This window comes from Chenopodium album, chromosome 11, assembly GCF_948465745.1.
Source record: "Chenopodium album chromosome 11, dcCheAlbu1.1, whole genome shotgun sequence".
Taxonomy (NCBI): Eukaryota; Viridiplantae; Streptophyta; class Magnoliopsida; order Caryophyllales; family Amaranthaceae; genus Chenopodium; species Chenopodium album.
The window spans coordinates 44138609-44210697 of NC_137844.1; the positions used below are offsets into that span (position 1 = coordinate 44138609).

General features: G+C 35.4%; 4 protein-coding genes across 5 annotated transcripts; 1 reads left to right on the plus strand and 3 right to left on the minus strand.

Moving 5' to 3' along the window:
- Positions 1–7525: 7525 nt before the first annotated feature.
- On the minus strand, positions 7526–16985 carry LOC145567593 (uncharacterized). 2 transcript variants are annotated; one of them, XM_081626905.1, is made up of 12 exons: positions 16755–16985; positions 16512–16553; positions 15632–15861; positions 15341–15462; positions 14316–14424; positions 14171–14210; positions 13996–14085; positions 13796–13895; positions 13565–13704; positions 10241–10343; positions 8751–9454; positions 7526–8122 (listed from the first exon to the last, which is right to left on the minus strand). In XM_081626905.1, the coding sequence occupies exons 3-12, from the start codon at positions 15771–15773 to the stop codon at positions 7885–7887; spliced, it is 1788 nt and encodes a 595-aa protein (XP_081483031.1). In that variant the 5' UTR covers positions 15774–15861; positions 16512–16553; positions 16755–16985; the 3' UTR covers positions 7526–7884. The 2 variants fall into 2 exon arrangements, with proteins under 2 accessions (XP_081483031.1, XP_081483030.1); XM_081626904.1 differs by having other exon boundaries at positions 16671–16985.
- An 18555-nt stretch (positions 16986–35540) lies between these two features.
- Positions 35541–38269, minus strand: LOC145566665 (protein FAR1-RELATED SEQUENCE 5-like). The gene is made up of 4 exons (XM_081626013.1): positions 37714–38269; positions 36330–36805; positions 35707–36270; positions 35541–35564 (listed from the first exon to the last, which is right to left on the minus strand). Exons 1-4 carry the CDS (start codon positions 38267–38269, stop codon positions 35541–35543), a joined length of 1620 nt encoding a protein of 539 aa, XP_081482139.1.
- A 7628-nt stretch (positions 38270–45897) lies between these two features.
- LOC145568925 (uncharacterized) lies at positions 45898–56718 on the plus strand. Its single transcript, XM_081628308.1, has 4 exons — positions 45898–46417; positions 46734–46908; positions 55824–56101; positions 56423–56718. Exons 1-4 carry the CDS (start codon positions 46019–46021, stop codon positions 56528–56530), a joined length of 960 nt encoding a protein of 319 aa, XP_081484434.1. The 5' UTR covers positions 45898–46018; the 3' UTR covers positions 56531–56718.
- Positions 56719–57921: 1203 nt separating this feature from the next.
- LOC145568926 (uncharacterized) lies at positions 57922–60460 on the minus strand. Its single transcript, XM_081628309.1, has 7 exons — positions 60326–60460; positions 60030–60107; positions 59810–59929; positions 59619–59697; positions 59130–59216; positions 58809–58871; positions 57922–58528 (listed from the first exon to the last, which is right to left on the minus strand). Exons 2-7 carry the CDS (start codon positions 60083–60085, stop codon positions 58451–58453), a joined length of 483 nt encoding a protein of 160 aa, XP_081484435.1. The 5' UTR covers positions 60086–60107; positions 60326–60460; the 3' UTR covers positions 57922–58450.
- Positions 60461–72089: the final 11629 nt, after the last annotated feature.

The window sequence follows — 72089 nt, forward strand, 5'->3', positions numbered from 1 at the left end:
GGCCTCATTCGCCCCATTGGTCCCAGTCAAGACCCTCCGCCTGAAAAACACGGTATCCCAATTGGGACCCAAAATCTTATTGCCGATACCATAGAGGTCGTGGTCACACCACCGAAGTATGTCTCGCTCTCAAAGATCGTATTCAAGACCTCATTGATTCAAGTTTCCTTCATGTTCCTCCACGCGACAAGAAGGCCAGGATTAGTAACAATAATAACAGTGACTGGAAAGGAAAGAGGAACGACAATCCTTCTTCTTCCAAAGCTACCCACTCAACAACGTTAGCATGCTTAACTTGGATGAGGTCCTTACCTTGAACAAACGAGAGCAAAAGAGAACCTTTACACCTATTGGCATAAGTTATGACACAGCATTCGATCGCCTTCATGCAAAAGGTTTTATAACTCCCATAGGACCGTTTGGGGACCCACCTGTCGAGAAGAGAACGACTAGCTGGAACCCCAATGCACATTGCAAATATCATCAAGGTAGGGGTCATACTACCGAGAGCTGTTGGAAGCTAAAGGAAGCAATTCAATATTTGATCGACAATAACAAGCTTCCTATACCTCCAGTCGGCAAGAAGACCGAGTGATGATAAGACACAAGATAAGAGGCAAGCTTCAACGACAAGATTTCGTGACCTCTTTTTCTATTTCCTTTTTATTCCCTTCCCCAATAAGTCTAGCATAGGCACCGTTTTATTCTCCTTAGATTTATTTTGTGGGATCATTATTTCTTCCCCTTTTAATAAAATGAGCATTTATTTCCTTACATATGATCATCGCATTGCATTGCATTCATAAAAAATAAAAAATAAATAATAAAAAATAAAAATTAAAAAATTAAAATAAAATAAAATCCATGTCAAACTAAGCACAAGATATACCAATGATTTGAGGCACCCCTTGTAGCCACATCATATCGCCTTTCACCCTTCAAATATGCAATCCTTTTTGATAAACCACTTTGAGCCTCGTCTAACAATAGACCTTTCATTTTTCAACCCACATCTACCTAACCTTGGGATGGTATGGTGTGCAACTTATGCAATTTTTCAAAGAATAAAAGCTTGAGTAATTTCAAAAAATTAAAATAGCAAAAACAATACAAGTGTGCAAAAGGGCAAGTGTTCCAATGTCTTTGATATGAAAATGTCTTTAATATGAACACGTCTCAGATTGCGTTTCTTATCGAGTGCTCAATACCGTGCCTGAGAAACATGAATGCCAAGTGAGTGATAGACCGCATGATCGGGATTGCCCACGCTTATAAAAAAAGAGATTTGAATTTGAAAAAATGATAAAGCAAAAAAGAGAGAGCAAAATATAAAGAGTTCAAAAGTGAGAAACCTCAAGCATAATAATACAAAGATTCAAAAGCAAGGTTGCACACCTTGGGGGGCTTATCTAGGGTCTTGAGCCTTTATCCCTTTCTTCTTTAACCTTTATCCTAACCACGTTACAACCCTTAAAAGACCTCTTTGAGGTATACACACACTTGTGCGAGGTTCAGCTAGAGCTACGTTCGACCTGATTCCTAACGGATACGTAGGCAACCTCACATTGGGGTGCGACCGTAATAAACATGCATTCATATTCACATTCACACACTCACACCATGATCATATCAAGGGATCTCCAATGCTCATCCTTTTCCATTTAGAGCTAGACTTGGGGGCTTGATCCCTACATCATTAGCATACCCAGCCTAAGAGTCACCATCATTTGACTCTTCTAAAAATAATACTTTTTCCACACACTTAGTTCTTGCGACCTAACTTTAGTGTCACTTTCACACACTACACAGATACATGACCAAATAGTCTTTCCCTTAGGAACCATTCGTTATGAAATCTTAACACAACGCTGAAGCATGCCTTGTCATGTCAAAATCAAGATCAATCATCATTGCATGACAAAGTATGAAGTACTTAGCCTCCGCGCCTAAGCTACCTAAATACTTTCATCTTCAAGTCAACTAGGATAGTCTAAGATGTTACAAATCCTTGTACTGTGAGAGACAACATTAACGGATAAAGCTCATTCAACATGCACCTTCAAAAACTTCACTTCGATTCTTTTTCGCGTCTTTCTTTTTCGGGAGAAAGTCGGTACCCTCCACAAAAATTACGAAAATTTTTGCTTTTTTGCATTTTTCGAGTCACACAATCACATTATAATGCACACACGAGTCATGTACATTGAGTCATGTCACCTCGAATTGAGTCTAACACATGTGTTAAAACACATTAAGTCACACAAGAGTCACACACGTGTCAAAACACATTGAGTCAACCTCAAGTCAGTCAATCACCTTAGGTCAACCCTAAGAAAAACACCAGCAAAGCCTTTTGGCAATCTTTTGATATTTATAGAATACAACCATTCAGCAAAGCTCCTGTTCGCACCCAACCGAACCATCTCAACAAACATTCAAGTTTCAAAGCTCTTTGTTCAGAGACGCGTGGACATATCATCAAAGCTCTTTTGTTCAGAGACGCGTGGACATTTCTTTTCAAGATCTTTTGTTCAGAGACGCGTGGACATTTCTTTTCAAGCTCTTTTGTGCAAAGACGCGTGGGCATCCTATTCAAGCTCTTTTGCTTAGAGACGCGTGGGCATCCTATCGCTACTTTGACTTTCGTTTTCGAAACTTGCGTTTCTCTAAACTCAGTCAAAGTGAGGGCTTCTGTAGACACCCAAATGTGTCTCCCCAAAACCAAACCCAGTGATGAATACCTTTTGCTTCGAATAATTATCGAATGAGGTGAAAGTAAGAAAGGTCTAGTGTTGCGGTTGGTTTTTATTAAATTATTTCTTTCTTTTTTTGAAAACAACTTTATTTTATGAAAACAGTCAATCTAGTTTAGTTTGGACCACTACAAGGGTCCAATAATAGTGTAGTTTGATGGGGCTTGCAAAGAGCTTTCCAACGATATATTATAAGCCCAATTTCGATGAATAATGAGGAAGTTATGGCCAAAATACTAAACTGGGCCCGGTTTGATCTTTACATGTGGCCCAATGATCTAGGGGAGGGCCCAATGTTAATTATTATTCCTAAAGTTATTATAATTGATTATAGTCTTCTAGAGTTCTTTAGAAGGTTCTCTTTAATCCTAATAAGATTAGAATTAATAATTATATTTTGATAAAGTTTTATTTGGAATAAAATATTATTTTATGAAAGATACGATTTCAGTTTTCATACGGACTTTACAAATCGATTTTGATTCATATGTGGACTCCGTGTTTGACAGCGCGTAGAAATCTAGGCTGTCTCCAGACGACAGGCCTGTCGCCACGCGACAAGCCTTGTCGCCTGGCGACAAGGTCGGTTTTGCAGCGATATAGTGGAGTTTTATTCCTTATCAAATTCTACCTATTTTCGGACTATTTTCTTATAAATAGGGTCCTAAACCTCCGTTTTTCAAAAAAACAATCAACAATTCTCAATTATCAACAATCATCTATCTCTAAAGCTAGAAGCTTTCTCTCTCTATTCTTTTTCTAAACCTTCCCTCTTATAAAATTCCGCATTCACGAGATCTAGAAACACCTAGCCAAGTTCGAAGTTGCCTTCGCCCTAGACGTGAAAGGTTATAATTTCTGAGGGTTTGGTCCCAAATCTCTATTTCCATTATTTGATTTGATTGTTTGATTTTATATTTTCCTTGAAGTTACTAACGCGTGTATTTTGTTATTAGAAAGAGATACGAGGCATCAAAGTATGTAATCTTATTGCTCTATTCTTGTGGAAAGCATGTTTAAATTTGTTTAATTCCTAGTATCATGTTAGGATGTCTTTATTGCTTTCTAGTATCATGTTTAGGGTGCTTCCTATGCTTTCTAATATCATATCAATATCATGTTAGTATCATGTTAGGGCTAAAGCTTTGATTTTTATTGCTTAGTATGTAACATGCTAGGGTTTGTTATTAATCTTGTTAGTATCATGCCTAGGATCTTGCTATTATATTTAAGCTTTATTATTAACATGATTATAATGATTATTATGATGATTATTATGTTGCTTGATGATTATTTATTGTTATTGCTTGATCACGCCTTTTATGCATGTTTAAAGGGAATTAGTACCTGTAATCACGCTTAATAAGATAATTAATAATCTTGTTTAGGGCTAATATGATTATAATTCAAGTGATCGCCAATAATAGTTTTGCTTGTGCATTATATTCAACCAACATAGATAAACAGGTTTAGGGTTAACCTATTGATTTCATGTTAGTCAGAAAGCGCACATGAATACGAGAAGAATGAAGTAGAGGCCTATTTTTAGGGCAGGTTCAATCTCTTTTAGGTTGGATTTGTACCCTCATCCCCGAACCCTATTTGGTTCAAGACCTTTTGGAGTTGACGATCTCATGGATCGTTAAGGGGTGTAATCTTCACCTTGTGAATGGTTTACAAGTTCCTAAAACTTGTTGGCGACTCTTTTGCTCTAGCTTCTTTCCCTTTGGACGCCACCATGCTTAAGTGTATGATCACAGTGGGGTTCAAGCTTAGGGTTAATGGCTTGAAATATTCCCTACAATAATCGAGTTGGCTAATTGGGGAAAGCGAAGACCAGGAGTTTTCCCGGACTCTTCCCAAGCAGAAGAGACGCCTTGCCTCCTTTGGCGCTCTTCGAACAAGGCGGTCACTTCGACCACCGAACATTCGCTGCCACTGACCGTGGCGGTATTTGTGTTTTTGTTGGTGGTAGTGTTTGTGGTCTCCCCGTCCGTGTTACTTGGATCATAGGGGACCCTTGGGTTTATCAGACTGCCGTCTGGATTTCTGGCGGCGTACTTATCGTACGTCTGCATGGTCCGTGCCATTTGCGACTGTAGGGACAGAAAAGAATAGGTGGAGGTGAGTTGGTATGCACACTAGAAATGGACCCACTCCACGAGGGAGACGACTCGTCCCCGTCAACTCTAGACTCCTCAGTCCCAGGAGAACGGCCGGCCTCATGAGGAGAAACAAACAAAGCTGAATGTTGTGCCAGATTTAAAAATCAAAATGAAAAACAAAGCTAAGTAAAAGGGCAAGCGGTTACCTTCGTCCATGTAGAAAACTTGGAGAGTGTTGGAAAATTCTTGAAGGTTGACCGGAAAACTCAAAAACACTGACCAGAAATCTCAAACGTACGGCAGAGCTCTCGAAGATTTAGGGAGAAATCACTTTCTCTCTAAAAAGCTCTAACTTCTCTTTAAAATTTTCAAAGTTCCAAAGTAACAAAATGAAGTCAAACATTCTATATTTATAGGCTAAATTTATGAGGGCAAAACGGTAAATATGTCTTTCCCGCCCAAGAATTCAAACGGTTACTTTTTGAAAAGTTAACCTAGAATTCAAATGGTTAAAACCACTTATGTCACTCTAAGCAGAAGAGGATGCGAACGGGCTAACGGTGCACCAGAATAGACGACCAGGTCAGCGAAATTCAAATCGCCATCCCGAAATCCCGGGCGATAGGTGTCCTCCCTAAAAGACAGTCGGCCTATTCCGTCCACCTGACCTCAAGACCCAGAAATGACCAATAGAGGAATTTCAGGCGGACTAAACAAAGCGTCCAGCCCAAGGGAGGAATCCCCTGTTAAGATGGACAATATTGTCCGTATACCAAAGAAATGCTCAAAACTTCTACGAATACTCGGACATACCTGGACGAGAAGAAAATCAGAGGAGGTGGCCCATAGAGTACGAGTCACCCCCTCTAAGGGGCAAATGTTTAGGGTAAAAATTACCCCCAAACCGTGTACCAATCCCATAGTGACACGTGGCCTAGTCAAAGGGCAACATGTGTCCCTGTAGGAAGATGACACGTATGCAAGCCCTACAAAGAGCACCTGAAAAAGAGAGAAAATGGTCTCCTTACATCAGGAGACCCAAATTCCGAAAAAGCCGCAAAACGACGCCTTCATCAAGACACGTGCCCAAACATGATTGCGCCTCCAATTAGAGCACGTCATTCTAAGTTAACAACCCTAAAAATGCACAATTCCCCATCCCTATAAATACCCCAGTCATTTATGATGGGAGGGGTGGATTGTGACATAACATTAAATAGAGCATTAAAACAGCTCAAACTTCTCTCTACTTTCTCTCTCTAGCTTTTCCGATTTTCAGTTACTAACTTGACCGTCGGAGGCGAATATTCCGATAACGGGATATTCGTGTTTTGTAGGTGTCTGGGCCGTCTATCCGAAGAGCGTGACCAGTGTCCTAGGGGAAAAACACAAAAATACCCGAAACAGAAACTAATATTTAAAGATAATAACTTATATTGAAAGATAATAATAATAATTAGGGGTGAGCAAAAAAATTTAGGGTACCCTGACTTGGAACCGGAACATGTTCAGAACCACAGGTTCCAAACTCGGAACCTGTAGATCAGGTTCCGGTTCCGGGTAATAAAATTGCGAACCTGTTGCAACAGGTTACGGTTCCGGGTAATAAAATTTTGGACCTAGAACCTGTATGGTACCTTATTAGTATATATAGGTTCCCTATTGGGTACACGAAACCGGAACCTATAGGGTATTAAATATTCTAGAAAATTAGTGTTGGTTTGTTATATTTGTAGCAATGTATTAAAGTTGTAAGCTTTTATTGTGAACATCCATTTTCTTAAAAAATTGTAACAATTTATCAAGTAACTATTAAGCTTACTTTGAAAGATAGGGTACCCTGTTCATCCGGTTCCCAATTTTTAGGAACCTGTTGAACAAGTTCAGGTTTCGGGTCTAGAGATTTTTATCGGGTACCCTGCTACGCTCACCCCTAATAATAATAAGAAATTAATATTTAATAATAATAATTAATTAATATTTAATAATAATAATAATTAATATTTAATAGTAATTATAATAATAATAATTAATATTTAATAATATTATTTAATGATTATAATAATAATGCAATAATAATAATAATAATAATAATAGTAATAGTAATAGTAATAATAATAGTAATAATAATAGTAATAACAATAATAATAATATTAATAATAATAATAATAAATAATAATGCGGTAATAATAATAATAATAATAACAATATAATAATAATAATAATAATAATAATTCGATAATAATAATGAAATCTGCTCGGTTCGGCTCGGCTCGGCTTTGTTGAGATCTGCTCCGCTCTACTGACTCCTGCTCTGCTCTGCCCAGAAACTCAAAAGAATAGGGCCTTATCCGTCTTAGCACATTAATGCAGGCATAATGCATACTCGCATGTAGAGGTGGCAATTGAGGTCAGCAGGTCGGATTCGGGTCAGAATTCGGGTCGATTTCGAATTATGCTTAGAAACTATCAGAAGTAGTTTTAAACTTAATATTATCACGAAATATGAAATTTGGATCAAATCGGGTCGAATTCGAGTTGTTCGGTTCATGTCGTGTCATCGGGTCGAATCAGAGATTGACAGCCCTACTCGCATGTGTATCATTTTAAGTAATTAGTCTTCTAAAATTTGCACCCAAAATGGTTTGTAAAAATAGACCCCCAAAATAAAAAGTGAACAACTACATAAAAGACTTAAGGATGTACAAATTTTGAAATCTCAATCTAAAAATTGATGTACAAAACAAAACCTTGAATATTCAATCAAAAACATACAATTGGGTGCCCAAAAAAAAAAAATCATTATTTACATTCTTGCAAACTAATTTATTCAAGGATAAATAAGAAAAAGAGAAGAAATCATATGGAATATTTTCCTAAGTCAGTTTTGAATTTATGGTACATCAACTATATCATTTTAAAATGGCACTAGTGTACATTTGGTACAATATCGAACTATTTTCTATGTTAAAGATGGTGAAAGCCGAAACACTACCATTTGTATTCCTTTCTCTGGTTATAATTACTCATGAGACCAGCCTCGCGGAAGGAATGTGAAAACAACATAGCCTCCACTTTTTTTGCTGTCCAGTCTTCTTCTTGTCTTCATGAATGCCATTGGCTTCACGATTCATGGAACTAACTGCGACTGGACTATTTCCGGCAGAAGGTGCATGTATTGACCAATTGGCGATTGCAGGATTTTGATCAGGAGGTACCACTTGAGAATTTTCTTCCTGGGCTTGAAGATCTGATTTTTCAGACCTGCAAATAAACAAGGCAGAAAATTAAACTGCATATACAACTGGTAAGTTAGAAGCTTAAAAGGCGATGAAAATATTAGAGATAAACAGGATATATTGATAATAGATATAACATCCTCTTTGCTGAATATCAAGCTTATTTTCTCAAAAAAGTTAGTGTCCTAGTAAATGAGAAACTAAAGAGGGAACACATGTGTACCACAGGCCCAGACACAACTAGACTAAGACGAGTTCATCCAGATGGATACAGTCTGCAGTGTTGTGAGATTTCAGAGGTTAACAGAAGGGGACAACCTAGCAATCACCCTTTTAACAGTAATAGGTTCACAAAACTTGGACAACCATGCAGCTATAATATATCCGCAAACACTAAACCCCCCTCAGCAGCCAAACTTCCAACAAACAAGAAGAAAAGAAATTAGAAACTTGGCATGAAAATATATTTGCAGTATTTTGCACATCTTAATAGGGATCTTATCTCAACAGCAATTATCTTATATCCTTTTCGCCTAAGAAAATAATCTTACATGCCACTCTTGTACGCAACCAATCATTTTTGTCATGGTTGTTTATTGATATACCCGCTAAAAAGGAGACATTTATATGAGATAGGAGGAACAAGAAAATACCTCATATTATCAATGCCCAAGTCATTCCTGGATACATGTGCAGTAGCCTTGTCATTTTCTTCAACAGAAGTACCCTGCTTATCTACCCAGTTCATTTGTTTACCCAATGTGGAGGATAAAGCAGCACCCTCTTCTATCTTAGGGCCAGATTGACTGCCATTTTGACCTTTGCGTCTATTCTCTTTGACAACACTGATCAGTTTATCCAAAGTACCTAGGGCTCTCTCCACCTGGGGACTTATAGGCACATTATTATGAAAATCCACTGATTGAGGTTGATCAATTGAACCACGACTTTCCTTTGCATCTTTGATATTATTCACAAATTCATTTTCGTTTCCTTCCACCCCTTCTTCCTCAATCTCACAGGCTAGTTTATCCTGCATCAAGTATCCACTAACATGGCCATTGCTTTCTTTGATCTCTTCTTCCTCGATCTCGTTACTAATTGGTTTGCTCCCCTCTAAAGGTTTGCTAATATTTTCATTGCTAAGAATCTTCTCATCTTCCTTTCTAGATGCATTTTGCACATCTGTTTTCTGCTCCCCATCATTGATGCCTGTGTAGTCCGAAATGGTTTGTTTTTCCATGAGGCTCCTTTCTGATTTACTTTTTGAGTATACAGCTTGACGTATTCGACTGTATAGAGGGTCACTCAAAACCTTGGAAAAAGCTTCATCTCCATTAGATACTGAAGCAACTGTCTGCAATAACATCAGATATCAGCAATGCTGAAAGATTATGTACATACTGAAGCATCTAACCACCTAAGAATGCTGTGATATGTCTAGAATATCTTATAATACACACCCCCTTGTAAAACTGAACTTTTGCAACAGAGGTTGTTCTAAATGATAAAACAAAAGCTTCAAGATATTTTCATCCTTAAAATTCATTCATTCTTTCACTGCTTTTTGTAGTCTTTATACTGCTTTAACTAATAATAGCAATTTTGAGACATGAAAAGGAAGAAAAGTTCAGGCAAGAACCAGCTCCTTTACATAAAAAAAATTTCCACTGAACTCCCAACAAACTAAACCAACGGGACAAGAATATCCTGTCATCTCATTTCTACAGGCTAGTATCATCCGACTATGTCAAATAAGTTGACCTAAATCAGTCACTCTTCCAAGTTCAGGATTTCATTCTTGACATCAGCACAAACGGCTCAAATTTGATTTCAAACAGTGAGGTAGCTAGTGATTACATATATTTGCCCGCTAATTGAAGGCCTTGCTCAGGAGAAGGTTTAGGACAGACCATGAGATATAAGGCCTTTGACACAGAGGGGCACATTGGTAGATTTTAAATTATGATCTTGAATTTCCATTTGATTGTCCAGTAGCTCTTATCAGGATTACTCCAGCACAGGTATAAAAATAAATAAAATAAAATAACACCTAGCACACTGCACAACTAATGGTGTATCTCAAGTAATCACCAAGCTCTACTGTAACTTGCACCAATGTGAAGGGAGTAGGATTCTTTACCTTCTTATAGAATCTGAAACCACTTCCTATCAGCTGTCTCGATATGAAATTTATAAGTGATGGAGGAACAAAATCCAATTTTATGTCCAGGTTGCCTATTGTCCTGCAAACAGAAAGAGAAAATCCAAGTAAACAGAAGTGATAAGAATTAAATTACAGAGCACGTAATCAACCCATGACATTATGATGATTCATTCAGTCACCAATCCAGTCAACTATTGTTGTAGAAAACATCTGAATCCTTTTTTTTGTTACCCTTTCGATTGCATGGAAATTTCATGAAGTTCACAATTCATATCTCCTAGTTTTTTGAACTATTTGTTCTGAGAACTTCAAAAAACTTTCAAAATCAATTTTTTACTTGATCAACCTCTAAATTGCATGATCTCCTTTACTTTCTACCCAAGTAAAAATGTGAGCCAAATTTCATATATATATATATAGGGTTAGGTCCAATGAGAAGGACCTTAAAATGAGAAGGATGAGAAGGAATCTCAACCTTTTATACAAAACAATCTAGCGGCTGATATTAAAATAAAAAAACACACTACTTCATCTCCCTCACCAATTCATCTCCCTCACCAAACCTCTACCGAATATTACCAGCAGATTTTACAACTTTAGATTGATCTCTTTAGCTCCCACTAATTAACACTCTTCCATTAATCAAGCTCGACCAATTTCATCCTCAATTTTTTTACTTACGATCACTTTAAATTGACACTACTCTTCTTCTCTATCTCTCTCCTTCCACAAGTTCTCTTTCTCTTAAAATGATGTGTCTGCGTTTTTTTATCATTGAATTTCGGTTTAATTAATTGAATTCCCTAAAAAAAATGAAAATTTAATGATTACGACGATTAGCACAAAATTCGTGAGTTATAATGTTATAAGAAAATATGTGAGTCGATCGTTGTATAAATAGGCAGTGGTAGACATTTTTTATGAAACTATTAATTATGCTTGTTTGTATATGTAATTTGCAGGTTCTGCACAAGTTTAATTCTCATTGTTTATCATGCTTTTTTGGCCAAACAAAATACTTATATTATACATATTCTATATAAAGATTATACACATTCAATTATGAGAATATGCACATTGGTTGAAAAAAATAAGAACACAGACTAGTACTTCATTTATAGGCGTTGGATTGAACGACATGGTACAATATATATATGATAATCTGGAAAATCAAAAATTGATGCACATTAAATACAACATTTATGCACAATATATTGGTATTAAATTAATTTTGCACATTTAGTTTAATAAATATGTACATTCAATACAAAAATCATGCACATAATATCCTTCTCATTCTTCACATTTTAAGGAACTTCTCATTTATATATATATATATATATATATATATATATATATATATATAAAGCTAAACTTTTAAACTTTTAGCCAGGTCACGAGGCAGCGACACTTGGTGTTCCAACTTTTCGCCAAGTGTCGCGCCACGTTGTATAGATTTAAATAGATTTCATAAGATAAAAAAATTAGTTTAGAATTCTATTTAGATATAATTTTAGGATAAAATTGTTAGTTTAGAGTTTTATTTCGATAAAATACCAATATTTCAGAGGTACAAATCATATAACTAATATATAAAGTTAAACTTTTAGTCAGGTCACGAAACATCCCAAGTGTCGCGCCACATTGGATAGATTTATATATATTTCATAAGATAAAAAAGTTAGCTTAGAATTCTATTTGGATAGTATTTTATGATAAAATAATATATTTCACAATCTAATATGAAGTAGAATTTTATTACTATATAGACCTGTCAATTAGAGTGGATTAGGTCACTTCAGGTTATGAATCAAGAAATGTTCAATCTTTGTCCAAAATTTTAGGTTCGGGTCAACCCAACGTGCTTTGAATATTTATTTTATTTAATTTATCTTTTGCTAATTTTTTTTTAATGTATTAAATCGAACATTTTGTAACTAATTTTGTGTCAATAATATACTTTAAATTTTGACCTATAGATTATAAATTTATCTTAAAATTCAATAAATAACCTGCGCATCGCACGGGCACAAAACTAGTGTATATATATGACTAAGCATAATGGAGCTTCATCAGCTGGTAGCAAAATCTGGTCATGTCAGGGTGCCAGCACAAGTAAGACACTTGAACTAACCTGGGTGAGTCGAGGAAAGTCAAGATACCCCCTTTGTTGATAAAATCAGACTGGGATGGGATGAGCCTGGTACTATTACAATTGTTATAAGTTAACATCTCATATTGACAATACCATCAGAGGAGGTTTCCTTAGCTCAACCCCGAGGATAATTCACATGTCTCACTTGTGCAAACACCCCGATAAGAGTATAAGACCACAAATGCTACCAGCTCCACATCAGTTCCCCAGTCCATACCCGGAACAAAAGACAGATTTAGTAACAATCCTAGTACTATAAATTTAAACAATCATATTTCCAATTCAATGTAGCATTAAATCACCTCATAGAAAGATCCGCCCCAATCAAAAAGGGAGAATCACCAAACCATGAGGACCTAGGCTTTACATTGACCCAACTTCCTCTGATATAGGCTATATCAAGATAATTATCAAAGAATAGTCTATGCATAAAATGTTAGGACAAGCAACAAGGGCAGAGTAACAAATTGCAGCTATAGTTTTTGATGGGATTCTGAGGAGTAAATAGGCACAAGTCCTACAAGCTCAACAGAAAATTAGTGTTCAGAGTAGATGAGGTCAGAAGTCTAGAATGTGAGAATCTGCTTTTATTCAGATTAAACTTCTTGAAAGAAAAAATAAAATAAAAATTGACTCTAGATGGCCAAATTGCAATAGATTAAAGACTTGACATTTTTACAGTTTTCAAACTCGCTGAAACTTGATTTTTGACATATAAGATGCCATCAAAGCAAAATAAAATCTGGTATCCAAGGCCTTGTTTGGCAATTGGCTGCTGGTTTGATTGGCTAGTTTGACTGGCTGTTTATATAAGCTTTTTTGTTGGTTGTTTGACTTTTTATTAGTCTAAAAACATATTTGGTAAAATTGGCTGTTGGATATTATTAGTAACTTAGGTAGCCAAAAGCCAAAAGCTACTCCAAGTAGCTTTTTCATTTTGGCTTAAAAGCCAGCTGAAAAAGCCATTTACCAAACACAAATTTTGGATGTTTGACCAAATGAAAAAGCCAAAAGCCAATGAAAAGCCATTTACCAAACAAGCCCATTACCTGATAAAATCACTTTTCATAAAAACTTTCAAGAAAAAGAAGCATAGAATGTAGTTATCTGATCTAGCATAAAAGCAGCTAACAATGACAACACACCTAAAGTAACTCCTGTTTTCGGTCACCTTTTGCAAAGCAAAACCTCCCACTAAATCAATCCTTACTGTGTTATCCGCCTTGGGTATTCCCTCATTGGTGAAGCCATGAGTTTTGTTTTGAATGTTGTCTGCATTAGAAATCTATGCAGAACAAAATGAATTATACACTTTCAATGTTAGAGTAACAAATATAGTTGAGAAATATCATGTTTGGTATACTCTAAGAAATTACCGTGTTTAGGAGCACAACGATAAGATCATTTTCAAAGTACTCAAACTCAAAATAGTGGAGAAGAGCCTCTCTACTGGACAATGGCCACGAAAGCTTCACCCTTTCTTCCAAAGAGCAAAAGGAAATTTAGAACCCATTAAAAAAAATCAGTGAGAAATTAGATGAAATCAGGAAAGCATATCAAGTATTTTATCACAAACCTCACTAAAGATATCTCTTCACCTATCCTGACCTTCTGCAATTTCTTGGCTTCTGCAACTTTGAAAGTTGGAATTAATGTTTCAGGGAACCTAGAAAGATAAGCAGAAAGAAATAGTAAAGCATCAAATGATTCAGCATTTTTCATCCATGAGATGATTAAGAAATAATAGTTACCATCGTGGATAGAGGGTTGATTCCCAAGAAACACACAGACCTACAAGACGCACGACTTTCATTAATTAATTGACTTGTCTATCCAATCACTAAATGGCGTACAGAAGTTAGATAAATCAAAGATAACTACAGTTGTTTGACTTACAAGCATCCAGAGGAGCATCTATATAACCTTCCACAAGTAGTGAATGGAACGGAGAACCTACAGGTCCCTCCCGATACATGACACGAAAATCTTCAGTATCCTGTTTCAACTGATAAAGAGATGCAACTACTTTAATTGCAATCGTTGAAACTCTTAAATCAAAGAGAAGCCTCTATAGATCAACTACACAGGACTTGGACAAAAGTTCAGGAACGTTTAAGTAAGCTGTTACTGTAAAACAGAAAGTAAGCTCACTATTTTCATTTTGGACATCAACAAATTCATATTGCTACTATGTTAGATAGGATTAATTAAGTGATATCAAATGGCTTTGACCCCTGAAAAGAAAAGGAGATATCTACAAACACAAAGGACAAGACTAGAGAAGAATGATCACAGAAAAGTAAAAGGAAAGTGATATCTGATGAGAAAATTAAAACAAGTGAGGCTAGCCAGCTATCTAAGCTCTGTTGGAGTTCAGAAGTGTTACAATTCAATAGGGTACATCATTCACTCATTCAGAATGACACCAATAGAAAATTTACTGTGGAAAAAACCATTAAGCAGCTTAAACTATAAATTTGGTAAAGCTTTAGTTATAATTTAGGAGATATATGGAAAAGAGCAAACTTCTACGCTAGATTTGTAGCGGACTATAATGAACTGGTTCAAAAAACTTAAATTTTTTAGTTCAACAAAGCTGAAGGCAGTCAGCACATGTCAGGTAAAAAATCTAGAGAAAATTACTATTTGTACATACTTGAAAACAGTTATGAAGTTCAGCTCTGATACCCCCCCCCCCCCAACACACACACACACACACCCTGCTTCACCTTAGCAGGAAGCTCATTAAAGGCACTGGAGTATTGGTTGTCATTATGATGGAGAAAGCAGCAAAGACCGAATTCGTTTTAAAATCCATTAGCGCTAGACAGAGCGCTATATTATGGTTTCAATATTTAACACTAATAGTATCACACCTATTCACACATGATCATTAATAGCCAAGCAGATTAATTGCTTACTTTCCAAGTCGTATGATGTGTCTCATGGGATGAAGCATTATAATTTTCAGATGCACTCCTCAGCATCTCGAGAAAATTTGATACTTCCACAGTCCTTTTTTCGGTAATATAATCAATATTATCTGCAGGATGATAAGAGTGACAAAGAGAATACCTTAATGCAACATAAAATTGCCACTAAAAAGCATTGGCTATTACATAATCAGGGCTTTCTTTAAGTTATAGATACATATCCACTAAAATGTTGACAAAAGCAATAAAACTAGCAAAAAAAAGTTGGAGAATGCTAACCTATGGCTTTATTGTCCGCCAATGATCGCAAAATTTGATCTTTTACAAGAGTCTTAAGTTTCTTCTCGTCGATAAGATTATCAGATGCAAGCGTCTCATCCAATCTCTCTCGATAATGGGCAATATTTCCCTTTTTCACCATCTTCGCATCTCCAAATAGCCCGATACAGGAAGACTTCGAAGATTATGTGACAACTGTGAGTGTGTGGAATTTCTATCAACGATCAAGCCTGTGAAATTTTCGAAGAGACAGATGAAATGAGTTTCCTTTACAATAGTCAATAAATTCTTATCATCATGCTTCTAAATGTAAGTTCATTTCCCAACTATGTTTGCCATTTGGAGCTAACAGAAATAAGTACATTTTTTTCCCCTTTTTCTACCGTACATCCAGGTCTGTTTCGAATTAACTCAAAATACATCATTTTAGCGCCGCATTATCATTAGATTATTATCATGCCAATCACATTTACAAGTACAATTCAGCGCACAAGAATGACAGGAGTGTTAAGTGCCCTTTCACACAATTCATCACAATCGCAGCACTGCTAGCTTAGTCCTAGGACAAGTCAAATTTTTAAGAACAGACTACATCACCCAAAAAAAAAAAAAACAATGAGAAACAAAATGAATCCAAATAACAAAATTACAAACTTAGTAGGTTTACTAGGCTCTACAAAATACCCAATAAAGCCGATGTCACATAACCCTACACCTCTAGTCAAATCCCGTCTACGTTATTGCCCCGTGATCCTTTACACAAACACAAATAAATACAATCCCCTACTCCATATGCTTCTATATATAAGGAAATTAATAAAAATTCCAAATATAACACAGAAAATAAACGGCATAAAATCAAGTAAAAACAAAAATGGACCTTCAAGAGGAAGAAAAAGCAGAAAACCCCAGATAAGAAAACCTGCAAAGATGATGAAATCAAAGAAAAATTGACCAAATATAAGGAAAAAACCAAGTTGGGCATTGAAAAAATCAATAGAAAATTAAACAACACGTGGGATTGAACAGTGAAAAAGACATTGATAAGAAGAAGCTTGCAGATCTCGAAGAAGATGATGATGAAGAACAAAAGAAGAAAAAAAAGGAGAGTAATAAATGATACCATCAAGACGGAAACACAACGTGGGGCTATTTCTCGTGCTTAACGAGTCAGTGACAGCTAAATAGAGCAGTAGCAGTAGAAGGAAGTAGAAGTAGTAGCTCATGAATTCTATGAATTTTTCTATCCATCTGCAGCCACCTAAATTCAACCTTTTTTACCAGATTTCAACTTTCTTACCCTTCTCCCTTTTTGGGAAATACGACTACATTTCAATAAATTAATTTTCATTTCAGTCAAAACTCGTGTAATTACCACCCGAGTTGTTAAACATTAACTCGATTGGAAATAAAAATTGACATAATTTAAAGTGACTTAATTTATTTCATACGAAGATTATAAGCACAATTATTATTTTTTTAATTTTTTTTTTACACATATAAGCACAATCATTAGTAAGTTAGTATGACTCAAATATAACTTGATCGATGACATAACTTGACATTTCATTTGAATGGATGTTCTCCTTGCACTCTTTTAGAAATTGATTTAAGCAAACTTTTATATGGGAACATAAAAAATTGTGTTCTTACTTATTCTTTTAATTATTTTTTTTTCCTTTAATTATTATATTTCAGGTTCTCACCTTTTTCTTCAAAAAAAAAAATAAATAAATTATTATATCTCCACTCTTACATCTATTGCTTTTAAATAAAAAAAAATTTACTCCAATTTTCTAATATAGATGCAAAGAGATGATTAATTACTGGGTCTTTCTAATTTTATTTAGCAAATCATTTCGATTTGGTCTTATGCACCTTGTTTAGAGTGAAAAATTAGGGTGAAAATACCCCTATCACGTAGAGCAATCAACATCTAACAAGTGGCCTAACTAGAAGCTAACACGTGGCAACCGTCTCAACCCAAATGGCCAATCGGAGCCAAACATGTGACATTTAGTGATTAGATTGACATAAGGCTTAAAAGCACGAGCTTGTCTGAATGGAGTTTTGAGATGCATTAGCAAATGCATCTTCAGGGGTAAGCTTGTAAATTCGCGCGATTGAGTGGAAATCCACATCAGTTCCCGTTATGCTTTTTGTCAGCCCGTTTCTACAGTATATCGTATTTAGTAAATGTATTTGGGTAAGTACTCCGTATTTTGTATTTCACATCTTGTCTTGTTGGGGTATTTTTTCTCTCTCTTCCCATGTACCCGTCCTTCTCTCTTCTCACTCTCTATCTCCCCGCTGAAATTCGAACCCTTTATTTTCTCCTTTTGAATTTGAATTTCGAACCCTTTCTTGTCACTCTAGTTCTCTGTATTCCTCCATCTCCGTCATTCGTGGTTTGCGTGGTGGGTTTGTTGAAGAATTCATTCTGGGATTGCTGCGGGGAGAACTCAAGAGGGTGTTATGACAATTCGCGGAACAATTTTGACCCAAGTAAGCGAGTTATTTATAAAATTCATTAGTTTTTTCTGAAATTTGTAATGCTTGATGTTTTTATTTAGTAATTTGTCTAAGTTAATTTCATTTTAATCGTTTGACCTAAAAGTTTGGGTTTTTAAACTTTGGATTTTCTGGGTTTTTAGGGGGTTTTAGTGTTGTTGTTATGCGAAATCAGTAATTGGGTTGAAGAATTACATAAATCCCAATTACAATTGTCATCAATTGATTTTGTTTGTTAGGGTTTGTAATAGCGAGGGGTGATTTTATTATATGGATATTTCTTGTTATTTAATTGATTTTTTTTTTTGCATGGTTATATATGTTTGATTAGATTGTGTGTTTTAAGATTACTTATTCATTCATTCATCAATTAGGTGAGTAATAAAAAAAAAATTGATTGATAGCCGTGTGTGTTGTTGGGTGTATAAATGGCGAGGGGTGATTTTATTATATGGGTATTTCTTGTTATTTAATTGATTTTTTTGTTAGGTTATATATGTTTGATTAGATTGTATGTTTTAAGATTACTTATTCATTCATTCATCAATTAGTTGAGTAATAAAAAAAATTGATTGATAGCCGTGTGTGTTGTTGGGTGCTATTATTATATTGCTGTGGGAGTTTGGTTGTTTTCATGTCGAAATGTAACCTTAAATCTCAATCTGTAAGAGATCTTCAACAAAGGTGCTTAATGGAAAATCTTGTCTATTTTGGGTACTACTGATGTGTGCTGTATATATGCTGTGCTGTATATATGCTATGCTGTATATATGCTGTGGGACTAGTGAAAATCTTGTATATTTATTTGGGTGCTAATGTCTTTGAAGTTTGTGTATTTGATGGGGGATTTTGCAGCCAGTGCCCTGTGTGGTTTACAAGTGCTTGACCTCTTGGTCTGTTGTAAGTTATTTATAAGCAGGGCTGTTGTGGTATATTGGTGCTTTTGTGACCTGAATTCAAGGGGCTACCTTGTTCATATGTTAATTATAATATTGCTTTTTGAATCATTTTGCTGAATGTGTAACTTGGTTGAGGAGTTTGTAGCACCATAAGTTTTCCTATCATAAGGCAATTATGTTCTTATCTTTCGATGAATTTTGCAAATAAATGTTCTATGGCAAATGATGAGAGTGAGTGTGTAGATAAGCATCTATATGTCTTGTTGTGTCTCTGTTGATCTACTTTTATCAAATCAAATTATGGAGGGTGTAATGAATCCTATTGTTACCTTTTGGTAGAATGCTGATTCTTTTACTTGACTAGGCCCTTTTTTTTAGGTTTGTTTCTGCATTTTCTGACTTCTTATTGATATGTCTGTATAAGCTAGGTTTCTATTATTCCTTGCAAAAATTATGAGATCGAAGACAGTTGTACGATCGAAGAACTAGAATCATGTGATGGTGAGTGTTCAATGTTTGTGTTAATATATTAGTTGAATGTGATTGGGGGAAGACTGAAATTTTTTGTCATTTCTGTCATTTAGGATCCTTCAACTTCTAAGGGCCCTGCCCCTGGTAAGGCCCCTATGAAAGGGGTGTCTGAAGTGAAAGGGAAGCAGAAACCTAACAAGAGGGCAAAGGTACCTAAGAAGTCTACAAATGTTGTTGAGGATAGTGAAGAAGACAATGGTGGTGATAAGCAAAGTGATGAATACAGTGAAGATGACTCCTGCTCTCCCTCTGAATTCATGAAGATGATGATGCAGTTCATGAAGAGTAAGAGTAGTCGGAAGAGGAAAAGGGAAAAGGTATAGTGAATATGTAATTACCAAAGACAGAGTATATTTGTACCAAATTAATATTCTAAGAATTGTATATAACATTGGTTTATGCTTTGTATGTGTTTAGGGTGAAATAAGCGAAGGGCAAAAAGTTTTGAGGGAAGGGGCAGTGCTGAAGACCCATCATGAGAACGTCGGAAAGGTATGATGTTTTAGTCCCTAACTAATTTGAAATTGGGCATGTAAATGAGTATTTTATTTGTACTTTACTTGACTTTATTTGTTGGCTACTGATGCATATTCCATGTTGTTGTGTCATGGCAGTACCCCAACATTGTATGCAGAGTCGAGTCTTTCTGCCAAGCTGTCAAACATTTTGATTCCCGAAGTCGCGCATTAGTGACACAAATGGGGTTTCAAGGTCTGTTAGAGATTGACATGAAAAATATACCAAGGCAATTTTGCTATTGGTTGATGATAAGAGTGCTTCCTGATGGCACGATGGTGTTTGGGCAGAGTGAGGTGTTACCCTTAGGTCCCGCTCAAGTGAGGTCTGTACTTGGCTTACCCATGGGTGCTGAAAAAGTGCCTTTTGATGTTGGTGAAGATGATGAGGAGAAGGTGGAGAAGATGAGAAGGATTTTTGATCTGTATGGTGTCGGTTCGAATAAAGAAACCATTTCCTTGAAAAATGCTTCAGATGCATTATGTCCGTTGGATGAATCGGGTCAACCAATTCCCCTTGCTGATGAAGTTGACGAGGAGGATTTCATGGTAGCCTTTCTACTTGTCGCTCTTGGTAAAGTTGTTTGTACAACCACTAATAATTCAAACTTTGCGAAGTCACTCCTACCAGCATTGACAGTGGCCACTGAGGCTGTCAAGTATGACTAGTGCTCGTTGACTTTTGAGTGGCTATGTGACACGGCTAACAGATTTCATAGGAAGTTCCAAAAAGATGGTTTTAGGTTTGGATGTGGGGGTAGTTTTCTGTTCATTATGGTGAGCCTCAATCATACAGATGCATATTTTGGTGTTCAAAGTATTATTCACTTGTCATATTTATAAATTTGTTTTATATTTTATATTCATTATTTTTTTTTGTTTGTAGATTTATTATCTCGATCACTTGCATCGAGTTCCTGTTCAGTGGGGCGTATACCCGAGGGTGAAGGTATGGAACTCTGTTGAGGTGAAGGCAGCTCTTCTTGAAGATAAGGTGTCGACGAATGAGTACGGCAAGCGTGAGGTAAGACACCAACATTATTTTTATATGTGTTGTGGGATTATAACTTTACATGTAACCAATTTTTCCCAACTGATAGGCCGTCGATATTGCTTACGGAGAGGAACATCCCCTAGTACCAAGGGAGGATGATGGTAACAAGGCGGTGGTTTCAGGAAATGAGGTTTCCGTAGATGTTGTTGTGGACCGGGTGAGTGTGCAAAGATTATTCTACTATGACTGTACTACCTCGTTTTGATGCATATTATAATGTAGTAACTTCTGATAATTGTGCTTCATTTATCTCAATCCTTAGCTCCTAATATGTGTTTCCAATGTTTCATGTGCTTTGTTTATCGAATGACTCACTTGAGTGTTGAGACCAATTATTTTGTATCATTTTCACTATAACACAGTAAGTGTCCCTTTGTATTTGTATGTGTAGGTATTAGGTCATTTGGAATCAAAGCTCGAAACCATTGTTGAGGGTTTGATTGGGACAGCCCTAACTAACTTTGTCAGTAAGATGACTGGAACACCTGTTGATCAATTTGTGGGTTTTCAAAATGTGGTGAGAAGGGATGAAAATGCAGGAAGTACCGGACCTAGGAATGAAAAAGCCGCGAGTACCGGATCAAGAAGGGATGGAAATGGTTGGATTAATGGACATAGGGCTGAAGTGATTCCTTCCCCCAAAAAGGATGGTGTTGATGATAACTCTGCTGACAGGTCATCACCCAATTCGGAGGAAGGACCTAGGCCAAATAAGCTCAGTCCCTTTGACAAGAGGATTCTGTGCTTTGTCCGCGGTTGGAAGGAGTTGAAGAGTGATACAGAGTAAGTAGTAGATAAATTTCATTTTTGACATATTATATGATTTTGATCAGTTATTGTGTTATGTTTTTGTTTTTTGATTACTAGTTGCTAAGGTTTTTGTCAATATAGAGCTCTATATTTGAATCTACGCGTGAAAATCATTGTATAATCTTAGCAATTGTTTGGTGCTTCACTTAGAAAGAGTAATTGATGCATTTTGTTCTTAAAAATTGGAAATACATTTGTGTATATGTGATCTTTTATGCCATGTGTGCAGGCCCGGTCCAAACTTAATTCTATGTGATGGTGTGGATGCATCTCAAAGGGACTGCTATCGTGTTGTGTCCCCAAGGGCTCGTGTTGGAGATCATTACGTCAGGGTGGCCTCTGTTCTTTATACGAAGAGTTGGGCATCACAACATACAAGGAAAAGGATTATGATGGATCCTTCGTATGCGGTGAGTTATTTGCAACCACTGTATTTGGTTATAGAGTTTCTTCATCAACATTTTTGGAGTTTATTTTGTTTGTAGTATTTTACTAATTCATTTTATTTTGTTTGTAGAACTTTGTTATGGTCGGTAAAGATGACCCTAAAGAGTTGGGGCAAAAGTACGGGAAGACTTTCCTTAGCTATTCTCTTGACCAAATTAAAAGTGTAAGTGTTAAGTTTCTCAAAGTATTCATTTGTTTATAATTAAGCCTTTTATAGTTAATAGAGGGGTACACTTTCTATAACTCTGTAGCCTTAGGTCCCCAATCCCCTGGTGTCTACTGTGTATTTCTCACTCCTTGAAATCGAAATTTAACATGAAGCTGCAGCTATTTAGTAGATGTAGCAAATTAAAGTTGATTATGGTTGATACAGGTTTTTGTCCCCGTCCTTGATGCATCTGTGAAGAATGCAGAACATTGGTATTGCTTGGCCTTGGATTTAAAGGCGCATGTGGTTTGGATGATTGATTCTCTGTATGAAGATCCGTACTTAAAGCATGACAAGTGTCATCAGCAACTAGTAGGGAGCTCAACTTTATCCTTCCTTACTTTTATGTTAATTTCTCCTTTTCTCCGCGAAGTAAAGTTGTGACATGCACAATTTCTTCCTTTAGATGGTGGCTTTGGAGGAGTTGCTACACCTGAGTGACCCCACATGGGAGGTGGGTACAACTTCAACATGGTTGAGGAGGACCTTCCCGGTACGACAGGCTGACAAGTAAGTATGTTTTGATTGATTTGAATGTTATTGGCTTTATGGTGGATGTTGGCTGGTTAAGTATTGATTATATATATGATATGTTGGCTGGTTAGATTAGAGCTCTTTTCGCTTTGTTTTGTTAACTATAATGATCTTTTCCTTGGGTAGCATGCTCATGTTCTGTGGGTTCTCTAAGTTTCTTTATGCAACTCTTCATTTACTTGGTTGGTTGTTTGGATTTTCCTGTATTTGGGCAATTGAAAGGTCTTTAGATTGCATGTGTGTTTCAAGTTTTTTGTTGTGACCAAATCTATCTCTGTTTGGTTAAATTAATTTTAAGGATGTAATTTAATCACATGCTAACTAGGATATGACATTACCTTAAGTCATAGAATTGGCTCTAGGCAGAGGATGCTCCTGTCATGTGAAGTGCATGCTTATTAGTTTCCTATTTGTGTGATTAATTTCATGTGAAGTACATGCGTATTTTGTTTTCTAATGCTTATCTATCTGGCTGTCGTTGTGTTGCTTTAACAGTTGCTCGTGCGGCGCAATCATGCTATCAAGCATAAAGCATTGTGCACGTTCTTTCGAAGCTCCCTATCACATGGTGAGATTATGGTCCTTTATTTGTCCTACGCGATTAAATGAATGGAACGCGATTAAATGAATGGATTGATGTACATGAAATCTTTACTAAGGGCAGAAGAAAGTTTGTATCATTGTCATGTGTTTTGACATAAGTTTTTTTGCAGGAGAAACACACCTCCTCCTTGAGGAACAATCTGTTTCTTGAAGATGTGAACAGGGAATTCAACGAGCTGCATGCAAATTTGGAGAAGATCCTCCCAAAGGAAAGACGTGGCGGTAGAAGGACAGGTTCTCAGATGAGTTGATAGGGGTTTCAAAATGGGTGTGGTTCAGTGGTTAACCAAATTTTGTTGTTTTTGAAACTAATTCTGATACTGTCTTCATCAGCAATGGGGTGCATAACCCAATTTTGTGGAAAACTAATTATGATGCTGTTAACATAGGTCTCTGGTTAATTAGGGGATTAAATAGTTACTTTTAGGATAATTCGGCCCAGTTGAACAAGTCATTAACAGCTAGCTAGCTAATTTTGTGGAAAACTAATTATGATGTTGTTAACATTGTAGTTAATTTTAATGCTAGAATTAGAATTCAGGTTACATACCCAGTACTATTTTGTAGTTGTACTAACAATCTTTAGGATAACACAATCATTAGCTAGCTATATCAGGGCTTGTTTCGTACTACACTTATAACTAAATAACATACTAATCTAATATTCGAAGCTAGATTCGGATGTCCAATTAAGGCCAGAAGCTGAGTCGGAACCCGTCTTGTTCTCAAACATATTGATTGCTCGTTGCAGGCGACAAACATAATCAGCAGGGTAGTCACTGTATGCAAAGGGTTCAGCCGTTATGAGCGAACCCTGGGTCATCTCATCGTAGCCATTTACTTTAAGCATATTCCTTCTGAACATCATCCTTTGATCAACATCGTTTAGAATTTTTTCTGATTGATCTTCTTTCGAGAATTGCAGCCACTCAAAGGTTGTTTGTAGGGTCCCCTCCTTCGGGGTTGTGAAATTCCTACCTAGAAGCAATACTCCCCATTCATGTCCTTCCCCAATTGCTCCGTCGACAGTCAACCACCAATCCTCCAGATCCTCAAATAGCTCGAAAAAAGCGCTTGAGGTGAGTATGGTATTCTGGGTAGCCATATGCTTCATCCAATGACCGTCTTAAGGTGCGCAAGTTGAAGCTAACGGCAATTTTTGCAACATCCAGCAAGTAGTACATGAAACAGTAAGCCTCCTTGCGAAAGTATCTAGCCCGACCTATTTTGAACATTGTGAAGAATGGAAACTCGGGATGGAAATCTATACCATCAACTGGATCATGCAATCCTCCTCGTGCAATAGTAGCAACTTGATGTCCAAACATCATCATCTTGCTATGGTTGGGCATGTACAGATCCCTTATGATTGCATTTGGGTCGTATGATCCCACTATATTGCTTTTTAACTTCGCAACCTTCCTTAACAGCTTTCTGCGCCTTCTTTCATCCCGTCTCCTTTCTGGTCAAACAGTTAAAATGGAACATTTTCAGTACTCAGTTGTGCAAAATTTGTATCCACAGTAGCAACACTAGAAGGCAATATGCTCCAACTGAACATCAAAGAAGTGCAATTTTACATACAAATAGAACATGTTTCCTACTTAACGTCTTGTATTTTTTACCCATTGGATTTTTTTCACTTTATAATGGACCACACACAACATATAATCACTAACTTGAAAATTGAACAAAAAAAAATTATAACCATTACAGTTGCTCACAAGTCCTTGTAAATGGAATATTTTAAGTATTAAATTGTACAACATTTGTATCAAGTAGTTCTTTTTTTTTTGAATTAATTTACATTTAGCAATAATAAAAGGCATTAAAAGCTGAACATCAAAGAATACAACTGTAAATATAATAAAAGGCAAATTGCTCCGATTGAACATCAAAGAACTCCAACTGAATATACAAGTACAACATGTTTCCTACTTAATTGGTTGTACTACCTAAAATGGTTCAAAGTAAAAGGCAACATAATCCAATTGAACAGCAAACTCGTACAACTGGTATATAGTGTGCCTTGTACAAGTAGAACATTATATGTATTTAACTTACTTACACTACCTTTCAGTGGTTATATTTTGGTTGTTAATGGATCAAAACCAATATAAGACAAACATCTTACTATTATATACTACGCTTAAAATGACATCATTAAGTTGAGAAATTAACAAAAACTGTTCTAACATAAAATGATAGCTCAAAGGATTCATGCTTACTAGTAAAATAGGTAACATTTAGAATTCCACATACGAATCTACTTTACTTGTGCTAGGCATTTGATAATATGATGAATACGTAATTGACACACATGAGTAGTTATAATTTAGATGGCCATACCTTTCTTTCCCATGCCAGAAGAAATTGTAGATAGTATGGCTCAACTCTATGGCAAGAATTGGAGTACAATAATAACAGGCCCTTGTGGTTCTCTTATAGGCAAATGTAGTTGGGATACCATAAATGGTAGACGTACGAATTAGTTTGTTTCATTTAAGTATTACATTAGTTCCTTCAACTCCCATCTTTAGTTCATAGTTGATGAAAATGCTGTCACAGGTGCATAGAGCCCAGTACAAACTTGTACTGTCTGAGTATATGTATTGTCTTATCTTAATGCTGGTTCAACGACTGACATTGCTTGTTCAGCTCAACTTAATACTTTCTCAGTTCAACTGGACTTAAAGTTGTCCTTCTGTCTGACCTTCTTGTCTGACTTTAGTAAAGAAACTCTGCATTCTTCGGATTTCCTGGGATTTTTAGTCTTCTTTTCCAAAGCTTAAAATATGAATAAAACAAAAATATTTACTTTTCCTCTTATACTCTAGTTAAAGTTACTTCTTATTACTATCTTCCATTTCCACGTATCCAAAGACCTCACCATTTCCACCAGCTACCCAAAAACTAAACTCCTTTCTTTCGCTTCACCATGTCCAACCCTGAAAAAACTATTGTGGGTTCTTGGGGAAGGCGCATAGTGCCTCATCCAATCACCCCACTACTCTACTTCAGCCCCTTCAAGCCTAGTAACACCCCTGAAATTGATTTCAACACCACGACCTATTTTGCGAGTAAATATGACTGCGACGAAGGGCTTTACATTCCGCCTACCTTTCTTCGTGATCAATTGTCCGACTCTCTTGACTTTAGGACAACCACCTACATCCCAAAAAGTTTAATGGAAGAGTCGATTGGAAACATTCGGCCAGCTTATTATCCAGATCTAAGTGATTTAAATGGCTATGTCCACAAGGGGGTTGGTGCTTTTGCCATGTGGGTGTGCAAAAATACAACCTCTGCTGACTTCATCCCAAGAGAAATTGTTCCAATTTTTGATTGAAGCCGGAATTCGACCCCGACAGACTTCCTCTGTACACCCTGCCTTTACAAGAAACACACATTTTCATTGGCGCTATCACGGCAACCTTTCATGTGATGGAGGTGCGCAGCCTTGTCAAAATCATTCACATCAATGTTTTCTCTTGTGTTACCACCAAGCTGAAGGTGAAGTACCATCGGGTATCTTTGTATGGATCTGAGGCTGATGTTCATAAGCCATCTCCTAAGTTCTTACCAATGGGGTCACATGTCATATTGTGGAATGCAAGGAATGTTCACCGACCATCGTTTGTGGAGACGTTCTACCAGTTGTTCAATGCGTACTCTCCTAGTGCTGTTGTCATAACTAAGGCCCGCTTTGACGAGAGCACGATAGAATTTGTTAAGTACGAGCTAAGGGCGACGTACAATGTTCAAGGATTTGGAGGGCAAAACGGATACAGTGAGGTGCTACTTATATGGGATGTCAAAGATTTGGCTCCATGGATCATCAAGAGGGGCAAATCGTATTTTGGCCATCAGCTTGGCGTCGATCTAGAGGTATTTGTTTCCACGTTTTGTATTTAATTTTAATTTAGTAATTATATTCCTACTTAATTTTAATTCCGTGTTAATTTATTAAGTATACATGTTTTAATTTAGTAATTATAATTCCTATAACTCAATGGTTAAATTTCATTTTTATGATATAGCCAACAATTAAAGACCTTTAGCCAATAATTAAAGACCTTTAGCTACATGTTTTTATAAAAATTTAAAATCAATTGATTTAGTAAGGACAATGCTACTTAATGTTCATTTTAAATTTAGTAATATATGCACTACTCCAGTAAATTAGTAACTTCAACATGTTTACAACTTAATTGTAATGTGAATTGAGATCATATATGCAACAATTAAAGACCTTAATCTACATGTTTTGAAAAATTTAATGTATTGTCCATAGTTCTTTTTTGGGTTATGTTTCGTTATCTAATTTGATTGTAGTCTCTTAAGTCGCCATTTTCGGAGCCTTCCTCGCCGTATTCGCCCTATCGCGGAGGTGAGCCTGACGACCCCACAATTCATGATTACAATGATCACCTCACCCCGTCGCCTTTCTCTGCCTCAAGTGATGATGATGCGCCCCGCAAGCCATGTGATGACCCAACTATTGACGACTACAACGACCATCTTACCCCTTGATCAAGTGAGAGTCATGTATTGAACTACCGCATTTTCTAGACGGATTGTAATGTGGACTTATTTCTATTTTCCTTGCTATTTTATCATGTTATGATTATGTTGCTATGGGTAGCCAAACATTTTCTAGCCAAACATTTTATTATGTAATATTAACTAAGTTAAGTTATTGTTCATGTTCCTTATTGCGAGAGGCAAATATTTCATTTCAAAATGTATGCCTACAACATATATACCATCACATTATCGTATCTAAAATTTTACATATATTCCTAATTAGATAATAAGGAAAAAAAGTAAACGACTGCGGAGACTATTTTCTCCTTCAGTGCGACCATGTTAAATCTCAATAGTGCATAGTTGCGTTTCAATGGTACCTTCAGACTTTCACTTGATGTTGGTAGTCTATGTTTTATGAATGAGTTGTATCTTTTGTATTTAAATGGTACAATTAACCCTTGTAGTTGTATAAGGCAAATATTCATATAATAGTAACACATTATTGTATTCGTATATAAAATTTTACATATTTTCTAATTAGATAATAAGGAAAAAAAGTATACGACTGCGGAGACTATTTTCTCCTTCAGTGCGACCATGTTAAACCTCAATACTGCATAGTTGCATTTCAATGGTACTTTCCGACCTTTTAGTTGGTGTTGGCAGTCTATGTTGTATGAATGAGTTGTATCTTTTGTATTTAAATGGTACACTTAGCCCTTGTAGTTGGATTGTAGTGTATAAGGCGAATTGAACCCTTTTGTATCAGTTGTACTCTTCCAAATTCAGATGGAACAATATTATATCGTAGAGGTATCTTCTAATATTTTGGTAAAGGTCATTAATGTCTTTACTTGTCATTGTTCCCACAGTTGGTGTGGTAATATATTTCTATTTAACGCCCTTCACAATCGAGCGTTTTAATTATATGTAAACGAACAAAGTATCCATCAAAATAAAGGGTTACAAAGTATGCATTGTCACACATTTAAGCATCAAAATAAAGGGTTACACATTACTTGATCGGGATTGAACGAGAAAAGGTACAAATTATTAACCCTTACTAATACGTTACGGTTAAAGGTGCGTATCTTTTCAAAAAATTCCTAACATATATTGATTCGCAACTCCATATAGTTTATATATAAAATAGGAGCTGCCACGCTTCACATAATCTCCTTAGGCACCATCGGATAAGTCCTCATTCCAGTCATGAGACGAGCTTTCCTCATCAAGTCCTATGTCGGAGTATGTTGGCGAGGTAGGAGTAGGGTCCTGTGTGGCCCAGTTCTTCGCACCAGCCTACAAGTTGTTATAAACAATTAAGTAACTCAATGCACTACTTGTTGTAACATATAAACCAAGGGTATTTCACATAACCATAATACATGCAATATGTCTTGTAAGACTAGGAACATTTGAGATAAGACTTTGACTTTAAGAATTTATAGAGCTTAACCGTACTATTTCTTCTTCAACTTCAACTCTTTAAACTTTGACTCAAATATAAATGCATCCCTAACTCTTAATATCCTAATTCTAACTCTTAATATCCTAATCCTTAATATCATAACTCTTTAAAATTTGACTCAAATATAAATGCATCCCTAACTCTTAATATCCTAATTCTTTCTTTCAAATTCTATTCATGAAAAATTGACTAACATATAAATGCATCGGTCGATTGACCAAAATAGAAGTGTTAAATGAATTTATAAGGACAAGCATATCCAAAACTTGAGAAACAGTGAAATAGGAGAGAATAAGCATTTATACCTCAATAGCAACACCCATTTGGTGGCCGTAACCATGCATACCTCTTTGCCCGACCTTCGGGTACATGTCTTGTTTGTCCCAGATAAGAAGGACACCGCTGTACCCGTTGTAGGTACCGAAAGTATCAACGTCGTACACTCCATTCAAATCTCGAATAAGCCTTTCTACCATGGTGTTGTCAGCCCGAGCTTCAGTAATAATGAAAACATCAGGGGTAAAAGCATTGAATAGTTTGGTAATAGTTTCTAAAAATGATGGACGATGAACACTACGGGCATTCAAAACTATAATTGATGAACCTATGGGAAAAGGGGGAGTATGAGGCCCGTCACCGGTTTGATCACCATAGATTGACACACGATGATAACGTATCTTATTCTCCTTCGTGATACAAGCGAACACATTTACCCTAACCGTTTTCACCGTCTCTTGAACCTCCATGATGTGGACAGCAGCGCTCTTGTGACAAAAAAAGAGGTGTCTCTCTTTGAGGGGGAGGGTAAACACTTGCATAGACTCAGCGCGGAAAAAGGGCTTCCGATCGAACATTGGTACCAGATCAGAGGGGATGAAAGTTTCATCTTTCCCCCTATCATGTTCACAAAGCCACTTTGCAAAGGCTCCAGTCCCCTTGAGTTGGTAGCCTTCCAAATCAGAGAGCAAGGGGAAGTAAGCCGGGCGACATAGGTTGTCACCAACCTCCATGACACTCTGTCGTATGAAAGTGGTGGTGCGGTAATCAAGCGACTCAATTAATTGGTCCCGAAGTTCTTTAACGGGTATAGGGTCACACATCATCATGTAGTCCATGGGATTAGCGTAGTAGGGGGTGTTATTGAAATCAAGCTCGGGATCTAGAGTAGCAATAAAAGGAAGAAAATAAAAAACAGGTTCGGAAGGGTGGGGGAGCATGGGTAATCCGCCAATGCTACGGAGGCGGGTGGGTTGTTGGGTGGATGTTGTTGCACTTTGCTCTTCCATTTTTTTTTTTTGTAAGCAAAATAAGGTTTTTTTTAAGATATTGCTTTGCTAGGATATATGAAAAGAAACTTTTGGCATGACCTTTAAATAATCCTATAATAATAAATTCCAAGTACAAGGAAATAATAAAAACCAAAAAAAAAATTAAAATAAAATAAACTCTTCAAATCAACAAAAAAATCTTTGTCTCTAGAAGAACCTACTGACATAGGATAACCTATGACTGACATAGGAGTACTTCGATGGGACAACACACGAAAATTTCAAAGAGAGGTAGAGGAAAAGACAAAATGAAAGATACACCAATTTCCAACGCAAACAACCGCATTAAGAGTTAACAATTGTACGAACTGAAATGGATGGTTCCACCAACATATCAAAGGGTACGACTAACACAGTTCAGGGTACCACTTTCTTTAAGTTTTATTACATTCACATCAAAACATATTTTTGTCCCACTAATGTTTTGGAAGGTACGAATTACAATGACAATGATAACACTAAATGGAATGCACCACTAATAAAACTTGTAGATGCCAAACCCTTCGTTAAGGGTACCATTCATATACTCTAGGGTACCACTCATATACTATAGGGTACCACTGGATCTATTCATTTAACCAAAGCTTTTTGGATTACTCAACATAGCATGGAATGTATTGAAATACTATGAAGTGATTTTTTGGTCATTTGAGAATCAATACTGAGTATGTCAAGATTCTAAACTTAGCAAATCATAATTTGGAGTTTTAGATAACAACATATTGGTAAAAACAATTGAATTTGAGCTAGTGTATTTTATCACAACAAATAGATGAATGGAACCCCAAAGTATATTTAATGTCATTTGTAATAGTAGTAGTGAGTTTAATCTTCTCGTGATAAGACAGACAAGGAAAATAATTTGAAAAACGTAAATGTTTAGTTGTGGTATATTACTTGGTCTTATGCATGAAATTTTAGTTGACATGTTTGTTTGTTAATTCTCTTTTATGGTTATAACCTCAATGAAATGCTAGGGTACCACTAACGAAACTAGGGTACAATTGGACAAAAATTTTTTGTTTTTAATTTAACTGAAGTAGAGATTACTTCCACTGATATGCTGTAAGGTACGATGAACAATAAGGAAAATATCATTAAAGGAATGTACCACTTCAGTTTGGCAATCCCTTCATAGGGTACCATTCGCATACCCTAGGGTACCACTAGACATATGTATGCGTTTAACCAAAACCCTATACCAAACCATTTGGGAGTAATTCATGTTTGAAGCATGGGATGTAATATTTGGAATATAATAATGTATTAAAGTTATAGCAATTAACGCAAAATCTTGGTATGCAACCAAAATTGAATCCAAAATTGATTTTGCCGTAAAAGAAAAAAAAATGAATCCAAAAAGCCAAATACGAATTATTTGAGGACCAAAAATTGATATTATTCAAGTTTTTACTTTAAACTATGATGAAAATAACTATTAGACATCGAATCGTATTTGAGGACCAAAAACAAGTATAGATTGGATTTGGGTTCAATTACATCCAAAGCAAAAACCCTTAGTATTGTAGATCTTCATTTGGGTAGGTGGTGTGGTTATTTTATTCGGGTTGACCAGCGGTGTGTTTCTCCTAGTTGTTTTTGTAAATTTTGTTTTAGGTAATAGAGGAAGATAATATAGGTTTGAAATATGTCATCCATCAAATAAACTTTGGTATTAAAATTTAAGTAACACAATCTTTGTAACACCTATTTACACTCAACTAACGTACAACTAGAACTACAATAACAGCCATTGGTTATACATAACGTACCATTGACTTAAATATTTTGGAAACTTTTGGTGTCAGTGATATCTAACCTAGGGATGTCAGTGGGGCGGGTCAAGTAGGAGACCCGCCCCATCCCCGCCCCAGTGGGGCGGGGATGGGTCTCGGTTTGGCGGGTGGTGGGGCGGGGATGGGGATAAAAACCATACCCGCCATGGGTGATGGGGCGGGGGTGGATTTTAAATTATACCCGCCCCATCCCCGCCTCCCCCCCCCCCCCACCCGCCCCACTTCGTACCCGCCCCATCCCCACCTCATACCCACATCTATATATCTTTTAAAGTAAAATTACATACTTTTGTAGTATTTATAAAATAATTACGTAAAATACAATATTAATTATAATACTTTGTACGACACTTATATTATAACACAAAAATGTGCGTAGAACGTTTATTTTATAATTCGTATTAATTATGTAGGATTGTGTATTTGAGATACGGAGATTAGGTGGATCTTGGGTGGGGATTAGGCGGGTCTTTGGTGGGGATTAGGTGGGGATGGATATCCAAGTGGGGGGTGGGGCGGGGATGGTTTTGGAGTTGTACTTGGTGGGGCGGGGATGGGGATGAAACTTGGACCCGCCGCGGGGATGGGGATGGGGATGGGGATGAGAATATTAGGTGGGGATGGGGATGGGAAGGCCAACATCCGCCCCGCCCCGCCCCATTGACATCCCTAATCTAACCTTGGTACAGAGGATCAAAATGAAATATTGTGGAATAGGAACCGTCCAAAGTAAAGTAAAATAATGGGTCCAAGTTACAACATGGCAATTCAAAGCGGGAAAATGAAAATTTTCCCCCAAAATTTTACCGCCAATGTTGTTCCTATATATAGGCAGCAACCATTACAAAAGAAAAATTCCAAAACATCATACTCTCAACAAGGTGAAAGTATGTCTATAAGTACAACCGGAAGGTCTTCCCAAGCAAGGGGAACCAACTTTAACAACTCCGAAACGGGGATATCATGGGTGGCGGCAAAGAACTGTAATTGCGGTGGTTAGTCAATAGCGGAATTCCGGATATCTCTTTCAGAAGCTAATCCCCGTAGGCCTTACTGCAAGTGTAGAGCTTGCAACTATTGGCAGTGGGCGAAGGAAGAGGACCTCGTTCGAACGACGAATGCGGCTGGCTTTCGTATGATATGGCAAAGGATGGAAGAGTTAGAAAAAATCATTGCCTTGTGTATCAAGGTCGGCATAACTGCAGCCATTGTACTGTTTATGGTGTATCTTAAGAAATGAATTAGTGGGGTTTGATTATGTATGGTAACTACTCTTTATGGTTAGTACTGGAATTAGGATTTGATTATGTATGGTAACTACTCTTTATGGTAAAATTAGCCATATATTATGTTAATTAAAGTTTATGGTAAAATGTGAGTTGTTATTTTTAATGAGTTATTATATTGTCATACTATGCTTTTCAAATGTTAGTACTTACGTTTAACCTTGTGGACATACTTATTCGGACTCAAATTTCAACAATGCATCTATAAATGTTTTTTATTTAGTCTAACCGAATTTTGTATGTAAAGGGAATCTGTATTTGCTAAAATAAAATTGATATGTTTTAAAAGCAAAATTGTATGGACTCTTAGGTTTAATCTGAAAAACAAACTTTATATGCATCAAAACCAAAGCCCAAAGTCCAAACCCAACCCAAAGTCCAAACCCAACCCAAAGCCACAACAGTAAATGCTTAGGAAACTAAAGTACCTTAAAAAGAGCACAGCTTTACCATTTTTGTGGTTCAGTGAAACACTAACGTACCTTACTGTAACTGTTATTGTCCTCATTAATAAGTACATTCCATGAACTGGTAACTTATATTCATTAAGTGATAGCTTCCTAGTATTCAGCTGCACCTCACCAGGTATCAGTAACAACTCAACATAATCTATATACAGTGGTACATTAAGATGTTTTAGTGGTACATTAGGATGTTTTAGTCGTACCCCCCCTTCTGCATCTCAATTTTAAACAGAAATGGATCACTTGATTACTCAGTTGTACCTGTTACTGTCGTAGTGGAACAAAAACTTATACAGTAGTACCATTATGTAGAAGCTAAAGTTCATCAGAGAGTTAAACAATCCCACTGAAATGATGTAAGAGTTAGCTGACATCTATGTAAGTTTTCGACTAGACATTAGCTTAGCAAATTATCTAAGTAAGGTCAGAATGTTTTTTCCTAACATTAGCTTACACCTGAACAAATGCTTCATCAATTTTGCCAAAAAAATTGGTGCCCCAACAGGTTTTGCTACAAAAGAATATTAATCTACCAAATGGGATCATACATTTCTGGTGACTTTGCATACATAGTCCAAAAGTCCAAGACCCAAGATACGAATACATCCTACTTGGTCCTCTGTGATGAATGTGGCGAAGGAGTCACAGGAGTCACAGGAGGCTGCGGTCGGGGTAGTATGGGAATGTAGCCGCGTTGTGTTGATGCAGCTGACTGTTGAGATGTAGGGGTCTGCCAACCTCCTACAGGAATCTGACCATGAGGAAATTGATGATACGGAACGTAATAACCATGTCGAGGAGAAATTTGGGAGCCAAAGTACTGCTGACCTCTACCTTCAACTGTTGTAAAGTACCCAATTGATCCATCCCCATCCAACATTTGAATCCCACCAACACAGTGAGGAATGTATGGAACCATATGTTACATATTTTGCGCAGGAACACCCTGTTAGTTTAAAAGGAGATTAGATAAAATATAGACATTATACAAACCAAGAAAGACCCCTACTGAATTAATCCATGCAATATAAACTTTGAATTACATATATAGTTTACCATTCTAAGTAACGAAATAAATAAACATTAACCTGCACTGGTGGAGGTGGGGTAACTTGGGATTGAGAACCATTCTTGTTGTTCTTCTTGTTCTTCCCCTGATTGTCCTTTTTTGTCTTCGCTTTCTTCGGTTTCTCAAGGCAAAACTTGTACCTAGAATCCGTGGGTCGATGTGCAGGCCTCTTTGGTATAGGAGGATCTCTCACATGAACAGCAGGAACTTCTTCACCTCCTTTGCAGCTCCCATGTCTTTGAGTGGAGGGGGTTTCTTGCTTTTCAGCACACACAGAAGAAGGTGTTCCCAACACACCTTCACCTTTCTTCTTCTTTGCAAGCATGGTTATCTTTTCCTCTACTTGCATTTCAATTAATTGCATAGCTTGCATCACAAGAAAAGTAGTTTCTAGATGAGCCGGTGCTTTCGAACACAAAGGACCAAACCGCACCATCATTTTGTCGTACCTACACACTTCTTCAGTTTTATCCGGGTCATGGTAGCATACCTTAACCCGAGTGTGTTTTCGTATCACGTCTTTTCTCCACCTCCGAAGAATGTACTTGTCTGGTATTTCATAGAAGTTGTTCATCTCGAACACCTAATGATATGGCGGCAAATAATCCCATGACATTCAAAATATCGGCACTCACAAGATACATCCTTCGTTGACCTGTCAAACACAAGCTTATACTGTCTTTTCCTCTTTGACGGTATTTCTTTGTTGCTTTTTTTTGGCTTATACCAAACTCGGTCCTCCACAAAATGCTCAGTTACATTGTCTGAAACATGTGTCCTATGAATCTCACTCACATACATAGTACGATTGCATTCACGCTGAACCTCCTTAAATTTGGCATCCGTGTAAATCTTCTGAAATATCAACTCAGCCGGAAAATCAGAGTATGTCTGATGCAAAAACCTGTCATTGTTGTCATCCGCCCTTTTCTCACTAGTGCATCTAACCTCCAAAGCATCACAGTACCTCTCGACAAACTCGGACAATAAAGTATGCATACTTAAATAACCATCAAAAAACCTGTGAATACTCTCAACCCGTTGAGTTGTTTTCATCCCAGCCCAAAACAAATACTTCAAAAAAGCGGGAACCCACATATGACGTTCCTTATACAACCCTTTAGCAACAAAAATATATCATTCATAACTTGAAGTGAGTAACAAAAACTAAATGCACCACACAGCAAATTATTAACTAAAACTAATATTTGACAAACAAACACAAAGAAACACAATATGGTGTTATATTTGGCAAAAAAAAAAAAAAAAAAAAAAAAAAAAACATATGCAGATTGGGCAAGTGCTGAACCAGACCCTGTACATTAACATGAAACTGACCAGAATTGAAAATGATAATTGATATAAATAGGGAAATGAAAATGATATTGTCTATTTTTATAACTGAAGTCTCTAATCACTGTCAATTAGCACTCAATACTTCATTTAAAGTGATTATCATCCAATGAGTTGCTAGTGCTTAAGAAGAGAATATTTCCTGTGTTTGCTGGTGACATAGGTCTTTGCGTAGTATATGCTATTGGAAATCACAGCTTTTTTTTAAGGCATAAGTTTCAGATTTGCTTGTTACACCTAAGTGATGGAAGTGCATTGAGAATGTGATGCTGTGAATAATCAGGGTGGAGGTGATTTTACTGTATTCATAGCTATGCAGTTTAATTTGTATACATATATGGATGTGTAAAATGTAATTTTGTAATATATTACTTAAAGTGATTTATTTTTGTTCTAAACAAGGATAATAGGAAACTGTTACCTGTCTAAACAAGGATACATATATGAATTTCTTTTACAACAAAACCAAAGCCATTTTATGCAACATTATTATGTATGCAACATTATTATGTATGCAACATTATTATGCAAGCAAGTTTAACCCAAAATATGCACAACAACCTAACCTCCAAGTTTTGAATAGAATATACACACCAAACTAACATGCAACTTTAACTAACATACTCATGCAACTTTAACATACTAATGCATAAAGGACAGAAAGGACACACACCTTCTAGCCATTCATCTCCTTCAACATCATGTTTCTTCATAACTTCGGGCCAATTAGCCTCAAACTCTTCAACATCAAGGCTATCATATATTACATTCTCAAGATCATCATGAAGTTGGGCGTAATCGGAATGCTTCCCGAGTTTCTTACCAAATTTTGAGGTTATGTGCCAAATGCACCATCGATGTGTGGTTCCTTTCATAGTCACCTTCAAAGCTTTCTTCATTGCCGGATCTTGATCCGTTAGAATACTAATTGGTCGCTTTTCTCCCATACACCGCAACCAATTAGAGAACACCCACTCAAAAGTTTCCGCGGTCTCGCGGGAAACTAAAGCGCACCCAAACAAAATGGTTTGGCCGTGATGATTCACACCCACAAAATTACAAAAGGGAAGCTTATATTCGTTGGTCAAGTACGTCGAATCAAAACATACAACATCTCCAAACTCCTCATATGCGGCCCGGCTCCTAGCATCAACCCATAAAACATCTTGGAGCCTATTACACTCATCGACACGATGAGTGTAAAAAAAATTCTCATTGTCATCCGTCATCCTCTTCAAGTAGGCAAACATTGCCTTCGCATCTCCTTCTTCAAAAATAATTCTCCTTTGCTTCGCTACTTCATCATGCAAATCTTATTGGATGAATTGCATCTCTTCCCTCCCATTTCGTTGTCGGGCCATACAATTGTATATCTTTGCAACCGGAACACCCGCCTTCCGATCATTAAACACTTGTTGAAGTATATGCGGGTTTTCCATCAAGAATTTCTTCCTAAACTTGGTGATGTTCTTGGACTTCCCCGGTGTAGGTGCGTAACCTTTATGCTCTAGCTCGACTTTATCAATTACCCAATCACCACCCTCGTTCACCTTTGCATATAATTTGACCGGGCATTGAACTTTTTTACTCTTCCTTTTAACAACAAGTTCCTCACTTATTTGGGAATCCGAGACAAAGGCGGGACCGGTTTTCTTACTCTTCCTACCGGGCATACCGAAACACTCACATGTCCATGTGACACTCTTCTTCTCCTTCGCCCATTAACACCTTTACCTACAAAGGTTCCACTTGATCGAACCACCCCAAAACCTTCTTGCTTCCCGTAATTCCGAAAGTATTCATCTATTTTTTTCCAACTATCAAATACCATTCCAACATTAGGAGGGGGAAGAGAAACCTCTACATTTGCAAACTCCTCAATCTCAAAACTAATGGCCACCGTACTCTTCCCTTTCGTAGGAGTCTTGTAGGACTCTTCTCCAACATTTACCTATTCCACCAAATCAATAATCTATACATTAACACCAAACATCGAAGGATAATTCTACTTTTAACAGACAAACTGTTCAATAATCCTTGCTGCACATATTGGTATGCTACATACTTAAAACAAATACACACTTTAAGCAAAGCATTGAATCCAATAAAAATCAAATATATGGAACAAATACAGAGTACTAAATAAGTCAATTCTATATTATCTTGTGTTCATATATTAAAAGATTATTGTCATTGTTTTGTATTCAATAAGAGTAAGAGAAGAAAGCCCCTAAAGGCTCCAACTTATTGATAATTAGAGAATGAAGTTTGTTATAATAATATAAGATTATGCCAACACTTCACAGCACTTGTATAATTGGGTTCAGAAAGCTACACTTAATTCAAGTACAATTAATTGATCTATGTAAACAATTGTCATTTATTCATGCTTCAAATTATCTACTCCCTCACTCCCCTGTTCCTCTTAATAATGCTCACTCCCCTGTTCCTCTTAATAATGTTAATGTTGATGTAATTTAGGTTTTCATAAATTATCAATTAAATTATCAATAAACCCTAAAACTACGAATTAATGTGTTAACAATTACCTCCTTCAGCAATGCGTCTAAAGCAAACTCCAATTCATCTTCCTCGCCTCTATCGTGCTCCACTTGGTCTTCAATGGTAGCGTTGTTGTCGACATCGTCACAAAAAATGCGGCCGCTACCACCACCGAAGAGCTCATCACAGTCCTCCGTACGGTCTGTTAAGACCGGATCCTCCATCACTAGCATCTTCCTTGCCATTTTCTACCATGAAGTCTTGCGCGCCCTCTCTGAACTTACCTCCTCAAGCAAAAAAAATGGAGTAAAAATGGTAAACCATGAAAAATGGGTTGACTGTGAAAAGTAAAAAAAAGAAAATGAGGACATTGGAGTCAAACAACTAATTCCAAGGTCAAATATAATATAAAGTAAAAAGAAATTTAGTATTACATTGTTGTATTATACCATATTCCCGTATACAAGCTTTTCCTTTTTTTTTTTTGCCTAACATCACTTTACACTGACAGTTGGGTCCTACTCCGTTTCCTCAAACCCCCGTTCTGTTGGAGATGCATTTGCTAATGCATCTCAAAACTTCATTTCTACTTTCTCTAAAAGCACATGAAAGGAAGTTAACCTCGTAAATCAGCAACAGCCCTAACATGTATCACACATGTACTAGGCAACCAATTAGAGCACGTCTTTTTACGTTACAAAACTTAAGAGCATGCCATCAAAAAAGGGTATAAACAACCTCGACCCATCATTTTTTTTAAAGAAATAAACAACCCCATCATTTATTGATGGGATAGGGTGACACATAGTGTTTATACCGAGGTTACGCCTAAAAAACACTAACTTCTTTCTTAACTTTCTCTCTCTACATTTACTTGTTCTGATAACCGAATTGATTGTCGAAGGAGGATATCCTAATCAGCGAAAACTTTGTTTTGTAGTTGATCTACTGAGAGCTCGCGACATTGCAATTTTAGTCTCCCAAGGGAAATTAAAAAAAAAAACTAAAATATTTGGCGGCGTCTTTCATGGTAATTAATGGTCACAACTCACTCGAACAGGAGATTGTTCAAGTTAAAATTTATTATTAATTAGATTAAGATAGAACCATTCAAGATTGTCCTTCTAGAGGACAAGATAACTAGCACATTGGCTTGTCAGACCCCTGTCTAGTCCGAATGACAAGACTGCAATCTCTCTCTTAGTTGGTCAACTAGGTTAGTGCCCATACGATACATGCACAAATTTAACCAAAAAATTGCGCAAAGTTGTGATATTACTAAAATTAAAATAGTTTTTAAATAAATACGCAACTTACTACAATAAGAATATTTTATACTCTTTAATTCAATGGTAGCTTACCAAAAATAAGGATGCATTACGCTTAAATAAAAACAAAAATAAAATAAAAGTGTAACTCTTTAAAAAAAATAAACAAAAAAAAAAGTGGAGAGAATAATAAAAAATTATACTTTATATGTCTAATATTATTTTGTAAGAAAATTGAGTTAAGATATTTATACTATAAATTGAATGGAAAAGTTTAAGTGGAATATGTTAATATCATTGTTAGAAAATAATATTTTTATTTATACTAAGAATCTTTACTTGCTATACTAGGTTAGGTCACGTGCCACGCACAGTAATATTCAATAACTAATTTTTAAATTAAAAATGTATTAAAAAAATTTACTTTTATTTTTTATATTCATATCAATTGTATGCTAAAGAACAACAAAAATGGCAATAAAAAATCACACTAAGAATAATCAACATGTGTCGTTCTTGGCATGTACTACCTCCGTTTCATATTATTTGCAACGATTAGACATTTTTCCTCTCTACTTTATGTCAAATCATTGCAAATTAAATAATATAAAACGGAGGTAGTATTATTGAAATACCATAGTTAATTATAGAGTATTAATTGATTGAAATTCTAATCATAAATTATTTCACTGTTTATGCGGTGAAATAAAAAAAATATTATTTGTTGATTTCATTGTCATTCCTGATGTACGTTTTAGTATTATGTAATTAATGAATGATTGAGGATTGTCCTCTCGAATTTTCAGCAATCCCTATCCAGGTTCAGGATATGATATTCAACTCACTTACATTATGGCCTAAGCCCACTAAGGAGAAAGAGAAAGTTGGTCACAATGGAAACAAAAAGAGTCTAAGACGTTCAAAGGGACCGAGAAGGTTAAAAAATCAAGCTCTCAAAAGAAACCATCTTGAGTAATAGTCAACAAGTCAACTAAGTACAGTGGTCTAGATTTATAGATTGAACAAAAACTACTAGTGCACCTAGTATGCATATTCTACCATGGTGGTAGTATCGGCAACCCAATTAGCCTACCAAAGAATTTATGGATGCTAAGGATTGCCTTTGCATTGGGAGAAATTGGTCGCCCAGGCACTAGACTTGTCGCAAACTGACTCTACTATAACTATCCCAATGAAAGTCTCATGTTGGTCAGTCACATGGGGGAAAATTAGTAATCTCAATCCTTTCTTCCTCCATTTTCCCTACTTTCACCATGACCATGGCAGCTTAAGATTCCACCTTTTTCCTTTCACAAGCCATTCCTCCGCACAAGCCACCATTGTTGTTGAGGTAGAGATGTCGCCACGAAGTAGATGTTTTCTCTAAGGGGTTAGTATGACCCTAATTTACACTCTTTACTACTAGTATGTCTTTTTGTTTTACCTTAAAGAAGCATTGAGGCCGTTGTTGTTGAAAGAGGAAGAAAAAGAAGAGGACGAAGAGAAAAAGGGGACAACAAGGAGACGAAGAGATCAGCAGGAAGACGGAGAGATGGTGGTGGACTGGTGGTTGTGATGGGCTTCGGGAGGTGGTGGCGGCAGCGTGATGATGGTAAATCTGTTTGTTTTAAGTTTCCAAATAGAAAAAGAAAAAAAGGTTGTAAGAATCAGACTAACTAACACAAAGATATTCTCTCCATTTTTGTAAGTGTCCCATTGAGACTTTTTGCACTATTCACTTGACTTACTTTGACCAATGTTTGTGAATTGTAAATATATAAGGACAAATGTAGTCTTGTGGGTACTTATTGATATTGTCTCAATAAATAGATTATTAATATTTTGTTATAATTTATACTTATTGATGATTAACAATATTATTGGTCAAAATTTTACATCAGTGTGTGTGCCAAGCTCCAATGTGGCAATAATTACAAAAACAAAGTGAGTCATAATCAAATTGATGAACTAGGGCACTCGTCATATAATAACAAAAGTTTAAGAAAAATGTGTTTGTAAAAAAAGAGACAACCCCCATTGATCTGATCTTAATAATATACTATTTTGTTTATCTAATGACAATTTTGTAAATACAGGAATACTGCACCATACATATCAAATTGATGTTTCTCATGCTTGCTGCTTAGTTGTATTATGTTGCTGAGATGGACATTCCACATACATAAGCTTTCTCCACCAGATAATAACCTTTCTCCACTATTAAAGCTTCCACCTTCCTTTCCTAATCTCCACCCACCTTCCACTGATGCTAACATCAACAACCCCACCATCTTCTGCGGCTTCGATACCAAATTAAGCGAAAAGCTTATGAAAAGAGGGTGAATTTTGGGTCATGGCCAACCCCAAAGGATAAGGGTGATGATGTTCTCCATGTTGTGAAGCATTGCTTTAGGATGTTCTTTGTGGTGGTGACAATCAGTGGTGGAGCCAGAAATTTTAAACAGAAAGGACAAATGGACATCATTGCTTAGTTTGACAAAAATATTGGAGCAAAAATATACTAGTACTTAAATGGTTAAAGTGCTACAACTCAAAAATATAAAAAACAAAGTACTTAGGGCTTGTTCTAATTGACTGAACTGAATATTTTATGAGAGAAGGAAATTAAGAACTTAACTGAAATTGAACTGAACTGAAAATAAGCTGAAGAGAACATGCCATTAGTCAAAAAAATCAACATCATATACCATTTTTTTCCCCCATAAACTAATTGATTATGAGTTCATAATTTTTGAATATTTCAAACAGTAAATAATACAACTATTTAAATGTACGTAGTACTTGTCATATTTACCTATTATTAGGCTATAACAATCGTAATTTGGGGTAAATTTAATGCAAAACTACAATTATAATGATTCAATTACGTATGTGAAGTAATTGTTAAGAAATAAATTGAAGTAATATTATCTTATAAGTTTTTTTTATTTTTATTTTTATTTTTTTTAAAGGAACTACAATTACAATTATTCAAATAAGTGAATGGAGTGGCTTTAAAAAAAAGATAAATGGAGTAATGTTGAGAAATAAATTGAAGTAATACTATCTTATAAAGATTTATAAATAAAAAAAATAGATAAATAAAAAAAGGAAGAAATTGATGTATCTCACTTTGACCGCTGCGCCAACTCCTTTGGTGTATTACATTATGCGCAAAATATTGTATTTAAACTATATTTGTTTTTGGGAAGTGGGGGGACAACTGTTCCTCCCGTGTCCTACGCTGGCTCCGCCAGTGGTGGCAATGATGAGTTTCAATGAGCAAATGAGAAGATCGATGGTGGTGATGGGTTTCAAAGAGGATAGGGGGCAATAGAAGGAAATGGTGCTTCAATTCATCGATGGGAAAATGAAGCAAGGTGGTGGCGGAACAACCGAGTTTCATTAGAGAGGACAATGAAGCTTGGTTTAATTTCATTAGAGAATATACAATAAGGTAATGGTGACTCATCAAATAAGTGATGCATCAACAATTTATGTTCCTTTTATTAACAATCTAATTGTTATGAAATAGAGTTATACAAGTCCATTAATCCATTATATCTTTGTAACTCTAGCTTTATTAGTTTCTTTTGTAATCCCTTTATGTCTTTACTTCTCTAATCTTTCACATAATATCGCCTTTACATTCTCTTTGAGAAGTTACTACTTACTACTCTCATGTATATATATGTGTGGACATGGCCTAATGAAATATATACACGGACAATAAAGACTACTCTCTAAATCTTTCTTTTATCCTTCCTTTAATTTCATCAATAATAAACATATACTAAAGGCGAAACCAGAAATGACATATACTTGTCATTTCTTGGTTAAAAATTTTCCCGCCTTTTTTTTTCCTTTCCTTTTTAATTTTTTTGCCATATTTTAATGACATCTATATATTTTATAACCTATAATAATAGTTATTTCCATTTTGACAATATATTTAATCCAATATTACTCAATTAAAATTTTTACATATATTCTATATATACTAGGAAACTTTTAATTACAAAAATACTAACATAGATTAAAAAAAATAAGGTATTGGAATATATTGTTTTCCAAGATTATTATAATATCATCAATATCAATTTTTTTTTAAAAAAAATCATTTTGGTAGCATACTTTGTACGGAGTATTAATCTTAAAACTATACATAACGTTTATAAGAACAAAATAATTTTGTTATAGTATACTTCGTACATAACATATATTGGAAAATTAAAACTTAATTATTTTAAAAAAAAACCTACTACTCACTAAAAATATATTTAAAAAGTTGATTACGGAATACTAATTATCCTAAAGTAAAATGAACTCAAATAAATTTTCATATTATGCCGATCAAACTGTGTCAAAAATTTAAGGACAAATGTATATGAATTCGTATATGGGTACTAACCTAATTACCTAAGCAAATAATTTAATTTTCTTATATAAAACCTTATATCGTCTAAGTTTCTATTACTATATTATTTTTCTTTTATACAATCCAATTCAATAATCTTTACATTTAATTTAAGTTATTTTGTTAGAAATAATTTTTTTTGGATAAATTATTGTTGAATTAACACCATATTTATCACTCCCTCCGTCCCCTATTGATGGTCACTTTTGCCATTTTTGGTGACTCAAAATGTTAGTCACATTTGCTTTTTTCAAGTACCATTAATATTATTTTTTTACCAAAATTCTCTAACATTTGCAAAAATATTTGTGCAAATTTAACTTTCCCATGTAAATTTTACTTTCCCATGTACTTTAATTACTTTCTCTCTCTACTTTTTTGCATACCCAATGTAAATATACTTTTTCAATGTACTTTCTTTATTTCTCCTTAATTCCCGTGATTTTTTTAGCAAAAGTGACCATCAATAGGGGACGGAGGGAGTATTTATTTATTGTAAAATTTAATTATGACTGTGCATGACACGAGACTTAACTTAGTGTATTTTATAAACCCAAATACTAAATTAACAAACTTGAAAAGAAGAGAGAGTATGTAGTACTCCGTATTAGTCAAATCGTTGCTTTTCAACTGTTAATAAAGTCAACAACTGCGTATCAAAGCACTAGTCGTAATTCTGAAACATGGCCATCAATTCATAAACCCTCGCAAGGTATAAACCCATTTCAAATCCACTTGATCCCCCAAAATTCAATTCAATCAAACCTTCAAACTCCATTGAATCCTCAACAATGGCGTCAAACATTCTAAGAAACTCCCTAAAATCAATCAACTCACTAACCCTACGAACCCTAACAACCCACCGCCGCCCCTTCAGCGCCGCCGCCGCGAACCCCACCACCGCCGAAGAATCCGACGCATTCACCTTCTCATCCGACGGCGCCGACAGCAGCATATACTTGAAGGCGAAAAAAGCGGCAGATTCGTCGGTGACAATGCCGATGTCTTTCATGACAGGTTCTATTGTTGGCAAGAGATTCTACAAGAAAGTGACAACGAGAGAAGCTGATGATGGTAATGGGTGGAGTGTTATGCTCGATTATCGTACCCTTAAAACCCCTTCTAAACGACCTCTTAAACTTCCTACTCTTTCTCTTGCTAAAGCTATTGCTGCTGAGTGGGATTTCCAGGTTACTCTCTTTCTTTAGATTGTTTTGATTTGAAATTCTTGGCGAAATCATGCGTCGATTGGTGTTATTAATGTTTATTTGATGTGGGTATTGTTCCCCGGTGATTGGTGATTTGTAAATGGTGATCATGTTTGTTGGTTTGTTTTTTGAGCTTGGATGTGAATTGTGTATTTTGGTTGAATCTGTTGGGTTGCTGAAAATTTATTTATTTTGGTGCTGTTATTGGTGCTGGTGAGATTGGTGTTAGTGATTTGATGTTATTTGAGAAGGGGTTTTGGTGTTAATTGAATCTCGGGATTTGTGATATTATTTGTAGCAAACAGATGGAATAAGACCCTTCACAATGCCATTGATGAAGCTTGCTTGCACTGCATTGGAACGAGTTCCTGTTGTTCGCCCAAAAATAGTTGAGAATTTGATGAGCAAATTCAGTCAAGACTTAGTTTTTTGTCGTGCTCCAAACGATAATGAATTAACCAGCGGTGTCTATGGTATGACCCCTCATATTGATCACTCTCTATTACTGGTTTAAAATTTTTTAATTGGGAAATTCCCAACGGTAACCCTCTACTTTTTTAATTTCTCAATGGTAACTTTCAATTTTCAAAATTATCAAATATAACCCCAAATTAATAATTAATCATTAAATGTGACATTAGTAGGTTATATGCATGTTTAATGAACCTTTTTCTGTTAAATAGTCCTAACCTTGGTTAATTATTATAGTTAATCTAATTTCCTCCATGATAAAACTGTCTTACGTTCATGATAATTAATTATTATGCTTTGCCTCCATGAAATGAAAGAAAAAGTGGCGGCTACTAGCAACTAGCAATAGGCCCCTAAAAGGCAATATATATTAAAGTAGCAACATAAAAAGTAGAATTTGTTTGTAATCTACTTGTTAGTTGTTAGCTACATTAGCATCTGTATATATACTTGTATTAGTTAGCTTGCCATTTGTCCATTCAATATATACTTGTACAATTTAGCTTGCCATTTGTCCATTGATTACTCCAAACATATGACTATTTTGTATATAAGACACTACACATATCAATCGGAGAATACATATGCCAACACAATTTTTTCCCTTTCTATTCAATTGTATTTGCCATTCACTACCTTTTGTTTTATGTCAAAGTTTACTGATATTATCTAGCCCCGTCTTCTACTGCAATTAGTCAATGACTCTACACTAGTTGGTTAGGCAGTGTAAATTGATTACCAACATGTCGTTGGTTCTTCAATTGGGTCCAACAAGTTATCAATTTTCGGGTAAGATCACAATGACCAAAAGAGTACTCTGATATAAAAATTATAAATAAAAACTAATAGCTAATTACAAGAATTTTCTCACAATTCCGTCAATTTCTATTGTCATAATCCACCCACTAATTTCTATATATTTAATCAAATAAATTTTCAGCAAACTTGACACAAATTATACAAACCCAACCTAGAATTCTACCAAAAAATTTGACACTTTAACCTAAAATTGAGAGAATGCACTTACTTGTAATCTGAAGCCCTAAACAATTCGAAGCTAAAAAGTTGGAATGAAAACACCAAGACCCAAAAAAACCCTTTGAATATGTTGTGTCCCTCGTTTTCAATCGTTTTCCACAAAAGCTTGAATGGAGAATTTGCTAGTTTTTTTTTTTACGAAGAGAAGAATGTCTATAGCAGGAAATTGGTTGGCGGCACTAGCAATAAGTCAATATAGTAGTAGTAATACATATATGATAATTTAACTTTTAACCATGGTTAGCAAAATAACTCATTCACCCACAACTTAACGAAAAATATTGTAATTTCCCTTTTTTAACCCACTAATGTCACATTTAATGATTAATTATTAATTTGGGGTTATATTTGATAATTTTGAAAATTGGAAGTTACCATTGAGAAATTAAAAAAATAGAGGGTTACCATTGGGAATTTCCCTTTTTAATTTTATATCCCTTTCCCTTCTCGTGTTTTTAATGCTTTGAGTGTGATAGATGACATGTCTTGAACTGTTTTGTTATTGAGGGCCAGCCTTTTATGCTTGTGAAGCTAAAGGACAACATTAGTGTAATAACAGTGATGAAGCAGTGATGAAACAAATGCATGCCTGCAAAAGATATATGTTAAGCCTTGCTGTTTGAATTTATGTGCGAATTGTGTTTGTTACTTTGTTAGTAAGGTTTGCAAATATCTAAATAATAATGGCACACAATAAATGCGGAAGGAATGAAGTATCAATGGAACTGCTATGAGTATTTGGTAAAACATTCATTTTAACATAAATTAAGATAGTATAGCTTAAAGTAATTGAAGCTCATAATTTAACTTTGCATTGTTTGGCCATGCTTGTATTGGGGGTAATGAATTAAGAGTAAGTGAAGTTTAAAGAAAAGGAATGAAGAAATTTAGGCGCTGTTAGAGAGATTGATGTGGTGATAATGCATATAGAAGTGTAAGGAGAATAGGGGGATTTAATAATTGTCATTTCAAGGGTGATACATAACTCTACATTTCCCTCATACGGCCCGTTTGGTAGTCTATAATAAATAATGGGATTAGAATGAATTTTGTGTAATTTGGTATAGATATTACTATCATAATGATCATGGTCATGCCATCTCATTTCTCAACCTATTCTTTTCTTCATAAAGTCTCATTCCCACCCAATACTGCACTCTCAAGTGATAACGGATGGTAATGAAGAGTTATGAAGATAACGAGGTATCTTATATGTATTAGAACCTATGTTACATGGACTCCGGTACGTGTGTCAGTGTCCGATTCGCCAATTTCCAAAATTTTAGGACACGGGGACTCTGTCCTATATTTTGACACGGGTGTGGTGACACGGCATTTTTATTTTTTGCAAAAAAAATTATACATTACAAAATATTTAAATATTTCATTAATATTCAAAAAATTTATACCATATAATGCTAAAACTATGACAATAACACTTATTATTTGGGTTTTTTTTTTTAAAAAAAAAGATAAAGATGAAGTACTTAAGAACTCAGTAACTCACTGCAAGAGAAATAAATAAAGGGGTAAAAAAGTGATGGACACAACTGTCACAACGGTAAAAAGGGATTTTAAAAATTGATAAAAAACCAAAAGGGGGGAATACAACTGTAAAGCACCGACTCTTTGACTTTCTGATTTTTTTTTGTACTGTCTTTCTTCTTCAACCTCCCGCTCCCCCAAATTTCTTACTTATCCATAGCTATATTTCTCCTTTACTTGAAAAATTAGGCATTTTTTTTTTAAATTCAGCTCTATTTCTCCCTTTCCCCTCTCTCTGAAGTGTCCGAGTGCACACTGCCGAATCTAACACGAATTTCGTGTCCGAATCCGCGTCGTGTCGTGTCGTGTCGACACGGACACTCCGAGCGGAGTGCGGTGAACACAGATTAGAACTACCATGGGTCTCGGTACATTGACTTACATAATTATAACAAAATACAGTCTCATTACTTCTATTTATTACCGCCTACTAAACGGGCCATTAAGGGATGGTGGGTAGTTATCACCCCCAAAATAATGGTAAAAATTATTTCATTCCTCACACAATCATTACCCTATCCCATGTCACCACCTTAATTCACTTCATTTTCTTAACTTTTCTTTTACCACTCATTTAGCACATCTATTCTAAGCATTTCTTGAGTGGTACGTTGTGCTTATATAACTCGGTAGGCCTTGTTTGGAATCAAATTTTGATTGTTGTTGGTTCACTTGGCTTGTTTAACCAACTAGTAATGTTAATTGCTTTAATAAGTCTGAAGTAATAGTTATTGTTAAAATATATTTTAAAATTGGATTTTGATTGGAAAATTGTTGTTTACTTGTGATCACATATAATCCTAACTACTAATATAGTACTCCCTTCATTTTTATTTTAATGCAATACTTCCTTAAAATTACCTTTTTTTTTAAGTGCAACACTTCCTTAAATGGAGATATATTATATTATTTTATTATATCTAAAAAAATATTGTTGGGTTTTTCTATAAAGTAACCCTCTAACATTCCGTTTTCTACGATGTACCCCCCCTTTTTGAGAAATCCACACTATAACCCAAAATACATTTAATTTCTATAAGGTAACCTTGCTGTTATCTCGTCGTCAACAAATTCCGTTAGTAGGGCCATTCTCCTCTTAATAATATTTTTTTTATCGCTTTGCGTGTTGGAAATTGTTCTGTAAAAGGTTTTGGGGGCTATTTTGGACCTTAATTAACCAAATTGAGCTCAGATTTGATAAAAAAAACGCAAATACCTCGTTTTGTGTATTAAGAAAAATGGGCCCCACTAACGGAATTTGTTAATGGCGGGATAATTGCAAGGTTAACGTATAGAAACTAAATGTATTTTGGGGTTATAGTGTGGATTTCTCAAAAAAGGGGGGCACATCGTAGAAAACGGAAACTTAGAGGGTTATAATGTAGAAAACCCCAGTATTATTTCTCTAACCTCACTCTCTTTTCTTTTACATAAAATGTTAACCTAAAAATTTATTTTATCAAAAAATTTTAATTCCTCAACAACCCCCTCATACTTAATATTTAAACAAATTCAGCTTAACCCTCTAAAACTCTATGTTAGGGGAAAAAAAACAAAAGATTCCATGGGTAAGCTAGAATACGAGATACCTAAGCTCACTAACTTTCAAATATATTGAGTATTTTATTGAATGATGATTAGTATCTAATGAAACTAAGGCAATAAATTAAGTCTAAAGGTTAAAGATCAATTAATACATAGAACGAGACCTTAGGGAAAGGTGATCAAGGCATACATGAAGCATTATAATAATCTACAATGGCTAGGTCGATTATAGAGATATCAAGGAGAAAATTTGTCTACTTAGGTCACTCCCGCACACACTAAACATTAAAGTTCCCAACCAACCCTACCTGGTTAGCTATGAGGATTTCACGTATTAAACTTGCTCACTTCTGCTCAACTTGTCCAATAAGAATAAGTTCATGAAGTCAATTAACCAAGAGACTATAAGGCTATACACATTAAGACCAACACGACAACACCTATAGCTTAAGGTATTCAATTTTCACCTATGTTACACACACTCGAGTTTCGGTGTCGTATCCAGTAGGGATTGGAGGATCCGATCCTTCGATTCCAAAAATAGCTGATACGGGGATACGATCAAACAAGCGTCTCAACTTTTTTTTGGACACAACTAGCATAAAAAGTGTCGATTAATTTTTTAGATACTTAGTTAAAAAAAGTTCTAATATTAAAACAATAAAAATGACATGACAAAAAATAAAGTCAAACCTTCCAATTATTATAACAAAAATTACTAAATAAGGATTGAATATTGTTCCAAAACCTAAAAAAATAAAGTCAAACCATCCAATTGTTATAAGAAAAACTATTACAATAAAATAGAATTGCATTTTGTTCTAAAACTAAAAAATCAAAGTCAAACTATCCAATTATTATAACAAAAGCTACTATTCAAAAAACAAAAACAAATATTTCAAAAGGTTAACAATTTCATTGAATGTTCGTCATCTTTAGCTCATAATCTTCATTCAATGCTCAACAATTTCATTACCAAAATCAATGATAGCCCTTTCTAATTCCAGTTCGTTTATGGATAGTTCTACCATCTCGCATACATCTAACATCCTCATCAAATTGATCTCCTCTCGTACAATCATTAAAAAAAATTAATTAATAAGTTAATTATATTAAATATCATATAAAATACTTAATGCTCGTTATTTAATTATATTACCTATGTCCTAATAACGGCTAGGGCTTGATTGTAACTCTCTTGCTTGCCAATAGTCGAAGGTTGTTATGGCAGTACACTAAGTCTCTTGCCCTTTCGGAAGTCGGCCTATTTCTCTTTAGAGTTTGAATATTACCATAATGATTCCAATATTGTTCACAACATGAAACGAATGATGGTTGTGACAATAATTAAAAAACAAGTGATTGTAAGTGGGGAAGGTATGAACCATAATTTGCCACCAAATTATAGGTTCCTCATCATCTTTGGCAACAATTGAGCTTGCTTGAAAGGAGCTGCTTCACTAGAAAATACCCCGTATTCTAGTCTCGCATGCTTAAAATCAGTCATCGGGAAATATAGACGTAAGCATTCATTTCTGTTGTTAGAAATTTATTCATCTTCATTAGGTGCAATCCTTTTAAATCCCTCTGTACTAGCATTTAGCCATTTTGTGTCTTGGAATTAGTGAGTGTGCTAAAAAATGTAAGAGTGTTACTTTTGTTCCACATACTTAGTAATACTTCTTGAATAGCATTTAATAATAATAAAAAAAAAAGACTTATTAGATAACAAGCTCTTCCGTTAATGTTTAAAAACATTGATTAAAAACATTGACTTTTATTTTCAATCATAGTATCTCACATATCATGGAAAAGATGCAAAACAGGAGCATCTTTGTCTCCAACCCAAATTGTCATATGTAGTCTCACAAAACTTCAAAAAATAATCAACATTATCCTACCAACTTGTCACTTAGAATTTTTTCTTTGTATTCACGAGCCTTAATATCAATAGGATTTTTAGGAGATCTAAACAAAGTCCTAAAATCAGGATTAATTACCATTTTTTAAGTCCATCTTTCACTTCTCTCATATGTTTTGCAACAACACAATGACTAGCAAACCTTGTTTTAGGATAAAAGTTTCTAGATATCGTGCACACATGTGAGGTTACAACTCTTGACATGGTGAAGGAAAGTTTTGTGATGATATCTAAAAATTTGTGACTTCATATGACATGGTGAAGACAATTTTCATTAAGAATGCTAAAATACAACTTTTGCTTGTGATGAAGTTTTCTAGTCATTAAAGTGGTTGCATAACGTATGAGAGAAGTGAAAGATGGACTTGAAAAAATGGTAATGGATCCTAATTTTAGGACTTTGATTAGATCTCCTAAAAATCCTATTGATATTAATGCTCGTGAATAAAAAAAATTTAAAAAAAAAAAAATCAAAGTGACAATTTGTGGGACAATGTTGATTATGACTATTTGGGTTAGAGACAAAGATGCTCCTTTTTTGCATCTTATTTATGATATGTGGGATACTATGATTGAAAGAGTAAAAGTAAACGTTTTTGAATATGAATGGCAAAGCTTGTTATATAATAACACACCCTTACATTGTGTTAATGTTATTCAAGAAGTATTGATAAGGTTATGGAACAAAAGCAACACACCCTATTGTTTAGCACACTCACTAATTCCAAGACACACAGAATGACTAAATGCTTATAGAGAGCGATTTATAAGGATTGTACCTAATGAAGATGAATAAGTTTCTATCAACAGAATTGGATGCTTGAATTGTCTATTTCCCAATGACAACGTTTTTAAGCATGCGATACTAGAGTATGGGACATTTTCTAGTGAAGCATCTCGTTTCAACCAAGCTCATATAATTGCTGCCGGAGATGATGAAGAACCTATAATTTGGTTGGCAAATAATGGTTCATATCTTCCCCACTTAAAATCAATTGCTTTAGTCACAACCATCATGGTTTTCATGTTGTGAAAGAAATTGGAATCACTATGGTAATATTCAAACTCTCGAGAGAAATAGTTGACTTTCAAAAGGGCAAGAGACTTGGTATATTGACATAACAACGTTCGACTATTGGTGAGGAAGCAAGGGAGTTACAAATCAGGCCCTAGTCGTTATTGGGACATAGGTAATATTAGTAAATAATGAGCATTAAGTATTTTATTTGATATTTAGCATAACTAGCTTATTAATTAAATTGTTTTTTTAATGATTGTACAAGAGGAGATCAATTTGACGAGGATGTTGATGTTTACGAGATGGCAAAACTATCCATCAACAAAGTGGAGTTAGAAAGGGTTATCATTGGTTTTGGTAATGAAAATGATGAGCGTTGAATGAAGATTACGAGCTAAAGATGACGAGCTTTTAATGATATAGTTAACCTTTTGGTTTCCGAGATTTGGAACAATATTTTGTAACTCGGACTCTAGTATCCTTGTCCGACACGAGGGTCCAACACGGGTATTTGAGGTAAAATGAAACGTCCGAGTAACATAGGAACAATATGCAATTTTGTTTTGTTGTATAAGTTTTTGTTATAACAATTGGATGGTTTGACTTTGAATTTATGGTTTTGGAACACTGCTATTTGTTTTAGTTGTTTTTTTTAATAACAATTCGATGGTTTGACTTTGTTTTTTTTCTTTTTTTCATGTCAACTAACTTTTTAATATTAGATTTTTTTTTTTTTTTTTTTTTTTTTTTTTTTTTTTTTAATATCTAAAAATTATCCTGATACTTTTATATGCTAGTCGTGTCCAAAAAATTAGTCAAGATGCTCTTTTGACCGTACCCTCGTATAGATTATTTTTGGAATCGAAGGATCAGATCCTTAGATCCCTACTTTAGATACAACACCCAAACTAGAGCTTGTGTAACAATGGCGAAATACAAAAACTGAGATAATTTGGGGGTTTTGTGGTCGTATCCATTATCGATATTCTACCTTTAAGAGCTTTAATGGAGATTTTGAGGATTTGAGAGGCACATGATGACTGTCTTTGGTGAAAATGGGCATAGATGCAGTAAGATTGGGTTTTTTGGGAGGGGAATGGCCTGTGTTTGCAAGGTTGGGTAGTCCAGGACTTAAGGGTGGTGCGGGATTGAGAATATGGAGACTTTTGTTGGAGCAATCGAAGGGGAAGAGAATAAAAAAGGATGGGGGACATGGGTTGATTTTCCTCCGGCGGTGTTCTGAGTGGTTGTGAGTTGCAGTCAGCAGTCACCGACGGTGTGGGTGGAGTTAGGGGTGGTCAGAAGTGAAGAGGAGAGGAAAGGGTGGGCGTTTTTTTTTTTTTATTATTTTTAATAGTTTAACCATAGTTTATAACTAAAAATTAAAGATAACACATTCATCAATGCTGTAAGTGAAAATTAATTCTTAATTAAGGTCATATTGTATAAAAACAAAATAAATAAATAAATAGAGGGTTACCATTTCAGTGTAGCAATTGTTGAGGGTCACCATTGAGAATTTCTTTTTTTGTTTTTCCTTTTTTATTTTTTGCCATCAAATTAGTGAGGCTTTCATTTGGAAACTATTGTGGTGTGGTTGCTGAATGCACTTGAGTAATTCTATTGAACTATGCTCATACATCAATATGCAAATCAATTTTGTTTTAACTCTCTAGTTGTTGAGTAGTCATCAGGAGAGGGAGAGGGCCTGAATGCCCCATGAGTAGGTTTTAACTTGTTTTTTATTTTGTCCCCTGCTTAATTGAAGTATGAACTTTGTTCTATATGGATACTTTCTGAATTATTTAAATCAATACTTCTAATCACATATTACTCTCAAATCTTTGCAGAACGCCAAGTTGAAAAAATAGATCCTCTACTTAAGTGGGTGGAGTCAGAATTTGGCTACAAGCCTGTAGTGTACACCTGTTTTTTTGGTGGCAAGCAGGATGAAGGTCTTGTAAAAGCCGTTGAAAGTCTATTGAAGAAAGCAGATGATTGTGAACTAGCTACCATTGATGCATTGACATCTGCATCACACTCTTTAATTATTTCTATCGGTATAATTCATGGAAAATTGCAATTAGAGGAGGCCATTGAGTTGATACGTCTTGAAGAAGATCTGCAGGTTAGTGTCGTATGCCATGTTGCTTTTTATGAGCCCAACCTCCACTTCCCCCTCCCCAACCCAATCTAACCATGATTTGCTGCATCATTGAACATGTATTGCATCGGGTATATGGGAAGCGCTCAGAAACTGTCATTATAATTCAGTTAGAGGTAGCTTCAGGAACATGAAGATTGATATCAATTGAAGGAGGGAATCATTTAGTACATAAATAGAGGATATTGGAGGAGTGATTCAGTTAGTCTATAAATATAGGAGATTTGAGGAAATTATTTTTTACCATTTATTTTTTAACTATTCTAATACTGTTTAATCTGACAGGTGGACAAGTGGGGTCTTGTCGAGGGTGGTCATGATATTGATATTGCGGATTTGAAGGTGCAGATTGCATCTGCTGCTGTGTTCCTTGGGCTATCAAGAAGGTCATAGTATCCACATTTTTGAAATTCTTTTATCAAATGAGTTGATTGTGCATTTTTTGTTTTTGTATGCTCCGTTGAAGGCTGTATTATACTAATGACAAATGGACAACCAATGTGCTGGAGCTTTTTGTAAACATGTTGTAGCCTTTGCGAAAGTAGCAAGAGTAATAATATCTGCTTCGGCATTTCCTAGTATCGTAACTTTTTTTAATACTTTATATTATGCAAACAATTGCAAAAACTGCACAATAAAGGAATCTACAAGGGAAGAAATTTTGTTGACACTGTTATTCTTAGATTCATGTTTCATTCTGATTCTACTAGTGAAATCTGGAATGAGAACTAAATTATCAGTGTTGAAACACTTAGGAACTTAGGGTAAACATGTACTTATGGCCGTAATGGTTTCGTTATAATATGAATATATGTAAGTTTCACCACTTTCAGTTCTGTTTTTAGTCATGTACTGTTGTACAATGTATATTATATAGTGCCAAACGGTTGGTAGCATGCCAAAACAGCTGCTTTTGTGGCAGATTAAGGATCTTCATTGCAGCATTGCACACAAACTGGTGGTTGTTTAATGACACAATAACAGCAAGTGGTGTCACAGTCATTATTGCAACCTGTTACAGAAAATCACCTTTGAGTTAGTTTTTATGCTGATTAGAAGCTTACCGTTGCCATTTGCCAAAGGAACATCAAGATTTTTTTATTTTCTACTGGAAAGAAAGCTTTGATTCACTGATTGGCATCACTTTCAGTTCATCATTACCTGTGACTGTGATGACATATTGAGATGATTCCAGTTCATGTGGCTTCAAGACAAATGGAAGTCGGTTGGTTGCCAAGACAGCGATGACATTAATTGCGACAAGGCTCATGAAGAAGTAAGCTATTGCTAGTGATTGCCTCATAGTGTATAAGATTTGCTTTCAGTTGGATTGCCTAGTACTGTCAAAACTGGCTGGAAAATCCATCACCAACATCTTTTATAGGATTGTTTTTGTACTTTATATCCTAAGGTTTCAAACATATGACGTGATTCATCAACAGTGTGGCATCTTTTACTAGTTAAGAAAAACATCATGTTCATTACATGCTAATAGGAAATATTTCAATTCCATCAAAGATTTGGTTTAATGGATCACTCAAGGTAAACCTCACACCAAATCCTTAAATAAGGATAAATTTAAGGTAAATTCACCTTCATCAATACCTCATATGCAAACACAGAAAACTGCTTGGAATTGCATAAAAAGGCTCATGTATCACCCATTTACCAAATGTTACCCTTTCCTTAACCAAAGGATAGGTTTTCAACAATCTACCGGGAAATATTTTCCGAATTATGAACACAAATCTTGATAAAGAAAATTTAATTAGGAATCTTAAAGAAAAACAATATTCATACAATTCAGCGTTATCAACATTTTTTTTTTCTTTCTAATTTATTCAGGGCATTTACTAGAAAATATCAAAACAGGGAACCAACACATATTACCTACTACAAGCTTTAACCCAATTAATTATACCACTGCACTTCTGAGGACAAAAAGGATTCACCAATTAAAATTTTCACTTCTGAGTACAGGCTACAATTTGCTTTATAGATTAAATCTGGAAAACATTGCAAAGATCAAGATTTCAGCTTCACGTGCTACAGCTTCGGGTGGCAGGAGGCAATGAGGCAATGCTATGTATATCCCTTTTCCAATGAATAAATTGCATCTTCTCCCCTTCAAAGACATTAATATTAATCAAATATTCAGAAATAGTTATCCGAGGGTAACTAATTCTGCACATGATAATACAGAGATTCAAGCAACTGTAAATAGGCCAAAAACCAGGCACAACAGTGTTGTTCACATTCCATGGTGAAGCTTATCAAGAACTGCAGCGTAGATAGCTATGGCCTCATTAGAGATCACTCCTGGTTAGACATTTGAATCTTGTGGCGCTTGAAAAATTCTCTAAATCCATAATTACTGAGGTCATGACTGAACTGCAGATTTGATGAACAGGTTTGACATCAGATAAAAGCTAGAAAGCAACATGACATCATAACAGATTTTCATTTGTTAAAGAGGTATGATTCCAGTGTGTATTTGTTAAGTAGCAAGCAACAAAACAAATATAATTAGTCAATAAATAGCAACTTGTGGAAAAATAGAATGAATCTAAGCCCAATTTTTTTTGCCAATTGATGGTTTACAGAGCATGTGTACAGCAATCCAATGAAATGAATAAGACCAAAGTACTAGAAAAATATAACAGAATCTTACAGGCAAGACTTTCACGGAGTACTTGGTGACATTTGGATCAGTAACCCTTCCCGGGGCAGCAGCCTGCAGGAGAGGAAAGACAAAATGTTGGTATCTTGGCAATGGCTTGTAAATTATACAGAGCTGTACAATCTAGTTGCAATCACTCGTTTGTTTCAAATATGTAGCATCTTGTACCAGAAAGAGATACAATCAACAAATACCCAAGCTGATTTAGAAAATAAAAAAAAAAAAAAAAAAAAAAGAGGCATGATCCTAAAACTGGATGCTTGCATAGTCCAATTTCCAGATGACTATTAGACATAGAAGGATCAGACATACTTGCTCTGGGGTATGAAAAATTTCAACAAATGGGTATTCCTTCCTTTGCCGTGTTATACAAAAGCCTGGATACTTAGGACACTCAACCTGAAAATACACAAAGTATCAAAAACATTAAAGATAAAACTGACTAAAATATCATTAAACAATGCAGCAATATTACAGTGGAATGCACAAAATGCAATCAGATCCCTAACATCCCTTTGTCTATACTCTATACCTCCAATATGCCTAATATACTAGAGCGATGCAAAGAACATACATGACAAGCAGAATTAACCACAGCAACGTCGATATCAAAGGTTACTCTATCAATTAAATACAGCCTATAGCTTTCTTACATGAAAGAAGAGACAAATATCCATTTATAAACATACTCTAATACAGTTTGTTTCTTTATTTTATAATGAAAAGTGAAACTACTATCTCAAATTGACTATATAAGATTCAGCAGACCCACAAACATAACACAAAGAAGAAGAAACCTACTCTCATAAACTTGACATGAGGGTAAAACTCGGCCGCAGCCTCCTCTAATACTTTGTCAAGATGTCTTGTGTAATTTCCCCTACAAATTCAACACATTATTTCACATTAAGAAAAGGGTATGAAGACGAAAATGAAACCGAAATCAGCTATTGCAAGAGGATAAAAAGGGGCAAGAAATTCCAGCATACTACCTAATAGTGAAAGCAACAACCACAGGGTAGCCTTGGTGAAGAATCTGTACAAATTGACGCTCCGACGTAAAATGTATTACACGGGATGGCCCTAAATCCTTGGGATAACCAGTATAATACCTTATAATTTCACAAGAAAATACAAAACAATATTAAGATTTTACAATTTATATAGTTTATTAATTATGAATCCCATAAAAAATTTTGAACAACTGTTTACCTGCAACTTTCACGAAAATTCATCATGATCTTACTGAACACCGATGATTCTGACATTATGGGTATTGATACAAAACCCCTATGAAAAAATTAAGCAACATTTCAAATGGGAAACAAAATAAATTGAAAAATTCTGCAAATTTCTTATACTGTACCAAAAAATTAGGGCAATTAAACTAGCAAAACAAAACTACAACAGAATCAGTAGTGGATTCTAGGAGTTCAACAAATATGGAAATTTATTCAATTTGAATTCGAAATGAAAGAACTATGAGAAGATAACGATTGATTATTTACCCGGAAAGTGGACTGAATTTAATTTCTGGAAAACTTTGAATAAGCCCTAGCGCTCGATTGTTCAATTTTGGGGGAAATGGTGGAGGAAGGCACGGCTTGTGTTTACAATAATCACTTCATGTTTTTTTGGTGCCTGATAGAGTGATAGGAAACAAGTTTATGATCTCCTTCTTAAACTGAACTAGCCTTTTGGCCCGTGCAATGCACGGTTATTCATATAAAATTGTATTGAGAAATAAGTGAGGAAATATCAGTAAGTCATTATAGGGTATAATATGTAATCGGAAACATGATTAAAGAAATTTAAATTTTGGAAATTAATCGAAAAAGAGGCTTAAATAGAAATGTGGAAGTGCTAAAATTAAAGAGTGAGAATAGGAAAAGCTTGAATTAAAGGAGAGAGAAGAAGATGAAGAGATGAAATACAACTGCAATGAAAGAATTAAAAAAAATGTTGTAATAAAAATTTAATAGTGTAAGATGACAAGTGGCACTATGGTTAGAGAAGTGTAATAGAATGGATAGGGACATGTGTCTTTCTTAGTTTCTTGGTTATAGTTTTTAAATACTAAGTATAGATATAGATATAGATATAGATATAGAAGTATAGATATAGATGTATAAGTGGTAAAATTGCAAATAAATTACGTAATTTTACATTGCTCATATAATTCACAAATTATCCAAAAAGGCGGTGTAAGTTAATTTGTTGTGAAATGGGAAAGTTATGTGAAATTAAAAGTTATCCTTTACACAATAAAAGTTATTATTTTTTATTAATATATTTTATCGTACAAAAAAACTTATAATATATTAGATTAATCATATTAGTCTTTATAGTATGAAATCACCTATCTATAAGAAATTACACATTAAAATAAAATTCAAATCAATGACAAAATTGAAAGTTAACCTTTAAGGGGTTAAAGTTAACATAAAAATAGCTAAAGTAACGCTTAAATTGACCGTTTTACAATAAAATTAATATACATCCGTTGTACACAAGAATTATTCCATATAATTTAGCGCTTCTCCTAAATAAAATGCTCCAATATAGGAAAAATCCAATTCTTATATTGTAGTCATTTTTTAAATATATTTTTAATATAACTGAGATATTCAACGAAATGATATGAAAGAATTAGGTAGGGAAGGCAGTGGGTCGAGTCAAATGGGAGACCCGAGCCCCATCCCTATCTCAGTGGGGCGGGGATGGAGGGAGGTTTGGAGGGTGATGGGGCAGGGATGGGTATAAAAATTATACCCGCCATGGGTGGTGGGGCGGGTATGGATTTTAGAGTAAACCCGCCCCACCACCCGCCTCATACCACCTTATATTCTTCTCCTAAAGGTTAAAACAAGCGGGAAGAGCTTAGAATCTAAAATATAATAATATAATAAACATAAAATATTGTATTAATAACATTAGCGTGTATGAATGTTGCCAAGTGGATGAAAAAAGAGGTTTATTAGAAATGATAATTCTTCATATTATTGTCATATAATATGTCATTATGGTAGCAGGCATGGGGCGGGTTTGAGGTGGGTATGAATGTCCAAATGGGTGGTGGGGCGGGGATGTATATTAACTTGTACACGGTGAGACGAGTTTGGATGTGGATATTGTACCCGCCATGTGTGGTGGAGCGAGATGGGTATCAGATTTTTAGGCGTGTATAGGTGTGGAGGTATTATCCTCCGCATTCGACCCATCCCATTGTCACCCCTAGAATTAGATTACTCACCTTTAGAGAATAGAAAGACAAACCTAGAAAATAGAAAGATAAAAGTTGCATTAGATTGGCTTACGTGACCAACGGCATGAATTTCCCTTCAAAAAAAAAAAAAAATTATATCAAAGAGATATCAAGAGGCCATATTATTATTGTACAAAAGTTTGTTACTCTCTACGTCCTCAAACAAAAGCCTATTATTACACCAAAATTTCATGTCCCTAAATAAAAGTCTCATTTCACCTAAATCTAATGGGGGATTTTTAAATGTGGTCGGAGTTACTCGAGTTGCTCGGTTAGGGGTTACTCAAGTCATTCCTGACCGAGTGACCCCTCAAGTAACCACTAAATGAGTAACCCCCGACCAATTAACCCCTCAAGTAATCCCTCACCAAATAACCCTTCAAATAACCCCTGACCTAGTAATTCGAGTAACCCCGACCACACGGTGTGATCATCCGCATATAAAAATCGTGAAATTTATATATTTTTACATTTTTAATCAAACAACCACACAATTTTTCTTTTATATTCATTTTTAGTCAACAAAACCCCATTATCATGTTTTCTATATTCACCTTAATCAACCTCCCAATAATTCTCTCTTTAAACCTATAAACTGTAACACCCTAGAAATTCCTTTCTTTCAAATTACCTATTTTTCCCTTTTTAAAAACTTTAAATAGGAATATCTAAGATATTACCGCCACCGTGAAAACGGCTAAGGCAACTATCAAAGACACACAGCGGAAGACTAATTTCAAAACCATTCAAAACAAGTCAACTTGAAAAGTCAATCAACGAAAGTAAAGTCAAACTAAAGTCAAACGAAGTAAAATAAAATCGACCTACAACTTGGAACCATTATAGGCCCTTATTAAAACCAAACCGAACTCAAAACCTTTGCGTTAGTCATGCATAATAATAATGTCATAAATAATTAAAGCAATAAACACTTCATATACTTATAGAAACTAGCATGATTCGCTCTTCAATCATGCCCATTCATGAATATGCTTCATCACCTGTAAAACTTATCTCTACTCGTTTCCACTACTCTCCATTAGAAATGGGTCATCATAGGGTCAAGAAAAAGACAAGGCCAACAAACACGCAAAACACACAATCAGCAAAGCTGAGTACATAAGCGTAATTAACACACTAGCATACAATTTTCTATCAACACACAACTACCTCGTTGCACCTGTTTTTCAAGCATACAACATTCAATAAAATTTCTCACTAGACACTACATAATTTATTTAATGCTGACTACGCATCGAACAGGTTTCCCACTCAACCTCCCCCAAATAAATTGAGGTTACTGACACGAGAGTTAACCGTGCCAACATCAATAACCACACATAGGTGGTAGAACTTACCTCGTTGCACCTGTTTTTCAAGCATACAACATTCAATAAAATTTCTCACTAGACACTACATAATTTATTTAATACTGACTACGCATCGAACGGGTTTCCCACTCAACCTCCCCTAAATAAATTGAGGTTACTGACACGGATGCTAACCGTGCCAGCATCAATAACCACACATAGGTGGCGGAATTCCTGCGCAATAATAATAATAAAAGGAATGTACAGCGTCCTGTACTCCAGTAGAAGTTATGATCAAATATAAAGTCACATAACTCCCCCCCATATGTTCATACTCAAGGTATACACGTTCCAAGAGTTTTGGTGCGTAATCTCTTTCACTTTACGTTATTTACATATTATTAAACTTGGTGATGACTCTCAAACCATAATCGTTCAATCAACAGTAATTAATCAATCAATTAAATATACCAATTTAATTCTTGAATAATTAGTGACCACATAGCATTTAATGCTGAACCCTTTTTAAATCTACCTCGGTGTCAAAGACACCTTAAACGCATAAAGAGCCACAATTCTTATCCCTTGGTGTTAAAAACACCTTAAGTGTACTGAGGCACCATCATACAATTTATTCCTCGTGTACATAGACACTTATATAGCTCTTTTCTCATGCTTATAGCATCAATAAAAATTATATGAACCATAATAAAATTCCTTTTCAATATTCCAACCCAAAATAAACATTCAGTTTAATTAAACATGCTCTCTAACATGCCATAAATAAATATGTGGTTCATAAATAATATTCCAAACTATTATTTTCCATTCAATAGTCCATCACAAATAAATCATGCTTCATAATCCAATCACCAATGACATCCAAATCATAATTTCCAATCCAAACCTAGCATGATACTACTTGTAATCAACCAAACACATTTAACATGCTTCTACATCAATATAATTATGCTAAGTACGGGAACATACCTTGTATACGATCTTAAAATCGCCACGACTAATAAAAATCGCTCACTTTAAAGTCTCCTACAATTTAAAATCATAGAAGAGTATTAAAATCCTCTCTACACAAATTTCCAGCAATATATACTTTTATAAAACCCCTCATAATTTAATTAAAATAAGCTGAAATTATATTTATAACATCATACTTTAATCCCAATTAATGGGTAATTAAAATTCCTTAAAGAAACTTGATTTTAAATGCTCTACTAAAAATTCCAGCACTATATTTTAATTAAAACTTGCTGTAATTAAGCCTTAACCCACTTTAATCAAAGGTCTAAACCATTATACATCATAACCCATCAATAATTTACAAATCAAGAACCTAAGGTTTCAAAAATTAGGGCTTTTTAATTAAAAACATAATCTGAAAATTAATTAACATTTTACTTATAATCAAACATCAAAAATCAAATCCCAAAACTCATAATTAACAATAAGATTTAGGAATAAATTGGTTTTTAAAAATAAAGTTTTAATTTTTTTTTTTCGAAAACCATGGCAGCCGATAGCCACCTGGCTGCTTCCGGCGCCGGTGGCTGCCTGCTGCCGGCGGCTGGCGACTGGCACTGCTGGCTGCTAGCGGCTGGCGGCCACCGCTGCTGGTGGTCGGCCGGTGGTGGTGAAGGGCAGCCGAAAAAAAGAAAAGGGGAAGGGGGAAAAGGAGAAAGAAAAAGAAAGAAAATAAGGAGAAAGGAGAGAGAAGTTTACCTTGGGTTTTCTCCATTCTGGGCAAAGTTTGATTTGCTTCATATGTGGGATATTTATACCCCTTCTCTAAGGCCCTTCTCCCTAAACTTTCCTCTTTTAATTTTCCTAATCCCATCCTTAATAAAACTTTACTAAAATAAAACTTTCCTTAAATTAAACCCCAACTTAATTAAATTAATTAATTAATAAACTTTTCTTTATAAATATTTCCAAACTTATTAAAATAAATAATTAAAATACTTTAAATAAAACATTTTAATTTAATTAAATACTTATCAAAATACTTATTTTTAATTAAAATACGTATAAAAACACGAGGTTATTATAGTCTACCCTCCTTAAAGAAGTTTAGTCCCGAAACTTGGGAAACGGAATTCAAAGTTTTTCCTTAATTAGTATTGCTGTACTTTTTGTCATACCTTTACCTTTTTGTGTCTCATTGAGAACACAATAACTCAAAATACTCGATAAAATTGTGCAAAAAGCACAAAAATAACTGAAAATATCGGGAAAAAGCGCGAAATTCTACCGCATTCTACCCCCCTAAAAGAAAACGAGTTACGTCCCTGTAACTCAACACACCTGAAACAACTCTGGGTATTTCTTTTTCATTTCATCTTCTACCTCCCAAGTGGCTTCCTCATATTCTTGGTTAGACCATAACAATTTCACAATCTTAACATTCTTATTGCGCGTACTACGCACTTTACTGTCGAGAATTTTGACAGGTCTCTCTTCATAGGTCAAACTTTGGTCTAGCTCAATGGTTTCAGGTTGTAGCACATGGGATTTATCAGGTATGCACCTTCTTCATTAAGACACATGAAATACATCATGCACTTTGCTTAGCTCTATAGGTAAGGCCAACATATAAGCTACTTTGCCTATTCTTTGTAGTATTTTATATGGACCAATGTACTTTGGGCTTAGTTTTCCTTTCTTTCTAAATCTCATTACTCCTTTCATTGGTGATACCTTTAATCATACTTTGTCACCAACATCGAATTCCTCCTCTCTACGCTTCAAATCTGAGTAGCTCTTTTGGCGATCTTGAGCTGCCTGAATCTTAGCTTGAATTTCCCTTACTTGTTTCACTGTATCCTCGATCATTTGAGGCCCTAGAATCATTATTTCACTTATATAGTTCCAAAAAATTGGACTACGAAACTTTCTCCCATATAATGCCTCAAATGGAGCCATTCCAATGCTCGCATGATAACTATTATTGTAGGAAAATTCAATCAAATTCAAGCTATCCTCCCATCCTCCTTGGAAGTCTATAACACAAGCTCTCAACATGTCCTCCAAGGTTTGAATGGTTCTCTCAGTTTGCCCATCTATGGCAGGGTGAAACGTGTACTCATCTTAAGTGTCATACCAAAGTTTTCCTGTACGCTTTTCTAGAATTTTGAAAGAAACCTGGAATCTCTGTCAGACACAATATCCTTTGGAACTCCATGTAACCTCACAACATTCTTGATGTAAGATTTTTCAAGTTGTTCCATCTTCCAAGTCTCCTTCATTGGTATAAACATCGCAGATTTTGTAAGTCTGTCCACCACTACCCAAATGGTGTCATTTCCACTCTTTGATGTTGGAAGGCAAGTCACAAAATCCATTGAAATGCAATCGCACTTCCATCCAGGAATTTCCAGTGATTGCACAGTTCCCTGTGGCCTCTTGTGTTGTATTTTCACCTTTTGGCAAGTCAGACATTTTGCTATAAATTCTGCAACTTCATTCTTCATTCCAGGCCACCAATACACCTTTTTCAAGTCCTTATATAGCTTATCCCCTCATGGATGTACCGAATAGGGTGTATTGTGTCCCTCTTCCATTATCTTTCTCTTCACTTCCTCACACTTTTGGGGTACACACCATCGATCTTTGTACCTCAAACTTCCATCTTCATGAATTTTGAAATCTGTAGCTTTGCCTTGCTTTATTTTCTCACGAATCTTATCCAATTTCACATCTCCTACTTGGTTTTCTCTTATTTCATCGAATATAGTTAGTTGGATAGTCAAATTCGTAAGAATTCCAGCTGGTACTCCCCATTCTACAACTTCTAAGTTCATTTTACTCATTTCCCTACATAACTCATCAACTACTACTAAAATATTCAATCCATAACTGGTCTTACGACTTAGAGCATCTGCAACTACGTTTGCTTTCCCTTCATGATACTGTATGTCTAAGTCATAATCCGTCGTATACTCTAACCATCTCCTTTGGCGAGAGTTCAAATCCTTTTGAGTGAAAATGTACTTCAAGCTCTTATGGTCTGTGTAAATTCTACATTTCACTCTATACAAGTAATGACGCTAGATCTTTAGTGCAAAGATAATTGCAGCAAGCTCCAAATCATGGGTTGGGTAATTCACTTCATGGGTCTTTAATTGCCTTGATGCGTATGCAATCACCTTTCCATTTGGCATAAGTACACACCCCAAACCATTCTTGATGCATCGCTATATACATCATAAATACCACTATCGTCTGGCAGAGTTAGCACTGGTGCTGTAACCAGCTTCTCTTTCAAGAGTTGGAATGCTTCTTCACACTTATCATCCCACTCAAACTTCTTGTCCCTTTTCATTAGAGTAGTCATAGGTTTAGCAATCTTCGAGAAATCCTTCACAAAACGCCTATAATATCCTACTAAACCTAAGAAACTCCGAACATCAAACACTGTTTTGGGCGTAGGCCAACCCTTCACAGCTTCGATTTTGGCTGGATCTACTTCCATGCCATCTTTAGACACAAAATGACCTAATAATGCTACCTTTTCCAACCAAAATTCACACTTAGAGAACTTTGCATAAAGATTGTTTTCTCTCAATGTCTGCAGAATTGCCCTCAGGTGTTCTACATGCTCTTCTTTGTTCTTTAAATACACCAGCATATCATCTATGAATACTACCACAAATTTATCCATAAATTGATGAAACACCCTATTTATCAAATCCATAAAGATTGCCGGAGCATTTGTCAATCCAAATGGCATCACTGTAAACTCATAGTGTCCATATCTTGTCCTAAAAGCAGTTTTAGGTATGTCTTCATCTGCAATCCTCAACTTGTGATATCCGGACCTCAAGCCAATATTAGAAAACACAGTCGTGCCTTTCAACTGATCAAACAAATCATCAATCCTTGGAAGTGGATACTTGTTCTTTATTGTCACCTTATTTAGTTCCCTGTAATCAATGCACAACCTCATGCTTCCGTCTTTCTTCTTAACAAACAGAACTGGTGCTCCCCAAGGAGATGCACTCGGTCTAATGTATCCCTTGTCTAACAGATCTTGCAGTTGCTCCTTCAACTCACTCATTTCTGCAGGTGCCATTCGATATGGTGCCTTGGATATTGGTGCTGTCCCTGGGACTAAGTCTATGGTGAAGTCAATTGCTCTCTTAGGTGGCATTCCAGGGATTTCGTCCGAAAATACATTAGAAATTCATTCACTACTTCTATATCTTCTGGCTTAGTTTCCTCCTCATAATCCATGTTTCTCACACTACAAAGTACACTGGATGTCCCTTCTTCATGTACTTTGCCAACTTCAACACAGATCTTAGCCTAGGGCATTTGGCTTCGCCATGCATCCAATAAGTCACTGCCTCATTCTCACTTGAGTTCATTTTCACTTTCTGCAATCGACAACTTATTTCTGCATTGTACTTTCTCAACCAATCCATTCCCAGGATGACATCAAAATCCTTTAACCCAAACTCGATGAGGTCAAACTGAAACACTTTCCCCTCGATTTCTAAAGGTATATTCCTAAAGGTTTTGGCACAATTCACTACCCCACCCGTTAGAATGCTTATTGGTAAATCTACTACTTCTACTGTTTTCAACCAGTCTTTAAGTTTTGAAACAATTCTTTTCGAAATGAAGGAAAAAGTTGCACCAGAATCAAATAAAACTTTAATAGGAATAGAGTGAATAGAAAAAGTACCAGTGATGACATCTTTCGTGGAATCAGCCTCATGCCTACTCAACACATTCAGTTTTCCTGCAGCTCCACTTTTCTGCTGATTATTCCCATTGTTACTATTATTGTTATTCCTTGCTCCATTCTGCTGTGCTCCCTTATTTCCATTGAAATTATTGTTGTTTCCCTGAAAGCTCCTTTGGGTCCCTCCTGAATTATTGTTTTGCTTATTCCCATTAGAACCTTTGGAGAAACACTCGTACTCTCTATGCCCCAACTTGTTACAAGCATGACAAACAACCAGATTTCCATCACAGTCCCTTCCAAGATGGTTATTCTTGCACCTCTTGCAAAAATAACGCCTTCTCATTTATGTTATTCCCTTGGTTATTGTTTCTAACCCTTCCATTGAAGTTACGTCCCCCTTGACGATTGTTATCTTGGGAATTATTGTGTTGCCGTGGAAGTTGTTGTTGTTGTTGTGGTGGTATTTCTGCTTCTTGAAATTGTTCTGGTTACCCTGTTGGTTTTCAGAGCTCTGTCCCACCCCTTTCCTTTTTTCTTTCACTTCCACATCAGCCAGTTCCTTCTTTTTCTTCACCTCCAGAGCATACAAGTGGGCAGCTCTACCATACACCTCATCCAAAGTTTCAAACACTTGTCCACACAACTTCAGCTGCAAATTAGTAGTCAAACCATTCTTAAACTTTCTAGCCTTTGCCTTCTCTGTAGAGACGGACTCTTCAGCAAAACGAGATAGCTCAATAAACTTGGTATAGTACTCAGTCACTGTCATTTCCTCCATTCTGAGGTTTAAGAACTCCTCAGCCTTCTGCTTTTGTAAGAAGCTAGGGTAAAACTTGTCTCTCACCTTTTCTTGGAACTTAGTCCAATTGAATCCAGGTAGCGCTCTAATAGTTCTCTCATTTTGCTGCCACCAAAGATCAGCTTCACCTCTCAAGTAATAAGTAACACAGCCCACCTTAGAATTTTCTAGGCACCCAACTGCCCCAAATAGTTTCTCAAACTCCCTTAACCAATTTTCTAATATGGTAGGGTCAGGCTCTCCTTGATAGGTTGGGGGTTTGCTTTGGGCCACCTTCTTGAAAAGCTCACCCTGAACATCCACATTGTTGGTTGCATTCCTGGCCAACTGTTGGGCTACAACTGCCAACTGTCTCACTACTTCATTCAAATCGTTTCCATCATTACCAGAATTATTTCCCCCTGCCATTTTGCTTCTCCTGAATTAAGATCAAGGGTTTATATTAGATATGGCTTTGGTTAGCTCTCAAGGCATACACTCATCTATTACTTCACACCCTTGAAACATTCACAGTAAAATTTGAAGCTAACAAATTGGGATAGCAAAAGCTAAGAATTCCCCGAATTTGTAGCTTTGTCAATCAATTATTGATTTCTAATCAACCATGCATTTAATAAAGCATCACATCAAAATAAGAAGTAATTCCCATAGATTCCCATAGCTTAGAAATAATTTATTGGAATTAACTTACTTGGAATTTTGGCTATTGGGATGGTGATGTGAAATGGAAGATTTTTGGAGAATAAAATAAATTTATTTATTAATAATATAAATATTTTTAACAAAGAAATAAATAAGATTTTTATTAATTAAAATAAACTGGAATTACCAAAATAATATTGAGTTCTAGAGACTTATGTACTACATAAGCTCACTAACTCAATGTGGTCATGCCACTTATTAATTTAAAACTGAAATAATAATAAACTGTAATTAAAACTGAAAATACATGACGAGGAAAACTATAAAAATCTAATCCTTTCGGATGTTGTCTTTCTTGTCGGAAGATTGTTTGTAGCTTTCAGGATCGAACTCAGGATCATCTTCCTCCTCCATTGGTTCAGGTGACTCTAGTTCAAGTTCTACTTGTACAAACTCTCCCTCTTCCTCCTCATCAGATGAGATATCTATGACAATCGGAGTTGGAGGTAGATTTGGATTTGATATCTCCATAAGTGAACTATCTTCCTCCCCTTGCTCTCCATTCCCTGGTTGACCACCCTGTGAAGAAGAAGAAGAAGAAGAACTTCCTGACTGATGACTAGGAGAAGGGGGATTTTGCCCCACTGGATTTTCGAAATAATAGTCATGGTATGGAAGGTGAAGTTGTCGACAATGGGCTTTCTCGACCCTAACAAGATAGGAAATTAAAAATCTGTAATCCGGGTACCATTGTCCATAATAGTCCCTATATTTGTAGTAGTTCGGGATATCCCCTAGTAAATAGAAATCAGAAAATTTGGATTTGACTGCATAATAAGGGGGCTCATCAGGCAAGCAACGGACAATCATAGCTGAAATACGATCAGGGCTATCAAAAACTCTCTCTTAAAACATTGCTCCTGTAGGAACAGTAAAAGCGAATCTTTTGAACGTAATCATAGGGACGTTCATTAGGTTTCTTAGTGAGAGTGCCTAGTTCCGTGTATCTGCTAGGAAGATTCGACATCCTGTAAGGAAAAGACTCAGAAAAGAATTCCCTTTCCCAAAGAAAACAAAATAATACAGTTTTGCATGAAAAAGGTTCAATGTTCAATCAAACAATTTTCTTATTCCTACTCACGTAAATACATATCCTCAAGCAATACATTCATGATTAAACATTCACAACCTAAATATTAATGCATACAAGAACATGATTATTTCTAACTTATATGCCCAATTTCTTTCCTACCCATTCTCACCAACATGCTTTTAAAAAGCCATTAACACATAATACTTACCTTAATCCTTGCTTTCCTGCAAAATGAACAAACTAAAAATATTTTTGACTCCTTTATAATTAAATTTTTCAAAAGAGAAAAAAAGGCAAAATTTCGGACCTCCCTAAAAAAATTTCGGACCTTCCCTCTAAAAAAAAAATTCGGACCATTTAAAAAAAAAATTCGATTTTAAATTTAATCAATAAATATTTAATCTTCCCAAAATAAAATAATTAGAGTAAAATAAAATAGAATAAAAATTAATTCTCTAA

Coding starts and splice junctions, on each gene's coding strand:
- LOC145567593 (XM_081626905.1), bottom strand. CDS start 15,773: ATGGTGAAAAAGGGAAATATTGCCCATTATCGAGAGAGATTGGATGAG. Junction 9,455..10,240: donor GTTTCAGATTCTATAAGAAG/GTAAAGAATCCT, acceptor ATGTTATTGCAG/ACAGTTGCTTCAGTATCTAA. Junction 8,123..8,750: donor TTGGGCATTGATAATATGAG/GTATTTTCTTGT, acceptor GTTTATTTGCAG/GTCTGAAAAATCAGATCTTC.
- LOC145566665 (XM_081626013.1), bottom strand. CDS start 38,269: ATGACGGATGACAATGAGAATTTTTTTTACACTCATCGTGTCGATGAG. Junction 36,806..37,713: donor AGGAGATGAATGGCTAGAAG/GTGTGTGTCCTT, acceptor TTGTTGCTAAAG/GGTTGTATAAGGAACGTCAT. Junction 35,565..35,706: donor CCCCACCTCCACCAGTGCAG/GTTAATGTTTAT, acceptor TTAAACTAACAG/GGTGTTCCTGCGCAAAATAT.
- LOC145568925 (XM_081628308.1), top strand. CDS start 46,019: ATGGCGTCAAACATTCTAAGAAACTCCCTAAAATCAATCAACTCACTA. Junction 46,909..55,823: donor ATTAACCAGCGGTGTCTATG/GTATGACCCCTC, acceptor AAATCTTTGCAG/AACGCCAAGTTGAAAAAATA. Junction 56,102..56,422: donor GTCTTGAAGAAGATCTGCAG/GTTAGTGTCGTA, acceptor TTAATCTGACAG/GTGGACAAGTGGGGTCTTGT.
- LOC145568926 (XM_081628309.1), bottom strand. CDS start 60,085: ATGTCAGAATCATCGGTGTTCAGTAAGATCATGATGAATTTTCGTGAA. Junction 59,698..59,809: donor GTTGTTGCTTTCACTATTAG/GTAGTATGCTGG, acceptor TTGAATTTGTAG/GGGAAATTACACAAGACATC. Junction 58,529..58,808: donor ACTCCGTGAAAGTCTTGCCT/GTAAGATTCTGT, acceptor TCAAATCTGCAG/TTCAGTCATGACCTCAGTAA.